The sequence below is a fragment of the Mustelus asterias genome, unplaced genomic scaffold, assembly GCF_964213995.1.
Source record: "Mustelus asterias unplaced genomic scaffold, sMusAst1.hap1.1 HAP1_SCAFFOLD_255, whole genome shotgun sequence".
Lineage (NCBI taxonomy): Eukaryota > Metazoa > Chordata > Chondrichthyes > Carcharhiniformes > Triakidae > Mustelus > Mustelus asterias.
The window spans coordinates 550,019-619,790 of NW_027590222.1; the positions used below are offsets into that span (position 1 = coordinate 550,019).

The 69,772-nt window shown below is 55.0% G+C and overlaps 2 protein-coding genes across 3 annotated transcripts in view; one reads left to right on the forward strand and one right to left on the reverse strand.

Moving 5' to 3' along the window:
• The first annotated feature begins 692 nt into the window (after positions 1–692).
• Positions 693–19,796, forward strand: LOC144485966 (uncharacterized). 2 transcript variants are annotated; one of them, XM_078204040.1, is made up of 3 exons: positions 693–859; positions 3,287–3,728; positions 16,819–19,796. In XM_078204040.1, the coding sequence occupies exons 2-3, from the start codon at positions 3,369–3,371 to the stop codon at positions 19,423–19,425; spliced, it is 2,967 nt and encodes a 988-aa protein (XP_078060166.1). In that variant the 5' UTR covers positions 693–859; positions 3,287–3,368; the 3' UTR covers positions 19,426–19,796. The 2 variants fall into 2 exon arrangements, with proteins under 2 accessions (XP_078060166.1, XP_078060168.1); XM_078204042.1 differs by having other exon boundaries at positions 791–859; positions 3,287–3,720.
• A 26,324-nt stretch (positions 19,797–46,120) lies between these two features.
• LOC144485965 (multiple epidermal growth factor-like domains protein 8) overlaps positions 46,121–69,772 on the reverse strand; it is a gene marked incomplete at its 5' end in the record, with an annotated part of 41,375 nt that continues 17,723 nt past the window's right edge. The window contains 2 exons of the mRNA XM_078204039.1: positions 46,121–47,319; positions 47,791–47,917. Of these exons, the coding sequence (XP_078060165.1) occupies positions 46,129–47,319; positions 47,791–47,917 (1,318 nt within the window). The remainder of the gene's footprint in view (positions 47,320–47,790; positions 47,918–69,772) is intronic.

Sequence of the window (69,772 nt, forward strand, 5' to 3'; positions counted from 1 at the left end):
AGTAAAACTAAAGTGAAGGGCCTCATACTAAGAATTCTGTACTATCCCCCATCACCTATTGATGATCTATTGCTAAATCATTGATCTATCGATGATCAATGATTAATGATCTAGCAATGTTCTACTGCTTATCCATCGAGGATCAAGCTGATCTATTGCTGATCCATTGCTAATATATTGATGATCAATTGATCTATTAATGATCTATTGCTGAACCACTGCTGATCGATCAATCGATGATATCTTGATGATCTTTCAGTGATTCTCTGTGGCCTTCGTCGTCATCATAACACTTTGGATGGGGCTTTTAAACTCACCTGGGGGCATGTCCCCCTGTTGTAATTAATGCCTGGAGCTGGGGATCTGACCCCTCCCCCACCGACCCAAACCAACTAACACCTCCCCCACCGACCGCATCCAACTAGCACCTCCCCCACCGACCGCATCCAACTAGCCCCTCCCCCACTGACCGCATCCAACTAGCCCCTCCCCCACCGACCGCATCCAACTAGCCCCTCCCCCACCGACCGCATCCAACTAGCCCCTCCCCCACTGACCGCATCCAACTAGCCCCTCCCCCACTGACCGCATCCAACTAGCCCCTCCCCCACCGACCGCATCCAACTAGCACCTCCCCCACTCACCCCTCCCCCACTAACTAAGCAGCCGGAAAGCGGATGTGACGTAGCTCTGGGCCGCGAAGCCTGTTGGGAGTTGCAGTTTCTGCCACCGGATGTCCACCTCCCAGCAAGCGCCGCGCGGCAGTACGGGAGCCGCCAATTGGCTCCTGGGGGCCCCGGGGCGGCGGCCAATGGGAGCGCGGCTTGGGCGGAGGTTTAACGGTGGCAGAGAGAGCAGAGTGAGGAAAATATCATCAAATAGAAAATTATACAGAGAGAGATAGAGAAACCGGGAGGGAGACAGAAGGAGAAAACCAGGGGGGGAGTGAGAGGGAGCTACCCGAGAGTGGGAGAGGTGGGGAGGGGGGAGAGATTGGGGGGGGAGGGGGGAGAGATTGGGGGGGGGAGGGGGGAGAGATTGGGGGGGGGAGGGGGGAGAGATTGGGGGGGGAGGGGGGAGAGATTGGGGGGGGAGGGGGGAGAGATTGGGGGGGGAGGGGGGAGAGATTGGGGGGGAGGGGGGAGAGATTGGGGGGGAGAAATTTGGGGGGAGGGGGAAGATTGTGGGGGGGAGAGATTGGGGGAGGGGGAAGATTGTGGGGGGAAGAGATTGGGGGGGGGAAATAGATTGGGGGTGAAGAGATTGGGGGGGGAGAGATTGAGGGGGAAGAGATTGCGGGGGGGAGATTGCGGGGGGGAGGGGGGGAGATTGCGGGGGGGAGGGGGGGAGATTGCGGGGGGGAGGGGGGGAGATTGCGGGGGGGAGGGGGGGGAGATTGCGGGGGGGAGGGGGGGGAGATTGCGGGGGGGAGGGGGGGAGATTGGGGGGGGGAGATTGCGGGGGGGAGGGGGGGGGAGATTGCGGGGGGGAGGGGGGGGAGAGATTGCGGGGGGGAGGGGGGGGAGAGATTGCGGGGGGGAGGGGGGGGAGAGATTGCGGGGGGGAGAGATTGCGGGGGGGAGGGGGGGGAGAGATTGCGGGGGGGAGGGGGGGGAGAGATTGCGGGGGGGAGGGGGGGGAGAGATTGCGGGGGGGAGGGGGGGGAGAGATTGCGGGGGGGAGGGGGGGGAGAGATTGCGGGGGGGAGGGGGGGGGAGAGATTGCGGGAGGGAGGGGGGGGAGAGATTGCGGGGGGGAGGGGGGGGGAGAGATTGCGGGGGGGAGGGGGGGGAGAGATTGCGGGGGGGAGAGGGGGGGGGAGATTGCGGGGGGGGGAGGGGGGGAGATTGCAGGGGGGGGGGAGGGGGGGAGATTGCAGGGGGGGGAGGGGGGGAGATTGCAGGGGGGGGGAGGGGGGGAGATTGCAGGGGGGGGGAGGGGGGAGATTGCGAGGGGGGGGAGATTGCGGGTGCGAGGGGGGGGAGATTGCGGGGGGGAGGGGGGGGAGATTGCGGGGGGGGAGATTGCGGGGGGGAGAGATTGGGCGGGAGGGGGAGAGATTGGGGGGGAGGGATTGGGGGGGAGGGATGGGGGAGGGGGGAGAGATTGGGGGGGGAGGGGGGAGAGATTGGAGGGGGGGAGGGGGAGGGGGAGGGGGGAGAGATTGGAGGGGGGAGGGGGGGAGAGATTGGAGGGGGGAGAGATTGGGGGGATGGGGGGAGAGATTGGGGGATGGGGGAGAGATTGGGGGATGGGGGGAGAGATCTGGGGGGGAGGGGGGAGAGAGATTGGGGGGGGGGGAGGGGGGAGAGATTGGCGGGGGGCGGGGGGGAGAGATTGGCCGGGGGGGAGATTGGCGGGGGGGAGAGATTGGCAGGCGGGAGAGATTGGCGGGGGGGAGATTGGCGGGGGGGAGAGATTGGGGGGGAGGGGGGAGAGATTGGGGGGGAGGGGGGGAGAGATTGGGGGGAGGGGGGAGAGATTGGGAAGGGGAGAGATTTGGGGGGAAGGGGGGAGAGATTGGGGGAGGGGGGAGAGATTTGGGGGAGGGGGGAGCGATTGGGGGGAGAGATGGGGGGGGAGAGATTTGGGGGGAAGGGGGGAGAGATTGGGGGGAGGGGGGAGCGATTGGGGGGGAGAGATTGGGGGGGTGGGGGGGAGAGATGGGGGGGATGGGGGGGGAGAGATTGGGGGGATGGGGGGGGAGAGATTGGGGGGGTGGGGGGGAAGAGAGATTGGGGGGGTGGGGGGGAGAGATTGGGGGGGTGGGGGGGAGAGGGGTTGGGGGGGAGGGAGGGGGGAGAGATTGGGGGGGAGGGAGGGGGGAGAGATTGGGAGTGAGGGGGGGGAGAGATTGAGGGGGGGGACAGAGATTGGGGGGGGAGAGAGAGATTGGGTGGGGGAGGGGGGGAGAGATTGGGTGGGGGAGGGGGGGAGAGATTGGGGGGAGGAAGGGGGGAGAGATTGGGGGAGGAGGGGGGGGAGATTGGGGGAGGAGATGGAGAGGAGGAGGAGGTGGGGCGTGAGGAGGGGGCGGGAGGGGAGGGGAAGGGGGGGCAGGGGGGAGGAGGAGGGGGTGGGAGTGGGAGGAGGATGGGGGGTGGGGAGGGAGGAGGAGGAAGGGGTGGGGGGGAGGAGGAGGATGGGGGGTGTGGGAGTGGGGGGGGGGAGGGGGGGAGGGGGGGGGTTGGGAGAGGGGAGGAGGAGGAGGAGTGGGAGGGGGTTTTGGGAGTGGGGGAGGGACGGGGGAGGTAGCCCCAATCTGAACATCTTCATTTCCTTGCAGGTCATGCTGTTTCCTGGGTCTACAGGCAGCTCCCTGTCTGGCTGAAGAAAGCGGTGTTTGGAGGGAATTCAGGCCGACACCAATGGAGACGGAGAGCAGCGTGGTGATCGAACACCAGTACATGTGTTCGGAGTGCGGGCAGCTCTACAACACTCTGGAGGAGGTACTGCTCCATCAGCAGACACATGTGGGCCTCCATGTGTACGTGTGCCCCGAGCTGGCCCAGTCGGAGATCAAGGAGCTGGAGCTGACACATGGCATATGCGAGATGGAAAACCAGTTCCAGTGCTTGGAGTGTGGGCAGCTGCTCAACACAGCCGAGGAGCTGCTCGAGCACCAGGGACTGCACGCCAAGGACGGATTAGTCTGCGGGAAGCTGGAGATTGGCAGCTTCAGCCTGGCCGAGGGAACCCATCATTACGAATGTTCAGAATGTAAGCAGGTCAGTCTGAGCATTTTCTCTTCACTTGAACTGTGGCCTACACTCAGCGAGACAGGGGAAAACCCCCCCAGAAACGGTGGGGGGGGGAAAAACAATCCCCAGAAACACAAATCCAAATAATGCATTTGGACGGATGGAAGGGCACGGGAGAGAGTTTGTGGAAGTGATTTATCAGGGGCTAGGCACCTCTTTCATGTGGAGAGACTGGTGTAGCTGCGGACTTCTCCAGGAAGCAGAGATGGTTCGGTAGTTTCAATTGCGGTGCATAATATAAGCAAAGGTGCTTGTTGGAGTAAATATTGAGATGCTGTTGCCAATGCATTTGAAAAGAAAACTGGCTGGGACAGGTCTGTCACTGTATTACACTTGGGTGCAATACTGGTGGGTACAGGCCTGTCACTGTATATCAGTGGGGTACAGCATTGGCAGAGACAGGCCTGTCTCTATGACACGCGTACAGTAATGGTGGGGACGGGGCTGTTACTTTATAGCACTGGTGTACAGTACTGGTAGGTACAGGTTTGTCCCTGCAAACATGGGTACAGTACTGGTAGGGACTGCTCTGTCACTGTATAACACAGGTGTACACTATTGGTGTGGACAGGGCTGTTACTGTAAATAACACGGATACAGTATTAGTGCAGACAGGTCTGTCACTATAGCAATGAGGTACAGTACTGGTGGGGACAGGTCTATCACTGTATAACATGGGGGTAGGTCTGTCACTGTATAACACAGGGACGGGTCTGTCACTGCATAACACGGGGACGGGGACGGGGCTGTCACTGTATAACACAGGGACAGGTCTGTCACTGTATAACACGGGGACGGGGCTGTCACTGCATAACACGGGGACGGGTCTGTCACTGCATAACACGGGGACGGGTCTGTCACTATAACACGGGGATGGGTCTGTCACTGTATAACACGGGGGCGGGTCTGTCACTGCATAACACGGGGACGGGTCTGTCACTGCATAACACGGGGACGGGTCTGTCACTGCAGAACACGGGGACGGGGCTGTCACTGTATAACACAGGGACAGGTCTGTCACTGCATAACACGGGGACGGGTCTGTCACTGCATAACACGGGGGCGGGTCTGTCACTGCATAACACGGGGACGGGTCTGTCACTGTATAACACGGGGACGGAGCTGTCACTGCATAACACGGGGACGGGTCTGTCACTGCATAACACGGGGACGGGTCTGTCACTGCATAACACGGGGACGGGTCTGTCACTGCATAACACGGGGGCGGGTCTGTCACTGCATAACACGGGGACGGGTCTGTCACTGCATAACACGGGGACGGGGCTGTCACTGCATAACACGGGGACGGAGCTGTCACTGTATAACACGGGGACGGAGCTGTCACTGCATAACACGGGGACGGAGCTGTCACTGCATAACACGGGGACGGGGCTGTCACTGCATAACACGGGGACGGGTCTGTCACTGCATAACACGGGGACGGGTCTGTCACTGTATAACACGGGGACGGGTCTGTCACTGCATAACACGGCGGCGGGTCTGTCACTGCATAACACGGGGACGGGGCTGTCACTGCATAACACGGGGACGGGTCTGTCACTGCATAACACGGGGACGGGTCTGTCACTGTATAACACGGGGACGGGTCTGTCACTGCATAACACGGCGGCGGGTCTGTCACTGCATAACACGGGGACGGGTCTGTCACTGCATAACACGGCGGCGGGTCTGTCACTGCATAACACGGGGACGGGGCTGTCACTGCATAACACGGGGACGGGTCTGTCACTGCATAACACGGCGGCGGGTCTGTCACTGCATAACACGGGGACGGGTCTGTCACTGCATAACACGGCGGCGGGTCTGTCACTGCATAACACGGGGACGGGGCTGTCACTGCATAACACGGGGACGGGGCTGTCACTGCATAACACGGGGACGGAGCTGTCACTGCATAACACTGGGACGGCATTGGTGCGGTCCCCGAGTTATACAGTGTATAACACTGGGGTACAGGACTGGTGGGGACAGTTCTGTCACTGTATAACACTGGGGTACAGGACTGGTGGGGACAGTTCTGTCACTGTATAACACTGGGGTACAGGACTGGTGGGTAGAGGGCTGGGATACAGTACTGTTGGGTACTGGTCTGCCCCTGTACAACATGGGTATGGTACTGATGAGGACGGGTGTGTCACTGTATAACATTGGGGTACAGTACTGGTGGGGACAGGTCTGTCATATTTAACATTGGGGTACAGTACTAATGCATACAGGTCTGTCACAGTATAACACTGGGGTACAGTACTGATGCATGCAGGTCTGTCACTATCTAACACTGGGGTACAGTACTCGTGCATACAGGTCTGTCACTGTATAACACTGGGGTACAGTACTGATGCATACAAGTCTGTCACTATATAACACTGGGGTACAGTACTGATGCATACAGGTCTGTCACTATAACACTGGGATGCAGTACTGGTGGAGACAGATGTCTCACTGTATAACACTCTCACAGTACTGGTGTGTACAGGTCTATCACTAAAACTGGGATACTATACTGGTGGCGACAGGTCTGTCATTATATAACATTGGGGTATAGTATGGGTGGGGCCAGGTCTGTCACTGTATAACACTGTGGTACAGGAGTAGTAGGATGCATCTGTCATTGTATAACACAGTACTGGTGGCAGCAGGTCTGTCACTGTATAACGCTGGGATACAGCTTGAATGCAGTAGGCCTATCACTGGGGTACAGTACTAGTCGGGATGTGTTTGACTGTTTCACACTGGGTACAGTATTGGTTGGGATGATCTGTAACTGTATAACACGGGTATAGTATTGGTGGGGCTGGGCCTATCAGTATGTACCACGGGTGCAGTACTGGTGGGACACGTGAATCACTGTATAACACGGTTACTGTGCTGTTTCAAATTCAAGTTTATTAGTGTCACAAGTAGGCTTACATTAACACTGCAATGAAGTTGCTGTGAAAATCTCCACGTCGCCACACTTCGGCGTCAGTTCGGGTACACTGAGGATAATTTAGCGTGGTCAATATAGCTAACCAACACATCTTTCAGACTATGGGAGGAAACGAGCACCCAGAGGAAACCCATGGGAACACGGGGAGAACATGCAGACTCCACACAGACAGTGACCCATCCCGGGAATCAAACCCAGGTCCCTGATGTTGTGAGGCAGCAGTGCTAACCACTGTGCCACCATGCCACTTGTACTGGTGTGGACAGGTCTGTCGCTGTATAACACTGGGGTACTGCATTGGTGGACACAGCTCTGTCAGTTTATATCATTGGGGTACAGTACTAGTGGGTACAGGTGTGTCACTGTATAGCATGGCTACATAACTGGTGGAGACAGGTGAGTCACTATAATACTGGCACAGTGTTGGTGGGTACAGGTCTGTCACTAGATAACTGGGGTACAATACTGGTGAGGACAGGTCTGTCATTTTAGAACACGGGTACAGTAAGGTGGAGACGGGTCTGTGACTATATAACACTAGGGTACAATACTGGTGTGTACAGTTCCATCACTATAACAAAGTTACAGTTCTGATGTGGACAGGTCTGTCACTGTATAACACTGGGGTACTACATTGGTGGATACAGCACTGTCAGTTTATACCACTGTGGTGCAGTATGGGTGGGGATGGGTATGTCACTGTATATCATTGGGGTACAGTACTGGTGGGTGCAGGTCTGTCTGTCAGAAACACAAGGGGACTTGGGAGTCATTGTTCAAGATTCTCGTACGGTTAATGTGCAGGTTCAGTCGGCAGTTAGGAAGGCAAATGCGATGTTAGCATTCATGTCGAGGGCTAGAATACAAGAGCAGGGATGTACTTCTGAGGCTGTATAAGGCTCTGGTCAGACCCCATTTGGAGTATTGTGAGCAGTTTTGGACCCCATATCTAAGCAAGGATGTGCTGGCCTTGGAAAGGGTCCAGAGGAGGTTCACAAGAATGATCCCTGGAGTGAAGAGCTTGTCGTATGAGGAACTCTGGGTATGTATGTGTTGGAGTTTAGAAGGATGAGGGGGGATCTTATTGAAACTTGCAGGATTCTGCGAGGCCTGGATAGAGTGGACGTGGAGAGGATGTTTCCACTGGTATGAAAAACTAGATGTGGAGATGCCGGCGTTGGACTGGGGTAAAGACAGTAAGAAGTCTCACAACACCAGGATAAAGTCCATAAGCTTAAGCTTTCGGAGTGTCGCTCCATCTTCAGGTGAGTGAAGGAGGAGCGATGCTCCGAAAGTTTGTGCTACCAAATAAACCAGGAAAAACTAGAACCAGAGGGCACAACCTCAGGCTAAAGGGACAATCCTTTAAAACAGAGATGAGGAGGAATTTCTTCAGCCAGAGAGTGGTGAATCTGTGGAACTCTTTGTTGCACAAGGCTGTGGAGGCCATGTCATTGAGTGTCTTTAAGACAGAGATAGATAGGTTCTTGATTAATAAGGGGATCAGGGGTTATAGGGAAAAGGCAGGAGAATGGGGATGAGAAAAAAAAATCAGCCATGATTGAATGGCGGAGCAGACTCGATGGGCCGAGTGACCTAATTCTGCTCCTATGTCTTATGGTCTTATTACATAACACTAAGGAACGGTAGTCATGGGGATGCTCTGTCACTGTGTAACACTGGGGTACAGTACGGGTGCATACAGGTGTGTCACTGTATAGCACAGCTACAATACTGGTGGGGGCAGTTCTGTCACTGTGTACCGCGGCTCCAATACTGGTGGGTACAGGTGTATAACAGTGTATATCCATCGGGTACTGTACTGGTGGGACAGGCCTGTCACTGTATAACGCTGGGTTATAGTTTGGGTGGGGACAGGCTTGTCACTGTATAACACTGGAGTATAGTGCTGGTAGGGATGTGTCTGTCACTAAATAACAAGGGTATAGTACTGGTGTGGACAGGTCTGTCAGTGTATAACACAGGTATGGTACTGGTGCAGACGGCTGTCACTATAACACTGCGGTACAGTACTGTAGGGGACGGGTCTGTCACTATATCACTGGGATACAGTACTGGTTGGAACAGGTCTGTAACAGCGTAACATGGGTACAGTACTGGTGGGAATGGATCTGACACTGTCTAACGTGGGTACAGTACCGGTGGGGACGGCTATGTCACTATAAGCCTGGTGTACAGTACTGCTGGGAACAGGTCTGTCACTATATGACACTGCCAGAGGTAGTAGTAGAGGCGGGTACAATTTTGTCTTTTAAAAAGCATTTAGATAGTTTCATGGGTACGATGGGTATTAGAGGGATATGGGCCAAATGCGGGCAATTGGGATTAGCTTAGGGGTTTTAAAAAAGAAAGGGCAGCATGGACAAGTTGGGCCGAAGGGCCTGTTTCCATGCTGTAAACCTCTATGACTCTATGACTAGGGTACAGTTATTGGTTGAAACATGTCTGCTACTGTGTAACATGGGTACAGTACTGCTGAGGCAGGTATGTCACTGTGAACACTGGCGTGAAATGCTGGTGGGGACAGTTCTGTCTCTGTATAACACTGAAGTAGAGTACTAGTGGAGTCTGATCTGTCGCTATTTAACACTGGGGGACTGTAAAGTCTTTTTAAAAAAGTTTAAAGTTTATTATTGTCACAAGTAGGCTTACATTGACACTGCAATGAAGTTACTGTGAAAATCCCCTAGTCGCCACACTCCAGCGTCTGTTCGGGTATACCGAGAGAGAATTTAGCATGGTCAATGCACCTAATCAGCACGTCTTTCGGACTGTGGGAGGAAACCGGAGCACCCAGAGGAAACCCATGCAGACACAGGGAGAACGTACAGTCTCCGCACAGACAGTGACCCAAGACCGGAATTGGACCCAAGACCGGAATTGAACCCAGGTCCCTGGTGCTTGAGGTAGCAGTGCTAACCACTGTGCCACCAAGCTGCCCCCAGTATGGGTGGAGACCAGCCTGTCACTATATAACACTGGGGTACAGTACTGGTATGGTCAGATCTGTCACTATTTAGCATTGGGGTATAGTACTGATGGGGACAGGTCTGTCACTATTGCACTTGGTACAATAATGGTGGGGACGGGTCTGATATTGTATAACATAGGTACAATACTGATGGGGACAGGTCTTTCACTGTATCACTGGCGTACTGTGATGGGGACAGGTCTGTCACTGTATAACACTGGGGTACAATTTGGTTACGGAGCACATGTCACAGTTGGGGATGGGTCTGTTACTGCATAACTCTGGGGTGCTTTACTGGTGGGGATGGGTCTCGCTGTATAACACCGGTACAGCTTTGGTGGGGATGGATCTGTCACTGTGTAACACAGATGCAGCACTGTGGGGACATGTCTGTAACTGTCTACTCCTGAGTACAACTCTGGTGGGGGTAGATCTGACACTATGTCACACTGGTTACAGTATTCATTGGGATAGGTCTGTCACTGTATAACATGGGTACCATACTGGTGAGGACGAGTCTGTCAGTGTATACACCTGGTTATAGTACTGGTGGGGACGGGTCTATCAGTGTATTCACCTGGTTATAGTACTGGTGGGGATGATCTGCCACTGTATACACCTGGTTATAGTACTGGTGGGGACGGGTCTGACACTATCACAATGGGTACAGTACTGATGGGAATAGATCTGTCACTGTGTAATACTGGGGTTCACCTGGTTCTAGTACTGGTGGGGATGAGTCTGACACTAATACAATGGAATGGACAAGTTAGTTGCCGTATAACATGAGGATATTGACAGTATTGGTGGACCAGGTCTGTCACTGTATAACACTCAGGCAGGGTACTGGTGGGGACAGGTCTGTGAGAGAACTCGTGGGGATGAATGACCATAATATGATAGAATTCTTTGTCAAGCTGGATAGTGAGGTAGTTGATTCTGTGACCAAGGTCCTGAATCTCAATAACGGTAATTCTGATGATATGTGATATGAAATGGCTCTGATGGACTGGGAAACATTGCTGAAAGGAATGTACAGGCAATGGCAGGCATTTAAGGAACGCATGGGTCAACTCCAAAAGTTGTTTAATCCTGTTTTGCACAAGAGTGGTAAGGGAACTGTGGCTAAACTATGGCTTACAAGGGAAATTGGATATAGTATATGATTCAAAGAAGCCTATAAATTGACAAGAAAAAACAATAGACATGAGAGTTCCGCAAAGGAGGACAAAGGGATTGATTAAGAAGGGGAAAATAGGGTATGAAGATAGGAAGTGGTGAACATAAAAGCTAACTGTAAAAATTTCTCCAGGTATGTGAAGAGAAAAAGATTGACAGAAACAAATGTAGCTCCCTTACAGTCAGAAACGGGAGAATTAATGACGGAAGAAAGAAATGGCCGTGGAGCTAAATTCGTACTTCTGTCTTCACAAAGGAAGATCTGAATAATGTACCAGAAATTCTGAGCGAAACAGGTTTTAGTGAGGAGCTGAAGGAAATCAGTATTAGTAGAGATATGGTTTTAGGATTGAAGGTGGATAAATCTCCAGGGCCTGAAAATCGTCATCCCAGAGTAATTAAGGAAGTAGCCCTGGAGATTTATCCACCTTCAATCCTAAAACCACTTGGTTGTCCACTTTGGTATCAAATTGAAAGCAAATGCATACAAAGTGGCAAAGACTAGTGGGAACCAAGAGGATTGGGAAATCTTTAAAGGTCAGCAGAAAGCCACGAAAAAAGCCATAAAGAAAGGTGTAAAATGGATTATGAGAATAAACTAGCTCAGAATATAAAAACAGATGGCAAAAGTTTCTACAAATATATAAAACGAAAAAGAGTGGCGAAAGTAAACATTGGTCCTTTAGAGGATGAGAAGGGGGATGTAATAACTGGAAATGAGAAAATGGCTGAGGCATTGAACAGGTATTTTGTGTCGGTCTTCACAGTGGAAGACACAAAAAACACGCCAAAAATTGCTGACAGGAAGGCTATGGCAGGTGAGGACCTAGAAACTATCAGTATCACGAAAGAGGTAGAGTTGGGCAAGTTAATGGGGCTAAAGGTAGACAAGTCTCCTGATCCTGATGGAATGCATCCCAGGGTACTAAAAGCGATGGCGGGAGAAGCAGCAAATGCACTAGTGATAATTTACTAAAATTCACTGGACCCTGGGGTGGTTCCCGCAGATTGGAAAACAACAAATGTGACGCCACTGTTTAAAAAAGGAGGTAGACAAAAGGCAGTTAACTTTAGGCCGGTTAACTTAACTTCTGTAGTAGGGAAAATGTTTGAATCTATCATCAAGGAAGAAATAGCAAAACATCTGGATATAAATTGTCCCATTGGTAAGACGCAGCATGGGTTCATGAAGGGAAGGTCATGTTTGACTAATTTGGTGGAATTCTTTGAGAACATTACATGTGCAGTGGACAATGGGGAACCTGTGGATGTGGTGTATCTGGATTTCCAGAAGGCATTCGACAAGGTGCCGCACCAAAGGCTGCTACATAAGATAAAGGTGCATAGTATGGGTAATGTATTAGCATGGATAGAGGATTGGTTAACTAACAGAAAGCAAAAAGTGAGGGTAAATGGGTGTTTTTCTGGTTGGCGATCAGTGACTAGTGGTGTGCCTCAGGGATCAGTGTTGGGACCGCAATTGTTTACAATTTACATAGATGATTTGGAGTTGGGGACCAAGTGTAGTGTGTCAAAATTCGCAGATGACACTAAGATGGGTGGAAGAGCAAAGTGTGCAGAGTACGCTGAAAGTCTACAAAGGGATATGGATAATCTAAGTGAGTGGGCGAGGGTCTGGCAGATGGAGTACAATGTTGGTAAATGTGAGGTCATCCATTTTGGTAGGAATAACAGCAAATTGGACTATTATTTAAATAGTAAAAAATTGCAGCATGCTGCTGTGCAGAGAGACCTGGGTGTCCTTGTACAGGAATCCCAAGGAGTTGGTTTGCAGGTGCAGCAGGTAATTAAGAAGGCAAATGCAATTTTGTCCTTCATTGCTAGAGGGATGGAGTTTAAAAACAGCGAGATTATGTTGCAGCTGTATAAGGTGCTGGTGAGGCCACACCTGGAGTACTGTGTACAGTTTTGGTCTCCTTGCTTGAGAAAGGATATACTGGCACTGGAGGGAGTGCAGAGGAGATTCACTAGGTTGATTCCGGAGTTGAGAGCGTTGGCTTATGAGGAGAGACTGAGTAGACTGGGGCTATACCCATTGGAATTCCGAATAATGAGGGGGGATCTTATAGAAACATATAAGGATCACGAAGGGAATAGATAAGATAGAAGCAGGGAAGTTGTTTCCACTGGGGGGTGAAACTAGAACTAGGGGGCATAGCGTCAAAATAAGGGGAAGCAGATTTAGGACTGAGTTGAGGAGGAACTTCTTCACACAAAGGGTTGTGAATCTGTGGAATTCCCTGCCCAGTGAAGCAGTTGAGGCTACCTCATTGAATATTTTTAAGGCAAGGATAGATAAATTTTTGAACAGTAAAGGAATTAAGGGTTATGGTGAGCGGGCGGGTAAATGGAGCTGAGTCCACAAAAAGATCAGCCATGATCTTCTTGAACGGCGGAGCAGACTTGAGGGGCCAGATGGAAAGTGTTTATATGGAGTAAGGGGAAATATGAAGACATTAGACAGCAAATTAGAGGAGTAAATTGGAAGGAGGTATTCTCGGGGAAATGTACTGAAGAGAGGTGGCAGTTTTTCAAGGAATGTCTGTCGACAGTTCTACAGGACAACGTTCCGAGCAGACAGGGAGGTGTTGGTCGGTTAAAGGAACCGTGGTGCACGAAAGCTGTGCGGGACCTAGTCGAGAAGAAAAGGAAAGCGTACAAAAGGCTCAGAGAGCTCGGCGAAGATAGGGATTTAGAAGAGTATACGGCTTGTAGGAAGGGAGTAAAGAAGGAAATTAGGAGAGCCAGAAGGGGTCACAAGAAGGCCCTGGCAGGTAGGATTAAGGAGAACCCTAAGGCGTTCTATAAATATGTACAGAGTAAAAGGATGAGACGTGAAGGAATAGGGCCTATAAAAGGTGAAGGCAGGAAAGTCTGTCCGGAACCAGTAGGAATGGCAGAGGTGCTCAATGAGTATTTTGCCTCGGTTTTCACAGAGGAGAAGGACCTGGGTGGATGTACTGCGGGAGTGGGGTGGACTGAAAGGATTGAGTATGTGGACTTTAAGAAAGAGGTTATGCTGGAATCTTTGAATGGCATCAAGATAGATAAGTCGACAGGTCCGGATGAGATGTACCCCAGGTGACTGTGGGAGGCGAGGGAAGAGATTGCAGAGCCTCTGGCGATGATCTTTGCGTCATCAATGGAGACGGGAGAGGTGCCGGAGGATTGGAGGATTGCGGATGTGGTTCCTATTTTCAAGAGGGGGAATAGGGATAGCCCAGGTAATTACCGACCGGTGAGTCTAACCTCAGTGGTTGGTAAACTGATGGGGAAGATCCTGAGGGACAGGATATATGAGCATTTAGAGAGGTTTAGTATGCTCAAGAATACTCAGCATGGCTTTGTCAAGGGCAGATCGTGCCTTACGAGCCTGGTGGAGTTCTTCGAAAATGTGACTAAACACATTGACGAAGGGAAGGCGTTGATGTGGTTTATATGGATTTTAGCAAGGCGTTCGATAAGGTCCCCCCATGCAAGGCTTCTAGAAAATGTGAGAGGGCATGGGATCCAAGGGGCTGCTGCCCAGTGGATCCAGAACTGGCTTGCCCAAAGGAGGCAGAGAGTGTGAATAGATGGGTCTTTTTCTAATTGGAGGTCGGTCACCAGTGGTGTGCCCCAGGGATCTGTTCTGGGACCCTTGCTATTTGTCATTTTCATAAATGAACTGGATGAGGAAGTGGAGGGATGGGTTGGTAAGTTTGCCGACGACACGAAGGTTGGTGGGGTTGTGGATAGTCTGGAGGGATGTCAGAAGTTACAGAGGGACATAGCTGGGATGCAAGACTGGGCGGAGAAGTGGCAGATGGACTTCAACCCAGATAAATGCGTAGTGGTCCATTTTGGTAGGTCAAATGGGATGAAGGAGTACAATATTAAGGGAAAGACTCTTAGTACTGTACAGGATCAGAAGGACCTTGGGGTCCGGGTCCATAGGACTCTAAAATCGGCCCCGCAGGTGGAGTAGGTGGTTAAGAAGGCGTACGGTGTGCTGGCCTTTATCAATCGAGGGATTGAGTTTAGGAGTCCGGGGATAATGATGCAGCGATATAAGACCCTCGTCAGACCCCACTTGGAGTACTGTGCTCAGTTCTGGTCGCCTCACTATAGGAAGGATGTGGAAAAGCTTGAAAGGGTGCAGAGGAGATTTACAAGGATGTTGCCTGGATTGAGTGGCATGCCTTATGAGGATAGGCTGAGGGAGCTTGGTCTTTTCTCCTTGGAGAGACGAAGGATAAGATGTTGAGAGGCATAGATTGGGTGGATTCTCAGAGGCTTTTTCCCAGGGTGGAAATGTCTGCTACGAGAGGACACAGGTTTAGGGTGCTGGGGGGTAGGTACAGGGGAGATGTTAGAGGTAAGTTTTTCACACAGAGGGTGGTGGGCGAGTGGAATCGGCTGCTGTCAGTGGTGGTGGAGGTGAACTCAATAGGGTCTTTTAAGAGACTCCTGGATGAGTACATGGAGCTTAATAGGATGGAGGGTTATAGGTAGGTCTAGAAGGTAGGGACGTGTTCGGCACAACTTGTGGGCCGAAGGGCCTGTTTTGTGCTGTAGTTTTTCTATGTTTCTATGGCCTACTGCTCCTAGTTCTTATGTTCTTATGTTAATAAGAAGACAGATTATTATTTGAATGGGTGTAAATTGGGAGAGGTGGATACTTAAGTTGCTGAAAGTAATAACAGGCAGTAAAGAAGACAGATGGTACGTTGGCCTTCAAAGCGAGAGGATTCGAATATAGGGATGTTTTACTGCAATTGTATAGGGTGTTGGTGAGGGCGGCACGGTAGCACAGTGGGGGGCGGCACGGTAGCACAGTGGGGGGCGGCACGGTAGCACAGTGGGGGGCGGCACGGTAGCACAGTGGGGGGCGGCACGGTAGCACAGTGGTTCGCACTGCAGCTTCACAGCTCCAGGGACTTGGGTTCGATTCCCGGCTTGGGTCACTGTCTGTGGAGTTTGCACATTCTCCTCGTGTCTGCGTGGGTTTCCTCTGAGTGCTCCGGTTTCCTCCCACAGTCCAAAGATGTGCAGGTTAGGTTGATTGGCCATGCTGAAATTGCCCCTTAGTGTTCTGAGATGCGTAGGTTAGAGGGATTAGTGGGTAAATGTGTAGGGATATGGGGGTAGGGCCTGGGTGGGATTGTGGTCGGTGCAGACTCGATGGGCCCAATGGCCTCTTTCTGCACTGTAGGGTTTCTATGATTCTATGAATATTGTCAGTTTTTGTATCCCTATCTGAAGAATGTATATCGGGAGTAGAGCAAAGGTTTACCAGACTGATTCCAGGGATTGCAGGTCTGTCATATGAGGAGAGACTAAGTTGGTTAGGATTGTATTCACTAAAGTTTAGCAGTGAGAGAGGATCTCATAGAAACTTATAAAATTCTAACAGGATTAGACAGGGTAGATTCAGAAAGAATGTTCCTGATGGTTGTGGAGTCCAGAACTACGGGTCATAGTTTGAGGATAAGGAGTAGATCTTTTAGGAGAAATTTCTTCACCCAGAGAGTGGTGAATATGTGGAATTCACTACCATAGAAAGCAGTAGCTCTTGGGACTAAAGGGATATAAGGGGAAGGGGCGAATCAGGATATTGAATTTGATGATCAGCCATGATCAAAATAAATGGTGGAGTAGGCTGGAAGGACTGAATGGCCTACTCCTGCTTCTATTTTCTATGTTTCTGTCACTGTACAACACAGGTATAGTACTGGTGGGGACAAGTCTGTCTCTAGCACTGAGCTGTAAATAACTTATAAACTGGTGAGAGGACAGTGAGTGGGATGAGAGATTTGGCACAGTGTTACTCTGGGTGTGTAGCTTGCACATGTTTGTAACGGATTTTGGTATGGTTACTGGATGAGTTCTTTGCTGCTAGTTTCTCACATTTCTCTCTGTTCTTTTGCATCCAGATTTTCCTGAGCTCTGGGGAAGCTCTGTCTCACCAGCAGATGCATAGTAAGCAGCAGCACGGCAACGCTGAATTCCTGGAGTTCGGGGTTCAGGCGGGTGATCAGTTGCACGAGCTGTTTGTTGGGGAGCAGCTGCAGCAGTGCTCCGAATGTGGCCAGTTACTCAGCACCATGGAGGAGTTCCTGCAGCATCAGGGTTTGCATACCAAGGCCCTTGGGCCCGAGAACGCTGACCACCCAGTGCCCGAGAGCCAAGTCACCGATGAAACACAGGTGGTGCTAGAGAGCGTGCCGCAGTACTTGTGCCCGGACTGCAACATCTCCTTTACTGCATTGCAGCAGCTCCTCATCCACCAGGTATCCCACTCCCGCGAGCTCGCCATCCACAGCCTGCCTTCTGACACCGTGACACTGAGCTGCGAAGAGGGCCCACCCCAATGTTCAGCCTCCCTTTCTGAACATCCTTCACCCCCGCCTGTCACCCAGGGCGATGCCCAGAGACCCGAGGCAGTCGGCAGCTCCGGCCCCTGCATTGAGAGTCATTGTCCGCTTCCTGACTCCCTGGCATTGGGCAGCACTGGGCAGGGCACCTCCAATCTGCAGAGTGTCCCTGGAGTTATGGGCAGTCAGGGAGCTGTGGGAGACTCGGATGTGGTCCCAGGGGCTGTAGGGGATCATTCCTACGAGAGTGCAATGGCCCTGGTGGAACTTGAAGGGGCACAGGTCAATGGCAATGAGGGGTTTTCCAAGCCTGATCCCACAGGGCTACAAACTAATGTCAGGTCTCAGCTCCAGGAGCCCTTTGGCCATCCTGCCAATGTTGAGGGGGTGCCCGCTCCCTGTGCCACCTGCAAGGATGAGAGGGTGCAGCAGCAGCAGACTTGCAGCAAGGGTCAGCCACTGGACTGTGCCGAGTGTGGCAAGATGTTCACCACCGCCCGCCGCCTCCTACAGCACCAAAAGACACACCTGAGCCGAGCACACGACTGCCCTGACTGCAAACGTTCCTTCAAGAAGGCCTCATCGCTGGAACAACACCTGCGCAGCCACAAGGGGGAGGTGCTGTACTTGTGCACTGACTGTGGCAAAGGTTTCAGCACCGAGGTGGCGCTGGTGCAACACCGGCGGCTGCATACTGATGACCCACTCCATCGCTGTTCCGAGTGTGGCAAAGCCTTCAGCAACATGACCAAGTTCCTTTACCACCGTCGCACGCACTCCTCAGCAGTGGCTGCTGGCAAGGCTGCTGTCCCGGTTAAAAAGGAGAGTGAGAAGAAGCTGGTCACAGAGGTGGTGGAGACTCCGGAAACGGCAGAACCGCGCCAGGAAATGCCTGATGCCCCTCAGGCCACCCCCGAGGCTCTGCCCAGCACCGTTCTAGTCTACGAGTGTGGTTTCTGCGGCAAGGAGTTCGGCAAACAATCCCAGCTCCTCCGGCACCGCCGCCTGCATAACTGTGAGCGGCGGCACAAGTGCCAAGTGTGCGGAAAGGCGTTCCGCAAGCCAGTGCACGTCAAGAATCACATGCGCACCCACACGGGCGAGAGGCCTTTCCAGTGCGCCGAGTGTGGCAAAACTTTCACCACATTGGCCAACCTGATGCGGCACCACCAGATCCACACGGGCGAGCGGCCATACAAATGTGACTTCTGCGAGCGTGCCTTTGCCCAGTCTTCCAATCTGCAGCAACATCGGCGGATACACACTGGCGACCTGCCCTTCAAGTGCCCTGACTGCCCCAAGGCCTTTGGCCGAGCCTCCAAGCTGATGGTGCACCGCTACTGCCACACCGGTGAGCTGCCCTACAAGTGCGCAGACTGTGGCAAGGGCTTCACCCGGCAGCGGCGCCTGGAGTTGCACCGGCTGATGCACACCGGGGAGATCCCTCACCGGTGTCCGGACTGCGGCCGGCAGTTTGTCGACGGCTCCAAGCTGGAGGAGCACCGCTGCTCCGGTCGCTGTGCCAAGGTCTACGAGTGTGCCAACTGTGGCAAGCGGTACAACTCCTTGGCCAACCTGCAGCTGCATGAGCGGACCCACACCGGTGAGAGGCCATTTGGCTGCAGCCAGTGCGGCAAGACGTTCACCAGCACCACCAACCTGACCCTGCATGAGCGCCGGCACACTGGCGAGCGGCCCTACCACTGCCATGACTGCGGCAAGCGTTTTGGCTCCTCCTCTAGCCTCCTGCTGCACCGTCGCATCCACACAGGCGAGAGGCCCTTCAAGTGTACAGACTGCGGCAAAGCCTTCAAACAGTCCAACCACCTGCGGGAACACCGGCGCACTCACACCGGCGAGAGGCCGTACAAGTGTGAGACCTGCGGCAAGGGGTTTGTGCAGTCCATGCATCTGCTGGACCACCGCCGCATCCACACCGGCGAAAGGCCGCACCCCTGCACCAAGTGTGGCAAGAGCTTCAAGACCCCATCCAACCTGCGCAGCCACCGCCGCACCCACATGGAGCAAACTATCGTGTGCACTGAATACGGCGAGACCTTCGCAATCATCGAGTCCACCGAGGCTATTCCCACCACGATTGTGGAGACCATCGAGATCTACCAGGCCACCCTGGACGACAACATCCAAGTCGATGCCTTTGTATAGAACGGACTGGCTGGGGCGAGGGTGAAGTGGGTTTGGGAGGGAGAGGGCATCCTGATTGCTTGACCTTCTGGGTTATCCGGGAAATCTCCTGTTGCAGAAGTTGAGCCCTGAATCCAAATGCTAAATGTGGAAACCTCTACCCCGGCTCGCTGGGAAAGGGGATGGAGACGAGGGGAAAGGTGAGGGGGGGACATTAATATGTAAATTTACAAAAGTTTATAAGGCAAATGATGTAGATTTGAAGAGGTGTTTTTTTTTCTGCTGGTTTGAACTGAAATGTACTGCTGGCCTGTGAAGTCGTTCCCAGGTAGTGTTGGTGACTGGGATCCAGTTAATGCTGTTATGTCTGAAATAGAAATGTTGTTCTTGAACTGTGTCCGGGTCTTTTCATTTCGTCACTGTCAAAAGTGCCAAGCTTGCTGATTAATCCTCCCCTCAGCATCACAAACCCTGCCCCCCCCCCCAAAATAAACATTCACATATCATCTAATCCCAACCTCACTTGTATAAAAGGTAAAGCCCTTGAATTTGTGTGTGAAAAGGTGAATGTTAGTTCAACAGTGTCCCTGGGAGCCGGGGCTCACCACCACCTGTTTGGATTTCTATAGCGGATGACATTTTAAAAAAAGTTTGACCTTTTTTTAGTATCTGAAAGAATGACACACCAAGATTTCACGTTTTACAACTTGGGCTGAGTGCTATTTTCATTTTTCGGGCAACTTTAAATTACAGAAAAGCAATTTCCCCATTTAATTTTTATCACGATCAAAAATTCCCCCACTGCTGCTATAGACTACGCTGCCTCTTAAATGATCTACAGTTATTCTCAGATCCTGCTGGCTTGCTTCCTTTTCACTTACTGAGCCATATAATTTCTAGTCTCAGAACTGCCTTTCGACTTCTCTCTCGCTCCAAGCTGGGCAAATCTTCCAGTCTCCTTTTAAATCCTCACAAACTGGATCTACAAACTGGGGTGTGCACTCCCACCTGCATTTTCTCTGCTTCAGGTACAGGACTGGCTGCCTCTAACTCCTGCTCCCTTTGCCTCTCAAGTGGGCCACACTGGACAAAATCTACTCTTGATTTAAATTTATAGGGAAGCCTGTAACCTGATTCCCTTCCCCATGACAATGTAGCTTTGTACCTCAGTAAAACTGCTGTTTAGTGCTCCTTGATCCCAGCTCTGTTTCATCTTACAAGTAAATAGATTGGTCACTGCACCATTGTTCACAACCTACAAGATGTTTCTGGAGCTCTGGGGGAGACACGTTATTCTCAGATATTACTACCATTACCTCCAAACGTAAGTATCTTGCACCTTCTCTACAGTCAAGCAATTCATGTGATCTCAAACTATTGAACCACCTAGGTTAACTGCCAGATGGACTTGAGCAGGTCTCATGAGCCCTTTCATTTGCCCTGAGATACAGTTCCAAAATATATTAGTCTGTCACAGTTATGAGGATTATAAAATTGAGACCACAGTATGTGGGTCATGTACAAGTGTGCTTGTGAATGCCACTGCACTTGAGAGTACATCACTGGGATACATCTCCAATCAAGTACCCCTCCTCACCCATGACAGCCCAAGCTGCATATTGCATGGTTTTGTGAAGCTCATTGTGGGTCTGAAGTTCAGCGAAAGGGAACATTCTTTCAGGAATTTCACAGCTATTCGACTAGAGTGCATCTCGCTTCTCTTAACCGACCAGGTGACACTCGGAATTCAAGTTTTATTTATTTGCGCTATGGCCACTAGGGGCTCAGAGTCCCTGAACAAAGACATGCAATGGCAATTATACCCTTTGGCTCAACTACAGACAATGAACTTCTACCAAATATGTATATTTGTTTGATAAAATGATTATGTCCATTCATAATAATTGGCATTACATAATGTATAGCATGGGTATAGCTGTCCAATTACAAGTACATCTGCTTAATTAAACTCAATCACATATTTCTATTTAGCTAATAACTCTGACATAAATATATGTCTGACCAGTGGTGTATTAACTCCTCTACCCACTCTTCCTTGATTTTAGCAGGCAAGCACAAGTTACAGCTGTACGGTGTTCAGTTGGTTTCTTGTGTGAAGTAAGCCTTCCTTATAATGAGTACAGCCATTGTGACTTATCTGTAGCTAAGGCAAATTATTTCTCAGAAGTTTCTGCCTCCGAGAATTTTAGTCACTAGCAGCTTGTGTGATTTTTAAACTTGTATTATTTTTAACCCTTTCAAGTGTAGCAGTCGGACTTTTATTCAAGCCCTAACAGAGGCTTATGGTGTAGCGCACAGCTTGTTGTTGTTACACGTCTATTGTTGTCTCTCTGGGTTTCTGCTTCTTACCTCATTTCATTCTGTACTTCTGAGTGGGGGGATGGTCAGAGCCTTGTAGAAAGTTTACAGCACAGGAAGAGGCCACTGGGCCCATCGTGTTTGAGCCAGCTGAAAAATGAACCTCCCTCCCCTTAAATTATACACCTTGGCTAATAAATGAAAGTATTCCATACATCATCTTAACCGCCTGTCCTACCTTTGGGGATCTGTGGACATTCACTCCAAGGTCCCTCACTTCCACTACACCTCTCATTTACTGTGTAATCCTTTGTCTTGATGAATTTCCCAAATGTATCACCTCTCATTTCTCTGGGTTAAATTCTATTGGCCACTTTTCTGCCCACCTGACCAGTCCATGGATACCTTGCTGCAGTCTACAACAATCCTCCTCGCTATCTATGGATAATTTTTGTGTTGCCTGAAAAATTATTGATCATTTATCCTCGTCATTATTGTATATCTCAAAAAGCAAGGGGCTCATTACAACGTTAGCAGAGCCTGCCAATCTTCCTGTATCCAGTGAGGATTGGAAAATGGCAGCCAGACCCTCTATAATTTCTCCCTGACTTTTAACAGCCTGGGGTTGTTTTCATCTGGCCCTGGTAATCTATCCACTCTCAGGAATGCTATTCCTTTCAACATAAGTGAGGAGGTATTCTCACATCCAATATTTCACACTGCTTAACTACAATGTCTGCATTATCCTCTTTTTGGGAAAACAGATGCAAAGTATTCATTCAGAACCATATTCACATCCTCTGCCTCCACATATAGGTTACCTTTTTATGGGCCCTACTCTTTTCTTAGTTATCCTCTTACTCTTAATGCATAGATAAAATATCTTTGGCTTGTCCTTGATTTTGTTTGCCAATATTTCATGTCCAATCTTTTCCTAATATACTTTTTAATAACATCTCTTCCTTTACTACTCCAGGCTTTCTGTAGTATTGACTGACACAAGCTTCACGCCTCTGCCTTGCTGTGCCCTTGACATGCAGGGATTTGTCATTCAACCCTTTTTGTGGGAACACATTTACTCTGAACCCCTTTGACAGCCCTCCCACTGCTCGTACCTTCAAGTACCTGTTTCCAGTCCACTTTTGCTAAGTCAACCTCTTAAAACTGGCCTTGCCTCAATTTAGAAATCTTAACTCCTGTTTCACCTTTGTCCTTTTTACATCACCATGTTACAGCCCACTGAATTATGATCATGACTTCCATAATGCTCCCCCTCCTTGCACCTGCCCAGCTTCATCTCCTAAAACTACGTCCAGCCTTGTTGGACTTGCTACAGACTGGCCAAAAGTGTTCTGTTCTCTTCATTCCTTTCACAACAAAACTATCCCAGTTAATATTGGAATAGTTAAAATCCTGTACTATTACAATTGCTACTGCTAGTTTTATGGTCATCATTCCTGAAAGTACCATTCTTCCAGATTTTATTTACTGAATTATTATCACTACCGTATTGCTTTTGTACTTCTCCGAGATTTGCTCTTCTATCTCTCTCTGATTGTTTGGAGTCTAGAATACACTCCCAGTAGGGTGACTACCAATTTGTGTGTTCCTTATCTCAATTCATCTGGCCTCCGTTGATAGTTTGAACACATCACTCCTTACAGCGGCAATTTCTTCCCCAACCAAAATTGCCACCACCCCTCTGTTTTTAATCCCCCTTTCTATTCTGAAAACACTGTAAGCATCGTGAGAGCGATGACTTCGAGTATAGTGGATTTGTATTCTAGTGAGTGTTGTTGGACAAATTTATCCCCTGTTAATTGCCTTCCTATCCCCATCTTTGCTCCTCTTATCAGTAAGACTTCCTGCAAACCTCACTCTCTTTATTAGCCCTTTGAACCTATCGTTTAACCCCTGTATTCTTTCCCCATGTCTCCTGACCTCTGATCATAGAACACATAGAACAGTACAGGCCCTTCGGCCCTCGATGTTGTGCCGAGCTTTGTCCAAAACCAAGATCAAGCTATCCCACTCCCAATCATCCTGGTGTGCTCCATGTGCCTATCCAATAACCGCTTGAAAGTTCCTAAAGTGTCCGACTCCACTATCACAGCAGGCAGTCCATTCCACACCCCAACCACTCTGAGTAAAGAACCTACCTCGGACATCCCTCCTATATCTCCCAACATTAACCGTATAGTTATGCCCCCTAGTAACAACTACATGCACCCGAGGAAATAGTCTCTGAACGTCCACTCTATCTATCTCCCTCATCATCTTATAAACCTCTATTAAGTTGCCTCCCAACCTCCTTCGCTCTAAAGAGAAAAGCCCTAGCTCTCTCAACCTTGCCTCATAAGACCTACCCTCCAAACCAGGCAGCATCCTGGTAAATCTCCTTTGCACTCTCTCCAATGCTTCCACATCCTTCTTACAGTGAGGTGACCAGAACTGCACACAATATTCCAAATGTGGTCTCACCAAGGTCCTGTACAGTTGCAGCATAACCCCACGGTTCTTAAACTCAAACCCCCTGTTAATAAACGCTAACACACTATAGGCCTTCTTCACGGCTCTATCCACTTGAGTGGCAATCTTCAGAGATCTGTGGATATGAACCCGAAGATTTCTCTGTTCCTCCACATTCCTCAGAACCCTACCGTTGACCCTGTAATCCGCATTCAAATTTGTCCTACCAAAATAAATCACCTCGCACTTATCGGGGTTAAACTCCATCTGCCATTTTTCGGCCCAGCTCTGCATCCTATCAATGTCTCTTTGCAGCCTACAACAGCCCTCCACCTCATCCACTTCTCCACCAATCTTGGTGTCATCAGCAAATTTACTGATCCGCCCTTCAGCCCCCTCCTCCAACTCATTGATAAAAATCACAAATAGTAGAGGACCCAGCACTGATTGATCCCTGTGCTACACCGCTGGTAACTGGTCTCCAGTCTGAGAATTTTCCATCCACCACCACCGCCCTCTGTCTTCTATGAGATATCCAGTTACTTATCCAATCGGCCAACTTTCCCTCTATCCCACACCTCCTTACTTTCTTCATGAGCCGACCATGGGGGACCTTATCAAACGCCTTACTAAAATCTATGTCTATGACATGAACTGCTCTACCTTCATCAACACACTTAGTTACCTCCTCAAAGAATTCAATCAAATTTGTGAGGCAAGACTTACCCTTCACGAATCCGTGTTGACTATCCCGCATTAAGCTGCATCTTTCCAAATGGTCATAAATCCTATCCCTCAGGACCTTTTCCATTAACTTACCGACCACCGAAGTAAGACTAATTGACCTATAATTACCAGGGTCATTCCTATTTCCTTTCTTGAACAGAGGAACAATATTCGCCACTCTCCAGTCCTCTGGCACTATCCCCGTGGACAGTGAGGACCCAAAGATTAAAGCCACAGACTCTGGAATCTCATCCCTTGCCTCCCAAAGAATCCTAGGATATATCTCTTCTGGCCCAGGAGACTTATCGACCCTCATGTTTTTCAAAATCACTAATACATCTTCCCTCAGAACATCTACCTCCTCCAGCCGATCAGCCTGTATCCCACTCTCATCCTCAAAAACATGGCTCCTCTTCTTGGTGAACACTGAAGAAAAGTATTCATTCATCTCCTCTCCTTTCTCTTCTGACTCCATGCACAAGTTCCCACTACTGTCCTTGACCGGCCCTAACCTCACCCTGGTCATTCTTTTATTTCTCACATAAGAGTAAAAAGCCTTGGGGTTTTCCTTGACCTGACAAGGACTTCTCATGCCCCCTCCTCGCTCTCTTAAGCCCTTTTTTTTAGCTCATTCCTTGCTAACTTGTAACCCTCAATCGACCCAACTGAACCTTGTTTTCTCATCCTTACATTCGCTTCCTTTTTCTTGACAAGACATTCAATCTCTTTTGTGAACCATGGTTCCCTCACTTGGCCATTTCCTCCCTGCCTGACAGGGACATACCTATCAAGGACACGCAGTATTTGTTCCTTGAACAAGCTCCACTTTTCATTGACAGTTTCTGACAATTTCTGTTCCCATCTTATGCACCCTAATTCTTGCCTAATCGCATCATAATTACCCCTCCCCCAATTATAAACCTTGCCCTGCCGTATGGCCCTATCCCTCTCCATTGCAATAATGAAAGACACCGAATTGTGGTCGCTATCTCCAAAGTGCTCTCCCACAACCAATCTAACACTTGGGCTGGTTCATTACCCAGTACCAAATCCAATGTGGCCCCACGTCTTGTCGGCCTATCCACATATTGTGCCAGGAAGCCCTCCTGCACACACTGTACAAAAACTGCCTCATCCGAACTATTCGACCTATAAAGGTTCCAATCAATATTTGGAAAGTTAAAGTCACCCATCACAACTACCCTGTGACCTCCACACCTATCCATAATCTGCTTTGCAATTTCTTCCTCCACATCTCTATTACTATTTGGGGGCCTATAGAAAACTCCTAACAACGTGACCGCTCCTTTCCTATTTCTAACTTCAGCCCATATTACCTCAGTAGGCAGATCCCCCTCGAACCGCCTTTCTGCAGCCGTTAAACTATCTTTGATTAACAATGCTACTCCTCCACCTCTTTTACTACCACCTCTACTCTTACTGAAACATTTATACCCTGGAACTTCCAACAACCATTCCTGTCCCTGTTCTAACCATGTCTCCGTGATGGCCACAACATCGTAGTCCCAAGTACCAATCTACGCTCCAAGTTCACCTACCTTATTCTGGATGCTCCTTGCATTGAAGTAGACACACTTCAACCCACCTCCTGTCTGCCGGTACACTCCTACGACCTTGATACCTTCCTCAGTACCTCACTACACTCAACACTGGCTTCTGGACTACAGTTCCCTTTTCCATCCCCCTGACAAATTAGTTTAACCCCCCCCGAAGAGTCGTAGCAAATTTCCCTCCCAGGATATTGGTGCCCCTCTGGTTCAGGTGCAACCCGTCCCGTTTGTACAGGTCCCACCTTCCCCAGAATGTGTTCCAATTATCCATGTAACTGAAACCCTCTCTCCTACACCATCCCTGCAGCCACATGTTTATCTGCACTCTCTCCCTGTTCCTCAACTCGCTATCACGTGGCACCGGCAACAAACCAGAGATGACAACATGGTTTGTCCTGGCTCTCAGCTTCCACCCGAGCTCCCTAAATTTCTGTTTTAAATCCCTGTCCCTTCTCTTACCTATGTCGTTGGTACCGATGTGTACCACAACCTGTGACTGTTCCCCCTCCCCCTTAAGGATCCTGAAAACACGGTCCGAGACGTCACGGACCCTGGCACCCGGGAGGCAACATACCATCCGTAAGTCTCTTTCGCTGCCACAGAACCTTCTATCTATCCCTCTAACTGTCGAGTCCCCAATAGCTATTGCTCTCCTGCTCTCCCCCTTTCTCTTCTGAGCCACAGGGACGGACTCAGTGCTGGAGATCCAGTCACCGTGGCTTACCACTGGTAGGTTGTCCCCCTCAACTGTATCCAAAGCGGTATACTTGTTGCTGAGGGGAACGACCACAGGGGATCCCTGAACTGACAGTTTCCTCCCAGCCCCTCTCACCGTCGCCCATCTATCTTCATTCCTTGGAGTAACTACATCCCTGAAGCTTCTATCTATGTAATCCTCTGCCTCCTGAATGGTCCGAAGTTCATCCAAGGGGAGAGCTGCAGAACAAAGAGATCTAGGGATACATGTTCATAGCTCCTTGAAAGTGGAGTCACAGGTGGACTGACGGGTGAAGAAGGCATTCGGCATACTTGGTTTCATTGGTTAGAACATTGAATACAGGAGTTGGGACGTCTTGTTGAAGTTGTACAAGACATTGGTAAGGCCACACTTGGAATACTGTGTACAGTTCTGGTCACCGTATTATAGGAAGGATATTATTAAACTAGAAAGAGTGCAGAAAAGATTTACTAGGATGCTACTGGGACTTGATGGTTTGAGTTATAAGGAGAGGCTGGATAGACTGGGACTTTTTTCTCTGGAGCATAGGAGGCTTTGGGGTGATCTTATAGAGGTCTATAAAATAATGAGGGGCATAGATCAGCTAGATAGTCAACATATTTTCTCAAAGGTAGGGGAGTCTAAAACCAGGGGGCATAGGTTTAATGTGAGAGGGGAGAGATACAAAAGGGTCCAGATGGGCAATTAATTCACAGAGGGTGGTGAGTGTCTGGAACAAGCTGCTAGAGTTAATAGTAGAGGTGGATATAATTTTGTCTTTTAAAAAGCATTTAGAGAGTTACATGGGTAAGATGGCTATAGAAGGATATGGGCCAAATGCGGGCAATTGGAACTGGCTTAGTGGTTTAAAAAAAGGACATGGACAAGTTGGGCGAAGGGCCTGTTTCCATGCTGTAAACCTCTATGCCTAAGTCTACTTTGACATTCAATGAGATCATGACTGATCTGATATAATCCACTTTCCCACCTTATCCCCATAACCCTTGATTCCCTTACTGATTAAAAATCTGTCAGCTCAGCTCTGAACATACTTAATGACCCAGTCTCTACAGCCCTTTGCAGTAAAGAATTCCACGGATTCACTACCCTCAGAGAAGAAATTGCTCCTCATCTCTGTCTCAAATAGCTGATCTCTTACTCTGAGATTATGTCCTCTGGTCTTAGACTCTCCCACAAGAGGAAACAGCCCGTCAGCATCTACCCTATCAAGTCCCTGAGAATCCTAAACGTCACAATAAGGTCACCTCTCTTTCTAAACTCTAATGAGTACAGGCCCAACCGACTTAAACTCTCTAATGAACCTTCTCTGAACTGCCTCCAATGCCAATATATCTTTTCTTAGATAAGCGGACAAAACTGTTCACAATGTTGCAGGCATGGTTTAATTAGTGCCTTGTATAGTTTTAGCAAGACTTTCCTATTCTTATACTTCATTCTCTTTGAAATAAAGGCTAACATTCCACTTGGGTTCCTGATTTACTGCTGAACTTGCATGCTCGCTTTTTTGTGATTTACGCACAAGGACCCCAAACCCCTCCGTGCTGCAGCTTTCTGCAGTCTTTCTCCATTTAAATATTCAGCTCATTTATTCTTTCTACCAAAGTACATAACATTATATCTGCCAAGTTTTAATCTAACCGGTCTGTATACCTTTGTAGACTCTGTGTCATCCTCGCCATATGCCTTTCCACCTATTTTTGTGTCATTTGCAAACTTGGCCAAAGTACATTGACCTTGTCAAAGACATAAATATATGTAAATAATTGTGGCCCCAGCACTGATCCCTGTGGCACTCCACTAGTTACAGGCTGTCATCCTGCAAATACCCCTCTTATCCCATTCTGTCTTCTGTCAGTTAGCCAATCCTCCATCCTTCCTAATATACCACCCCCATCACCATGGGCTCTTATTAAGTAGCCTTTTGTGCAGTACCTTATTGAATGCTTTTTGGAAATCCTAGTATATTACATCTGGCTCCCCTTTATCTATCCTGCTCATTACTACCTCAAATAATTTTAAGAAGTTTATCAGGCATGATTTTCTCTTCATTAAGCTATGCTGATTCTGCTTGATTATATTGTGCATTTCTAAATGCTCTGCTATTACACCCTTTATAATGCATTCTAACATTTTCCCAATGACTGATGTTAAGCTAACTGACCTAGAGTTACCTATTTTTTTTGTCTGTTTCTCTTTTTGAATAAGGGTGTTACATAAGCAATTTTCCAATCCTCTGGGACTTTTTCAAAATTTAAAGATTCTTGTAAGATTACTACCAGTGCTTTGACTATCTCTGTAGGTACTTTCTTTATTATCCTTGGATACAACCCATCAGGTCCAAGGGATTTATCAGCCTTTAGCCCCATTACATAGGAACATATAGCAACTAGAAGCAAGAATAGGCCATTTGGCCCTTCGAGCCTGCTCTGCCATTCATTTTGATCATGGCTGATCTCTGACCTCAGTTCTAAAAGGTCTTATCTTCCATCTATGGCTCCTAGTTCTGGGCTCCCCCACCATTGGGAACATTCTTTCTGAATCTACCCTATCTAACCCTGTTAGAATTTTATAAGTTTCTATGAGATCCCCTCTCACTCTTCTAAACTCCAGTGAATATAATAACCCTAACCAACTTAGTTTTTCCTCAGATGACAGACCTGCCATCCCAGCAATCAGTCTGGTAAACCTTTGCTGACCCTCTATAGCAGGGACATCCTTCCTCAGTTAAGGATACCAAAACTGCACGCAATACTCCAGGTGTGGCCTCACCAATGCCCTATACAATTGCAGCAAAACATCCCTATCCTTACACTCAAATTCTCTCACTATGAAGGCCAATATACCATTTGCCTTCTTTATTGCCTGCTGTACCTGTGCACTTACTATAGGCGACTGATGCACAAGGGCTCTAAGGTCTTGTGGAGTATCCACCTCTCTCAATTTACACCCATTCAAGTAATAATCTGTCTTCCTATTATTGCTCCCAAAGTGGATAACCTCACATTTATCAACATTATACTGCATTTACCATGCACATGCCCACACATTCAGCCTGTCCAAATCACACAAGCATTTCTGCATCTTCCTCACAGCTCACCCTCCCACCCAACTTTGTATCATCTGCAAATTTGGAGATAATACATTTTGTTCCCTCTTCCAAATCATTAATATATAATGTGAACAGTTGGGGTCCGAGGACAGATCCCTGCAGTACCCCAGTAGTCTCTATCTGCCAATCAGAAAAAGACCCATATATGTCAACTCTTTGCTTCCTATCTGCTAACCAGCTTTCTATCCACCTCAGGATACCTGCAATCCCATGTGCTTTAACTTTACATAGTATTCTGTTATGTGAGACCTTGTCGAAAGCCTTCTGAAAGTCTAAATACACCACATCTACTGGCTCTCCTCGGTCAACTTTACTAGTTACATCCTCAAAGAATTCCAATGGATTCGTCAAGCATGATTTCCCTTCTCTAAATCCACGCTGACTTTGTCTCATTCTATCACTGCCTTCCAAATGCTGACTTATGAAATCCTTGATAATGGACTCTAGCAACTTCCCCAGTATCGATGTTAGGCTCACTGATCTATAGTTCCCTGTTTTCTCTGTACCTCCCTTTTTGAATAGCAGGCTTACATTACATCCTTCTGGTAGTGTGGTAATCAGAATTGGACTCAGCTTTCCAAATGTGGCCTAACCAATGTTTTATATCATTATTACATAATTTGCCAACTTTTATGCTCAATGCCCGGGCCAATGAAGGCAAGCATGCTTATGCTTTTTTCACCACCTTTTCCATCTGTGCTGCCACTTTTAAGAAGCTGCGGATCTGTACTCCCAGATCTCTCTGTGTGTATATGCTCCTGATGGTTCTGTCATTTATTTTATAGCTCCCTCCTGAACTGGATCTACCAAAATGCATCACCTCGCATTTGTCCCGATTAAATTTCCATCTGCCATTTCTCCACCCAATTTTCCAGCCTATCTATATTCTGTTGTATTCTCTGGCAATCTTCATCACTATCCGCAACTCCAGCAATCTTAGTATCATCCGCAAACTTGCTAATCACACCAGCTACGTTTTCTTCCAAGTCATTTATATATGTTACAAACAGCAGAGGTCCCAGCCACTGATCCCTGTGGAACACCAATAGTTACAGTCCTCCATTCAGAAAAACATCTTTTCACCACTACCCTCTGTCTTCTACGGCCAAGCCATTTCTGAATCCATCCAGCTAGTTCACCCTTGCTCTCGTGTGATTTAGCCTTTTGCACCAGCCTACCATGAGGGACCTTGTCAAATGCTTTAGTAGAGTCCATGTAGACAACATCCACTACCCTTCTCTTGTCAATCATTTTTGTCACCTCCTCAAAAAACTCAATTAAATTAGTGAGACATGACCCCCCTCGTACAAAGCCATGCTGTCTGTCGTTACTAAGACCATTCAGTTCAAAATGTGCATAGATCCTATCCCTAAGAATTTTCTCCAACAATTTCGCCATCACTGAAGTCAAGCTCACTGGCCTATAATTATCCGGGTTATCTTTGTTACCTTTCTTAAATAATGGGAGAACAATGGCTATCCTCCAATCTTCTGGCGGATGATCAGAGTTGATTGGAGTGCCTGTCCTGCACTCCAATCAACTGCTTCTTAAAAGACTCCTACATGCCAGATGTAGATTCACCCTCAAACAGCCTCTCCCAAACAACAGCCTCCAAATCCTTTCTAATCTGGTTGTAGTTAGCCTTCCCCAAATTTAGCACCTTAACCCGAGGACAACACTTGTCCTTTGCCATGAGTATCTGAAAACTTACGGAATTGTGGTCACTGTTCGCCACATGTTTCCTCACTGCAACTTTGATGACCTGGTCGGGCTCATTCCCTAGTACGAGGTCCAGTATAGCCGCCTCACTAGCCGCATTATCTATATTTTGATCCAAAAAACCTTCTTGGACACACTTAACGAATTCCTCACCATCCGGACCCCAGCCCTATGAGATTTCCAGTCAATATAAGGAAAATTAAAGTCTCCCACTACAATAACCCTATTATTTCTACCAGAAGGATGTGGAGGCTTTGGAGGGAGTACAGAAAAGGTTCACTAGGATGTCACCTAGTATGGAGGGTATGAGCTATGAAGAGAGATTGAATAAACTGGGATTGTTCTCCCTGGAAAGAAGAAGGCTGAGGGGCGACCTGATAGAAGTTTATAAAATTATGAGGGGCACAGATAAGGTGAACAGTTGGAAGCTTTTTCCCAGGGCAGAAATGACAATTACAAGGGGACACAAGTTCAAGGTAATGGAGGAAAGGTTCAGTAGAAGCGGGTGAAGTTTTTTACACAGAGGATGGTGAAGGCCTGGAATGCACTGTCAAGTGGGGTGGTTGAGGCAGACACGTTAGTGACATTTAAGACATCTGGATAGACCCATGAACAGGTGGGGTATAGAGGGATACAGGTGGTTGGTCTAGATAGGACAACGTGATAGATGCAGGCTTGGTGGCTGAAGAGCCTGTCCTGGTGCTGTAATGTTCTTTGTTCATTAGCTACCCTCCAATCTGTAGGAACTAATCCAGAGTCCAACGAATTTTGGAAAATAACCACCAATGGATGTACTATTTCCAGGGCCACTTCCTTAAGTACTCTGAGATGAAGATTATCAGGGCCTGGAGGTTTATCCACCTTCAATCTCAACAATTTCCCTAAAATCATTTCTCTACTAACGCTTCAGCTCCCCACTAAAACATGTTTCTCTCAGCACTTCTGGTACATTATTCATTCCTTCCTTTATGAAGACAGAAACAAATTATGAATTTAATTCCTCAGACATTTCTTTAAAATTTAACTCCTCTGCCATTTTCTGGTCCCCATTATTAATTCCCCAGTCTCATTCTCTCTTTTTATATATTTGCAGAAGCTCTTATTGTCCATTTTAAAAATTACCTTATAGTTTATCTTCTCCCGCTTTATTTTTTTTGGTCATTTTTTGTTGTTTTTTAATCTTTCCCACTCCTCTGGCTGGTCACTTATTTTTACCACGTCGTATGTTTGTTCTTTCAATTTAATACTATTCTTAACTTCCTTGATTAACCATGGTTGATTTGTCCCCTTCATAGAGTCATTCTTCCTCACTGGGATATATTGGTTGTAACTATTTTTATAAATGTCTGCCAATGCTGATCAACTGTGCACTCCAGCCAGCTCTGCCTTCACTCCTTTGTAATTACTCTTATTTAAGTTTAGCACAGTTGTTTCTGATGCAAACGTCTCTCTCAAACTGAATGCTAAATTCTACTATGTTATGGTCACTGCTTCCCAGGGGATTTGTTACTCCAAAATTGTTTATTAAACCTGCCTCATTACATATTGCCACATCCAAAATAGCCTGATCCCTGTTTGGATTCATAACATATTGTTCAAAGAAACTGACTTGAATACACTCTCTGAATTCTTTCTCGCCACTGCCTCTGCCAATTTAATTTTCCCCATCCACATGAAGACTATACTCATATAGACTATAGTCCCATGTTTAATTTACTACCTTTTTACAGGCCCTCATTATCTCCTGATTATTCTCTGTCCTACAGTATAGCTACTGTCAGGGGGTCTATTGACTACTCCCTCCAATGTCTTTTTCACCTTGTTATTTCTTAACTCCACTCATATACATTCTACATCTTCTGATCCAAGATAATTTTTTGCTATCATTACTTACCTATGTGCTGGTACAGTGGTTAGCATTGCTGCTTCACAGGGGGAGGAACCTGGGTTCAATTCCAGCCTTGGTGACTGTGTGGAATCATAGAATCCCTACAGCATAGGTGGAGGCCATTTGACCCATACATTTCCCTGCTCATCCTCCATAACCTTCCTAATTAAAAATCTGTCCATCTCTTCCTTAAATTTACTTAAAGTCCTGGCACACCACACTCAAAGGAAGTGAATTCTACAGACTGTGACCCTTTGAGAGAACTAATTTCACCTCATTCTGTTTTAAATTTGCTACTCCTTATCCTAAAACTATAACCTCTTGTTCTAGATTTCCTGGCAAGAGGAAACATTCCCTCCACGCCGAATTTGTCAAGCCCCCTTATCATTGTCTACACCTCAATTAGACCTCCCCTCACTCTTCTAAGCTCCAAGGAATATAGGCATAAACTGCCCAATCTCTCATCTTAAAACAAACTCCTCATCTCTGGAATCAATCCAGTGAGCCTCTTCTCAACTGCCACCAGTGCAAATACATCCCTCAAGTAAGGGGACCAAAACTATACACAATTATCTAGGTGTGATCTCACTAATGCTTTGTACAATAGCAGTAACACATCACTGCTTTTATATTCCATTCCTTTAGCAATAAATGCCAACATTTCATTTACTTTCCTTATTACATGCTGCGCCTGCATATTAGTTTTCTGCAACTCAAGCACGAGGACAACTAGGTCCCTCTGCACCAGAGCACTCTGAAGTTTCTCTCTATTCGGATAATAGTTTGCCTTTGTACTTTCCTACCAAAATGGATAACCTCACACTTGTACATGTCAAACTTCACTTGCCAAATTTTGCCCCATACGCTTAATATCCATATCCATTTGTACATTTCTTATTTCCTTATTGCAACTTACTATCCCACATACTTAGCGTCATCTGCAAATCTGGCTATGATACCTACAAACCCCGCATCCAGGTTATTAAAATAATTGTAAATAGTTGGGGCCCGAGGACTGAAGCGTATGGCACCCCACTAGTTACATCTTGCCAACCAGAAAATGACCCATTTACCCCGACTCTCTGTTTTCTGTTGGTTAGTCAATCCTCGAGCCAAACTGATAACGGCATGGTAGCACAGTGGTTAGCACTGCTGCTTCATAGCTCCAGGGACCTGGGTTCGATTCCCGGCTTGGGTCACTGTCTGTGTGGAGTTTGCACATTCTCCTCGTGTCTGCATGGGTTTCCTCCGGGTGCTCCAGTTTCTTCCCACAGTCCAAAGATGTGTGGGTTAGTTTGATTGGCCATGCTAAAATTGCCCCTTAGTGTACTGGGATGCGTAGATTAGAGGGATTAGCAGGTAAAATATGTAAGGATATGGGGGTAGGGCCTGGGTGGGATTGTGATCGGTGCAGACTAGATGGGCCGAATGGCCTCTTTCTGTACTGTAGGGTTTCTATGATTTCTATGAAATTACCCCTAATCCCAAGTGATCTCACCTTGTGTAAGAGGTCTGAACAATCCCCATCCACTACCACTCTCCTCCATCTGGCTCGGCATGGTGGTCATGATGTGGCGATGCCGGCGTTGGACTGGGGTAAACACAGTAAGAGTTTTAACAACACCAGGTTAAAGTCCAACAGGTTTATTTGGTAGCAAATGCCATTAGCTTTCGGAGCGCTGCTCCTTTGTCAGATGGAGTGGATATCTGCTCTCAAACAGGGCATACAGAGACACAAAATCAAGTTACAGAATACTGATTAGAATGTGAATCTTTACAGCTGATCAGGTCTTAAAGATACAGACAATGTGAGTAGAGGGAGCATTAGGCACAGGTTAAAGAAATGTGTATTGTCTCCAGACAGGACAGCCAGTGAGATTCTGCAAGTCCAGGAGACAAGCTGTGGAGGTTACCGATAGTGTGACATGAACCCAAGATCCCGGTTTAGGCCATCCTCATGTGTGCGGAACTTGGCTATCAGTTTCTGCTCAGCGACTCTGCGCCGTCGTGTGTCGTGAAGGCCGCCTTGGAGAACGCTTAGCCGAAGATCAGAGGCTGAATGCCCGTGACCGCTGAAGTGCTCCCCCACAGGAAGAGAACAGTCTTGCCTGGTGATTTTCGAGCGGTGTTCATTCATCCGTTGTCGTAGCGTCTGCATGGTTTCCCCAATGTACCATGCCTCAGGACATCCTTTCCTGCAGCGTATCAGGTGGACAACGTTGGCCGAGTTGCAAGAGTAGGTACCGTGTACCTGGTAGATGGTGTTCTCACGTGAGATGATGGCATCCGTATCGATGATCCGGCACGTCTTGCAGAGGTTGTTGTGGCAGGGTTGTGTGGTGTCGTGGTCACTGTTCTCCTGAAGACTGGGTAGTTTGTTGCGGACAGTGGTCTGTTTGAGGTTGTGTGGTTGTTTGAAGGCAAAAAGTGGGGGTGTGAGGATGGCCTTGGCGAGATGTTCGTCTTCATCAATGACATGTTGAAGGCTCCGGAGGAGCTGCCGTAGCTTCTCCGCTCCGGGGAAGTACTGGACAACGAAGGGTACTCTGTCCACTGTGTCCCGTGTTTGTCTTCTGAGGAGGTCGGTGCAGTTTTTCGCTGTGGCGCATTGGAACTGTCGAGCGATGAGTCGAGTGCCATATCCTGTTCTTATGAGGGCATCTTTCAGCGTCTGGAGGTGTCTGTTGCGAACCTCCTCATCCGAGCAGATCCTGTGTATACGGAGGGCTTGTCCGTCGGGGATGGCTTCTTTAACGTGTTTAGGGTGGAAGCTGGAGAAGTGGAGCATCGTGAGGTTATCCGTGGGCTTGCGGTATCGTGAGGTGCTGAGGTGACCGTCCTTAATAGAGATGCGTGTGTCCAAGAATGCAACCGATTCCGGAGAGTAGTCCATGGTGAGTCTGATGGTGGGATGGAACTTGTTGATGTCATCATAGAGTTGTTTCAGTGATTGTTCACCATGAGTCCAAAGGAAGAAAATGCCATCGACGTATCTAGTGTATAGCATCGGTTGAAGGTCCTGTGCATTGAAGAAGTCTTGTTTGAACCTGTGCATGATGTTGTTGGCATATTGAGGTGCGAATTTGGTCCCCATGGCTGTTCTGTGTGTCTGGATGAAGAACTGGTCGTTGAAGGTGAAGACATTGTGGTCCAGGATGAAGCGGATGAGTTGTAAAATTGCATCTGGAAACTGGCAGTTGTCGGCATTGAGTACTGAGGCCGTTGCAGCAATGCCATCATCGTGGGGGATGCTGGTGTAGAGTGCCGAGACATCCATTGTGACGAGGAGTGCTCCTGGTTCAACTGCTCCATATGTGTTGAGTTTTTGTAGGAAGTCTGCCGTGTCGCAACAAAAGCTGGGGGTTCTTTGTACAATAGATTTCAGGATGCCCTCGACATAGCCGGAGAGGTTCTCGCACAGGGTCCCATTGCCCGATACGATGGGACAGCCGGGTTTGTTTGCCTTGTGTATCTTCGGGAGGTAGTAGAGATCTCCAACGCGGGGAGTACGTGAGATGAGAGCACGGAGGATGCTCTGAAGGTCCGGATCAAATGTCATGATCAGAGTGTTGAGTTGACGGGTGTGTTCTTTGGTCGGATCTGTGGGTAACTGTCTGTAGTGTTCCTCGTTGTTCAGTTGTCGGTACACTTCTTTGCAGTAATCCATTCTGTTCAGTATGACAATGGCCCCTCCTTTGCTGGTTTGATGACAATGTTGCGGTTGGTCTTGAGAGCGTGGATGACGTTGCGTTGTGCTTGGGTGATGTTTGGGGCTGTCTTGTGAGTGCGGCTGATGAATTTGGTATTGACGCACTTCCTGATGGCTTGGTCAAGTCGAGGCAGCGGCCTTCCGGAGGAGTCCAATTCGACTCTTTCCTCTTCGGTTGCACTGCGGATCTCTCTGTCGGCTGTTCCGGTTCATTGGCTGTCCTGTCTGGAGACAATACACATTTCTTTAACCTGTGCCTAATGCTCCCTTCCACTCACATTGTTTGTATCTTTAAGACCTGATCAGCTGTAAAGATTCGCATTCTAATCAGTATTCTGTAACTTGATTTTGTGCCTCTGTATGCCCTGTTTGAGAGCAGATATCCACTCCACCTGACGAAGGAGCAGCGCTCCGAAAGCTAATGGCATTTGCTACCAAATAAACCTGTTGGACTTTAACCTGGTGTTGTTAAAACTCTTATTCGGCATAGTGGCACAGTGGTTAGCACTGCTTCCTCACAACTCCAGGGACCTGGGTTCTATTCCCAGCTTGGGTCACTGTCTGTGTGGAGTTTGCATGTTCTCCCTGTGTCTGCATGGGTTTCCTCTGGATGCTCCAGTTTCCTCCCACAGTCCAAAGACGGTGGGTTAGGTGGATAGGCTATGCTAAAAATTGCTCCATAGTGTCAGGGGGACTAGCTAGGGTAAATACATGAGGTGATGGGGATGGGGCCTGGGTGGGATTGTGGTCAGTGCAGACTCAATGGACCGAATGGCCTCCTTCTGAACTGCAGGATTCTTTTGCTGAACTGGTTCTATCACAAAAAATATTTCCTTTAACTTGACTCACTTCCTCCAAATAAAAGGTGTGTCTTTGGGTACCCATATGAGTCCCAGTTATGTATGTCTCTTTATGGGTTCGGTGGATCATTCCCTGTTCCAGTCCTACTCCAGGCCACTCCCACAACTCCTTTATTGGTACAGTGCCACTTCATGTTCTCATTTGGACCTGGAAAAATTTACCAATTTTGCTTCCAATTTCCACAGTTCTATCACCTTCACTTTGTCAATCTCTGAACTTCTCTTCCCTTCCCTGACCTCTCTGTCTCCATTTCTGGTGATAAACTGCCATTAGTGTCCATTACAAGCCCACTGACTCCCACAACAACCTTGACCAGAGCTCTTCCACCCCACATCCTGCAAGGACTCCACCTCATTCTCTCAAATCCCTCACCTCCACTGCATCTATTCTGATGATGCCACTTTCAAAAATAGCACTGCCAATATGTCTTCCTTCTTCCTCAATCATGGTTTTCCACCCACTGTGGTTGACAGGGCTCTCAACTGTGTCAAACTCATCCCCCGGGCCACTGATCTCACCCCCTCCCCTCCCCTCCCTCTCAGACCCAGGATAGGGTCCCCTTGTCCTCACTTTAAACCCCACATTCAAAGGATCTACCTCTGCTGTTACCGCCAACTTCAGGATGACACTGCTACTCGACCATCTTCACCTCATTCCCCCCCCCCCTCCCCCATCAGCATTCCGCTGGACCGTTCTCTCCGGGACACCCTAACACCCTAGTCCACTCCTCCAACACACCCAACATCTCACCACCTGTCCAGGGCACCTTCCCATGCAATCGTAGAACCTGTCCCTTTACCTCCTCCCAGCTCACTGTCCCAGGTCCTAAGCACACCTTTCAGGTGAAGTAGTGCTTCACATGCACCTCCTTCAATCTGTTCTGTTGCATTCGCTGCTCTCAATGCAGTCTACTTTATGTCAGCGAGACCAAACTTAGACTGGGTGATCACTTTGCTGAACACCTTCAGTCCGTCCGCATGCAGGACCCTGACCTTCCTGTCGCTTGCCACTTCAACACACTACCCTTCTCTATTGTCCACATGTCCGTCCTTGGTCTTTTGCAATGCTCCAGTGAACTCCAATGCAAACTGGAGGATCAGCATCTCACCTTCTGATTGGATACTTTACATCTTTCTGGACTGAATATTGAATTCAACAACTTCAGAGCATGAACTCCCTCCTCCATATTCACCTTATTTCCCTTTATTTTATTTCATTTTGTTTCATCCTAATCAGCCATTTTATCATCCTTCTTTCTAGCTTCCACTTTCCATTCCAGCTCTCCTCCTTGCCCCTGCCAATTTCAGGGCACCTGTCACATTCCTCAGGCAGTCCTTTAACAATCTGCACCTCTTTTCTCCCATTTCCACATTCTAATCACTAAATGGACACTTTTTAGCACCTTCGCAGCCTTCTGTATCCTCATTTACATTTCCTTGTCCCATTCCAACCCCACCCTCATAGTATAAATCTCCGCTGACTCCCTTTGCTCTCAGCTCTAACGAAGGGTCAACTGGACTTGAAACGTTGGCTCTATTCCCTCCCCACAGATGCTGTCAGATGGGCTGAGATTTTCCAGCATTTTCTGTTTTTGTATCTTTTGTGCAACACCTTATCAAACACTTCTGATAGTGCAGATATACTACATCTGCAGAACCCCATCATCCACTTTCATTGTTACATCTTCGAAGGACCATAGAATACCCACAGTGCAGAAAGAGGCTATTCGGCCCATCAGGTCAGCACCAACCCTCCGAAAGACCCTCCCAACCAGACCTTTCCCTACACCCTATCCCCACCCATTTACCATGGCTAATCCATCTCGCTCACCCATCTTTGGACCCTGAGGGGAAATTTAGCATGGCCAATCTACTTAACTTGCACCTCTTTGGAATGTGGGACAAAATCGGAGCACCCGGAGGAAACACATACAGACACAAGGGAGAATGCGCAAACTCCACATACTAGCAAAAGTCTAGTAAATTAGTCAGACATGATTTACCCTTCACAAAACCACGCTGACTCTGAAGGATTGCATTTTCACTTTCTAGATGTCCTGTTATTACTTTCTTAACAATGGATTTCATGGGTTTGCCTCCCATCACACCAGCCTGCATGGCTAATACCACCGTGCCAAGGGAAAACAGCAGATCTCTGTGGCAGTAGGAATGGAGCTAACACACCACCTCATCACAGATCCCACAGCTCGCCCAACTTCAACCTGCCACTGCCACACTGGCACTCCTCAACTGTTTCCTCACTGGCCAAAGTCCATGTGCAGCAAATCGGCACAAGTGGGGCCTGGGCAGGAACCCAGACTGTAGCTGTGGAGAACGCCAATCAATGACTCTCATATTGAACACTGCCCCCTGGCAATATTCAGCGGAGGGCTCAGAGTGCCCCATTTAACCTCTGTGAAAACTATTGATCAACTCGGTGATCACTGCTTATGCTAAGAAATATAGGATGAGATCGGGAAAATTTCACAAACCAACAAATGTTGGCTAAAAAATAATAAATTGGGAGAAGTTAAAATGAGAGCAAACTGCCAAGAAATAAAAACAGAGTGAAAGCTTCTCCAAGTGAATTAAAAGGGAGTGGAATCTAATTGAAAACCACAAATATAAAGCAACCCAACGGCGGCACGGTAGCACAGTGGTTAGCACTGCTGCTTCACAGCTCCAGGGTCCTGGGTTCGATTCCCGGCTCGGGTCACTGTCTGTGTGGAGTTTGCACATTCTCCTCGTGTCTGCGTGGGTTTCCTCTGGGTGCTCCGGTTTCCTCCCACAGTCCAAAGATTGTGCGGGTTAGGTTGATTGGCCAGGTTAAAAAAATTGCCCCTTAGAGTCCTGGGATGCGTAGGTTAGAGGGATTAGCGGGTAAAATATGTCAGGGTAGGGCCTGGGTGGGATTGTGGTCGGTGCAGACTCGATGGGCCGAATGGCCTCCTTCTGCACTGTGGGGTTTCTATGATTCTATGAATAGAAAGGTAAGAGGGAGGAACTTTGAACAATCGGTTAAGGGGCAAACTGGGAAAACTAATGGCACTAAAGGTGGACAAGTCCACTGGACCTTCATCCTGGAAGGTCTGCAGCAATAGTGGATGTATTGTCATCTCCCAAAATCCCCTCAATTCTGGAATAGTCCCAGCCAATTGGAAACTGCAAATGTAATATCTCTATTACACAGCACTCTCTGGGTGAAGAAATTTCTCCTCATCTCAGTCCTAAAAGGATTACCCTGTATCCTCAAACTGTGACCCATGGTTCTGGACACTCCCACCATCTGGAACATCCCTCCTGCATCTACCCTGTTTAGTTCTGTTAGAATCATATAGGTTTCTATGCGATTCCCCTTCATTCTTTTAAACTCCAGTGAATGTTATCCTAACCAACTCAATCTCTCCTCATATATCAAATAAGGAATCAATCTGGCAAATCATCTCTGCATTCCCTCTGTAGCTAGGACATTCTTTCTCAGATGAGACTAAAACTGCACACAAGTTTGCAGAGGTGTGGCTTCACCAAGGCCCTGTATAATTGCAGCGAGACATCTCTGCTCCTGTACTCAAATCCTCTCGCTCGAAGACCAACATACCATTTGCCTTCTTCACTGCCTGCTGCACCTGCAACAATACCAACCGAATAAATCAGCACTCTCGCCCAAAAGATTAAGAGTAGCATTAGCATGACAAGTACAAGTTGCCAGTTGAACAAAGGAGGAAGCAATGCTGGATCTAGTTGAGGTGTAACGGTGCCACCATAATGGTGGCATGGTGGTTAGCACTGTTGCCTCACAGCGTCAGGGATCCAGGTTCGATTCCCAGCTTGGGTCACTGTTCTCCCTGTATGTGTGTGGGTTTCGTCCAGGTGCTCCAGTTTCCTCCAACAATTTGAAAGATGTGATTAGGTGCATTGGCTATGCTAAAAAAAATTCTCCCTCAGTGTACCTGAACAGGCGCCAGTGTGTGGTAACTAGAGGATTTTCAACGTAACTTCATAGCAGTGTTAATGTAAGCCTACTTGTAACGCTAATAAATAAACTGAAATTTAGAAGAGCAGACTTCAACGAGAAAGCATTTGGGAAAATAAACATTGGATTTGCAGCAGTCATTATAGCAGTGGTTCCCAAACCTTTTTCACTGGGCCGTGCTTTCAGAATAAAAATTTGCTCGCGCCACACCAAATTTTTTATTGATAAGAAATACATTCAAAAACAAAAAAAAACTCCTAGCAGTGCTTGATTCATAACATAGAACACAACTACTTTATAATATGATCATGGGACATCCAGAAAGTATAAAACAATGCTTGTTTAAACCATGTTTAAATGTTTCTTCGATTGTCCTTGAATCTTCCCGCCACACTTGCCATCCTCTCTCACCGCACCCTTGGGAACCACTGCATTATAGCAAAAGACATGGCACCAAGTTGAAGATAATGGAAAGAGGGATAATTCCAGGAAGTTGGAAAAGGATCTGGTCACATCTCCTGCATGCACATTGTAATACAATTACCTCTCATTAAAGTTACTGAGGAGGTGGATGCTGAGAGGGTGTTTCCCCTCTGAGGGGAACCTAGAACCAGAGGAGGAGGTTTCAGGGGTCCCCCATTTAAGATGAGAGATGAGGAGAAAATTCTTCTCTGAGGGTCGTTGGCCTATGGAGTTCTCTCCCTGAGTGGCTAGGGTGGGTGTGGGGGTGGCAGCACTGCATATATTCAAGGTGGAGTTAGACAGATTTCTGATTGACAAGGGTGGGGATGGGGGGGCAGACAGGAAACTGGAGTTGAAATCACAAACACATCAGCCATAATCTCACTGAGTGGCGGAGTGGGCTTGAGTGGCCGACTCCTATTTCTTATGATCTTGGGAGATAAGGAGCTAGGAGAGAAACAGAGCAATAGGAGGTGCTCGGAAGGGCGGTGTTTGCTCACAACACACTGTGTTTGGACAATGCACCTCCCCCCATTTTAATGCTTCTGATACATCTTCCAATTCCCTTATTGAGGAGACCCTCCCACTGTGGCTGCAGGAACATTGACCATGTTTGTCTTCAGCCCTTCCACTCCCTCCCAGAACTACAAGAGATCTCCCATGTTCTTCCCCTCCACCCCAACCCTCTATACTTATTGGACCATCGTCCGCCATTTCCAACAGCTCCAGCATCTTCCCCTGCTGGTATTCCAAAGAGACCTGTCCCTTCACAACACCCTGCTCCAATCCTCCCCTCTAACATCCCGTCCCCTGCAGGAGCAAGAGATGTCACATCTGCCCTTTCACCTCCTCCCCTCTCACCGCCCAAGACAGTGCTTCTGCTTCCCAAGTGAAAGAACCATTTACTCTGCACGCCTTTCAATCTAATCCACTGTGCGCGCTGTCCACAATGTGGTCTCAAGTTTGGGAAACACAAACATAGGCTGGGTGAGCCACTTTGTAGTTCCTCCCCAGTCCGCAGGCCCAACAATGATCTTCCAGCCAGTGCTCATTTTAACTCCATACCTCGCTGCTATTCTGACATCTGTCTTCGCTCTGCTGCCCTGTTGTGAAGGCAAGCTCGAGACACAGCACCCCATCTTTTGTCTCACCATCCTTTACACAATTGTGGACTCAACACTGAGTTCAACAACATTGGGTTGTAATGCCAGCTCCCCGCGCCCCCCTGCTCTGTTCTCTATGCTGCTTCGTTCTACCCTTTTTTTCCTCACTGCTTTGGATAACAGATACCCTGCCATTCACACCTCCTCTAGACATCTTCTGTTTACTTCCCTACTCCCTTTACCCTTCCAACAGGAAACCTATTATCATTCAATCGCTCCTGCCCTCCACTCTGTCACAGACCTTCCCTGTTCTCCTCCATTCACCCCATCACTTGCCAAAACCAATGACATCTCCCAGCTCCGAGGACAGAACATGGACTTGGAACGTTAACTGTTTCTCTCTCCACAGATGCTGCCAGACAGGGCCAGTAACTCCCGCATTTTCTCACATCGTTGTGGTCGGATCGAGTATTTCGGCATCAAATTTACTCAGACACAAAGACTGAAACAAAAGTAGTGGCGTTTATTTGATGTATGCTTACAAAAAAGTATAAGTTTAAAAGTCTGAGCTGCCCAGAATGAAACTGAAACTGCAGCAGATTCAATCAGGGCTGCAGGAACAGCGACCCAGGGAGGAGCCTGAAGCACTTGGGCCTGGAGTTTGGACCCCTGGGGCCCAGAGCCTGGGGTCCAGAGCCCGGGGCTGTTGATGAGGTGAATGTTTCCTGTGAAGTGTAACCTGTGAGTGGGCAGATTAGAGCGAGGAGGGTCTCTACAGGAACAGGCGCTCAGCATCCATCCCCTCCGTCACCCCCTCATAGGAGAAAGTCTCTGTTTTCCAGCACGTTCTGCTTTCCCCTGAATCTGCCCCCTCCCAACCCAATGCACTGGGATCTCCTGCCCCTCCCACCCCCACACCTGGGGTCTCCTACCCCTCCCACCCCCACACCTGGGATCTCCTGCCCCTCCCACCCCCACACCTGGGGTCTCCTGCCCCTCCCATCCGCACACCTGGGGTCTCCTGCCCCTCCCACCCCCACACCTGGGATCTCCTGCCCCGCCCGCCCCCACACCTGGGGTCTCCTGCCCCTCCCATCCGCACACCTGGGGTCTCCTGCCCCTCCCACCCCCATGCCTGTGGTCTCCTGCCCCCTCCCATCCCAACGCACTGGGATCTCCTGCCCCTCCCATCCCCACACCTGGGGTCTCCTGCCCCTCCCATCCCAACGCACTGGGATCTCCTGCCCCTCCCACCCCCACACCTGGGGTCTCCTGTCCCCCTCCTATCCCCATGCCTGGAGTCTCCTGCCCTCCTCCCACCCGGGATCTCCTACCCCCCTCCCACCCTTATGCCTGGGGTCTCCTGCCCCCCTCCCACCCCCATGCCTGGGATCTCCTGTCCCCCTCCTACCCCCACGCCTGGAGTCTCCTGCTCCATCCCTCCACCTGGGGTCTCTGGCTCCCCTTACTCTCTCTCCAGAGGCAGACCACTCCTGGGGCCCCTTCCCCTCTCTGCTTCCTGATTCTCTGGCTCCCACACTGCCTTGATACCCAGCCCATGTATCCGCTTCTCCCTGGGTCTCCATCCTTTCCCTCCCCTATCGCAATCATTCCTCAGTCCCAATCCCCACCCTCACTTCACTCTCACTCCACTCTGGTCCACTTTATGATCCTCACCCCCCCTACTCTTACCCTGCCCTTTGACCCCTGCCCCCTCAGCCTCCAGTTACCTGACCACATTCCCTCTATCCGCCCAAAACCCAGTCCCCCCGCCCCCCTCAGTCCCTCTGCCTGGTTCCCCTCAGCTTCCATGACTCTCCACTTCGCCTCACCCAGTTCCCCTTTGACCCTCCTCACTCTGTTCGCCAGTCTCTCCAACCAAGGCCGTCATTGGCCTTGGTTGGACCCCTTTCCTGGTCCCACCCCCGTGATCCCACCTGATTCTCCCCCCCCCCCCACAATTGTCTCCCTTCCCGCTGCCTGGTCTCCACCTCCCCCAAGCCTCCCCTCTCCCTGCACCCCCACCTGATCTCCCCCATTCTGTGGTTCCCCCCCCACCGCCACCCCCCCACCCCGGTCACATGGACATGCTGGTCAGGTTGTCGTGACTCAAACCTCCTTTGCGTGAGTTGTTTGTCCCGTGTCCGGAGTTGCAATATTCCTGGAGGTTGTGCCTCAGGGTGACCAGCGCTGAGCCCAGACAGGCCCGGTTGGGGGCCAGGACCCCGCCAGGCAGCTGGAACATCACCGTGGCCACAGCGGCCATGCCATCGTCGGTGGGTTCCAGCGTGATGGGCCCCACCTTGAAGTTTGGGTAGGAGCAGCTGAGCAGCTGGGGCAGGAAGGGCTCCGAGCGGCGGGGGTGAGGGTGAGGGGTGGGCTCTGGCGGGTACACCTTTAACCGGGGCATCAGCCTGTGGCGGAGCGGGAGGAAGACCAGCTCCGTGTCAGGCTGGAAGTACACGGCCAGCTTGGCGAAGGGGCGGCTGGCCATCTTGTTCATCTCCTGGATGTGCCGGTGGTGTTCCCGGCGGAAGTCGACAAACTGCTTGATCTTCCAGAGCAGCACGCAGACCGAGAGGAAGAGGAAGAAGCAGGAGAAGAAGACGCTGAAGAAGACAAAGAGGTCGATGTGGGCCTGGTCCTGGCGGAAGAAGAGGAGGCCCTGGGACTCGCCGCCGCTGCCGTTCCCCACTCCCAGCAGCACCATGAAGAAGCGCTGGGTCTTCAGTGTGTGCAGCTCGTATGGGTAGGTGATGACCAGGCGCTCCCTCACCGCCTTCACCACCAGGATGGTGTGCTGGCTGCCGATGGTGATGTAGGTGGTCAGCCCCTCGGCCCTCTCCTCCCGCACCCTCTCCTCAGCCGGAGCCTCGGCCAGCGGCGCGCTCACGTTCAGTGCCCGCCGGCGCCTCAGCAGCTCGGGGCTGGGGGTGTCGCGCCGGGAATCGGGGTCGCCCACCTGCACGGTGTGCAGCCCGGTGGCCGGGTCCACGCTGACGGTGAAGGAGGAGTGAGAGTTGGAGATGTAGACATCCACGCCGCCGAAGGTCACATCGATGGTGATGCGGATATCCACGTTGGTGAACTTGGGCTGCACGGCAAACAGCACCGTGCGGCCCAGCGGCAGGTTCTTGATGTTGGGCTCGTGGTAACAGTTGTTCTGTGATGTCGGATCGAAGCAGTATTCCTGTTCCACCGTAATCTGCCGGTAACACTGCCGGCCATTCGTCGGGTTCCCCAGGAAATTCTCCTTACACCGGGCGCACTGCGGAGAGGAACAGCACCAGCTAACATCAGCTCACCGCCAAGGAAAGGAATAAGGGGGGGTTCCGCGCGGGATGGAGGGTCTGCGAGGGACTGGGGAGGGTCCGCGAGGGACTGGGGAGGGTCCGCGAGGGACCGGGGAGGGGTTCGCGAGGGACTGGAGGGGGGGTCAGCGAGGGACTGGAGGGGGGGTCAGCGAGGGACTGGGGGGGGGGGTTCGCGAGGGACTGGAGGGGGGGGTCCGCGAGGGACTGGGGGGGGGGGTTCAGCGAGGGAAGGGGGTGCCGCGAGGGACCGGGGGGGGGTGCCTCGAGGGACCGGGGGGGGGGTGTCGTGAGGGACCGGGGGGGGTGCCGCGAGGGACCGGGGTGGGGGGACTGAGGCCGCAAGGGAATGGGGGGGGGGGGCGGAGGGCTGGCGCCGTGAGGGACCGGGGTGGGGGTGCTGCGAGGGGCGGGGCCAAGGCGCTCACCTGGTATTTATAACAGTCCTTCTTATCAGTTTGAGCTGTGGGACAGCTGGTCTCAGTGTTATTCTGACATTGGCACTCGGTCCCATCTGTTGTTCGACATCTGTCCCAGTGCCCGTTACACTGGCATCTGCAACACAGCAGAGGGTATCATTGTCGGCTAAGTGGGAGGGGCCCGCGGGGGTAGTCGGGGTTCCGCAGGGGAGGTCGGGGGGAGGTCGGGGGCGGCCGAGAGGAGGGGCGGAGAGGGCGGGCGAGGGGCGGAGAGGGCGGGCGAGGGGCGGAGAGGGCGGGCGAGGGGCGGAGAGGGCGGGCGAGGGGCGGAGAGGGCGGGCGAGGGGCGGAGAGGGCGGGCGAGGGGCGGAGAGGGCGGGCGAGGGGCGGAGAGGGCGGGCGAGGGGCGGAGAGGGCGGGCGAGGGGCGGAGAGGGCGGGCGAGGGGCGGAGAGGGCGGGCGAGGGGCGGAGAGGGCGGGCGAGGGGCGGAGAGGGCGGGCGAGGGGCGGAGAGGGCGAGCGAGGGGCGGAGAGGGCGGGCGAGGGGCGGAGAGGGCGGGCGAGGGGCGGAGAGGGCGGGCGAGGGGCGGAGAGGGCGGGCGAGGGGCGGAGAGGGCGGGCGAGGGGCGGAGAGGGCGGGCGAGGGGCGGAGAGGGCGGGCGAGGGGCGGAGAGGGCGGGCGAGGGGCGGAGAGGGCGGGCGAGGGGCAGAGAGGGCGGGCGAGGGGCGGGCGAGGGGCGGAGAGGGCGGGCGAGGGGCGGAGAGGGCGGGCGAGGGGCGGAGAGGGCGGGCGAGGGGCGGAGAGGGCGGGCGAGGGGCGGAGAGGGCGGGCGAGGGGCGGAGAGGGCGGGCGAGGGGAGGAGAGGGCGGGCGAGGGGCGGAGAGGGCGGGCGAGGGGCGGAGAGGGCGGGCGAGGGGCGGAGAGGGCGGGCGAGGGGCGGAGAGGGCGGGCGAGGGGCGGAGAGGGCGGGCGAGGGGCGGAGAGGGCGGGCGAGGGGCGGAGAGGGCGGGCCAGGGGCGGAGAGGGCGGGCCAGGGGCGGAGAGGGCGGGCCAGGGGCGGAGAGGGCGGGCCAGGGGCGGAGAGGGCGGGCCAGGGGCGGAGAGGGCGGGCCAGGGGCGGAGAGGGCGGGCCAGGGGCGGAGAGGGCGGGCCAGGGGCGGAGAGGGCGGGCCAGGGGCGGAGAGGGCGGGCCAGGGACGGAGAGGGCGGGCCAGGGGCGGAGAGGGCGGGCCAGGGGCGGAGAGGGCGGGCCGGGGCGGAGGGGGCGGGCCAGGGGCGGAGAGGGCGGGCCAGGGGCGGAGAGGGCGGGCCAGGGGCGGAGAGGGCGGGCCGGGGCGGAGAGGGCGGGCCGGGGCGGAGGGGGCGGGCCAGGGGCGGAGGGGGCGGGCCAGGGGCGGAGGGGGCGGGCCAGGGGCGGAGGGGGCGGGCCAGGGGTGGAGGGGGCGGGCCAGGGGCGGAGGGGGCGGGCCAGGGGCGGAGGGGGCGGGCCAGGGGCGGAGGGGGCGGGCCAGGGGCGGAGGGGGCGGGCCAGGTGCGGAGGGGGCGGGCCAGGGGCGGAGGGGGCGGGTGAGGGGCGGAGAGGGAGGGCGAGGGGCGGAGAGAGAGGGCGAGGGGCGGAGAGAGAGGGCGAGGGGCGGAGAGAGAGGGCGAGGGGCGGAGAGAGAGGGCGAGGGGCGGAGAGAGAGGGCGAGGGGCGGAGAGAGAGGGCGAGGGGCGGAGAGAGAGGGCGAGGGGCGGAGAGAGAGGGCGAGGGGCGGAGAGAGAGGGCGAGGGGCGGAGAGAGAGGGCGAGGGGCGGAGAGAGAGGGCGAGGGGCGGAGAGAGAGGGCGAGGGGCGGAGAGAGAGGGCGAGGGGCGGAGAGAGAGGGCGAGGGGCGGAGAGAGAGGGCGAGGGGCGGAGAGAGAGGGCGAGGGGCGGAGAGAGAGGGCGAGGGGCGGAGAGAGAGGGCGAGGGGCGGAGAGAGAGGGCGAGGGGCGGAGAGAGAGGGCGAGGGGCGGAGAGAGAGGGCGAGGGGCGGAGAGAGAGGGCGAGGGGCGGAGAGAGAGGGCGAGGGGCGGAGAGAGAGGGCGAGGGGCGGAGAGAGAGGGCGAGGGGCGGAGAGAGAGGGCGAGGGGCGGAGAGAGAGGGCGAGGGGCGGAGAGAGAGGGCGAGGGGCGGAGAGAGAGGGCGAGGGGCGGAGAGAGAGGGCGAGGGGCGGAGAGAGAGGGCGAGGGGCGGAGAGAGAGGGCGAGGGGCGGAGAGAGAGGGCGAGGGGCGGAGAGAGAGGGCGAGGGGCGGAGAGAGAGGGCGAGGGGCGGAGAGAGAGGGCGAGGGGCGGAGAGAGAGGGCGAGGGGCGGAGAGAGAGGGCGAGGGGCGGAGAGAGAGGGCGAGGGGCGGAGAGAGAAGGCGAGGGGCGGAGAGAGAGGGCGAGGGGCGTAGAGAGAGGGCGAGGGGCGGAGAGAGAGGGCGAGGGGCAGAGAGAGAGGGCGAGGGGCAGAGAGAGAGGGCGAGGGGCGGAGAGAGAGGGCGAGGGGCGTAGAGAGAGGGCGAGGGGCGGAGAGAGAGGGCGAGGGACGGAGAAAGAGGGCGAGGGGCGGAGAAAGAGGGCGAGGGGCAGAGGAAGAGAGCGAGGGGTGGAGAGAGAGGGCGAGGGGAGGAGAGGGCGAGGGGAGGAGAGGGAGGGCGAGGGGAGGAGTGAGAGGGTGAGGGGAGGAGAGAGAGGGCGAGGGGAGGAGTGAGAGGGCGAGGGGAGGAGTGAGAGGGCGAGAGGAGGAGTGAGAGGGCGAGGGGAGGAGTGAGAGGGCGAGGGGAGGAGTGAGAGGGCGAGGGGAGGAGAGAAAGACAGGCAGGGAGTGAAGAACGCTGGTGTGAGAGCGCTGAACTATTGGCGTGAGGGTTGGGGTTATGGTGTGGGGTGTCTTTGGGGTTACAGCGCTGGGTGGTTGGGGCTCCGGTGCGGGGTGGTTGGGGATACGGCGCGGGGTGGTTGGGGATACGGCGCGGGGTGGTTGGGGCTACGGGGCTGGGATGCTTGGAGTTTCGGTTCCGGGTGGTTGGAGTTTCGGTGCGGGTTGGTTGGGGTTACGGTGCGGGGGTGGTAGGGGTTTCGGTGCGGGGGTGGTTGGAGTTTCGGTGTGGGGGTGGCTGGAGTTTTGGTGCGGGGGTGGTTGGGGTTTCGGTGCGGGGGTGGTTGGGGTTACGGTGCGGGGTGGTTGGGGTTATGGTGCGGGGGTGGTTGGGGTTTCGGTGCGGGGTGGTTGGAGTTTCGGTGCGGGGGTGGTTGGAGTTTCGGTGCGGGGGTGGTTGGAGTTTCGGTGCGGGGGTGGTTAGGGTTTCGGTGCGGGGGTGGTTGGTGTTACGGTGCGGGGGTGGTTGGGGTTATGGTGCGGGGGTGGTTGGGGTTACGGTGCGGGGTGGTTGGAGTTTCGGTGCGGGGGTGGTTGGAGTTTCGGTGCGGGGGTGGTTGGAGTTTCGGTGCGGGGGTGGTTGGGGTTACGGCGCGGGAGTGGTTGGGGTTATGGCGCGGGGGTGGTTGGGGTTACGGTGCGGGGTGGTTGGAGTTTCGGTGCGGGGGTGGTTGGAGGTTCGGTGCGGGGGTGGTTGGGGTTACGGTGCGGGGTGGTTGGAGTTTCGGTGCGGGGGTGGTTGGGGTTACGGTGCGGGGGTGGTTGGGGTTACGGTGCGGGGTGGTTGGGGTTACAGTGCGGGGGTGGTTGGGGTTACGGTGCGGGGGTGGTTGGGGTTACGGTGCGGGGGTGGTTGGGGTTACGGTGCGGGGGTGGTTGGGGTTACGGTGGGGTAGTTGGGGTTACGGTGCGGGGTGGTTGGGGTTACGGTGGGGTAGTTGAGGTTTCGGTGCGGGGTGGTTGGGGTTTCGGTGCGGGGTGGTTGGGGTTACGGTGGGGTAGTTGGGGTTACGGTGCGGGGTGGTTAGGGTTACGGTGGGGTAGTTGGGGTTACGGTGCGGGGTGGTTGGGGTTACGGTGCGGGGTGGTTGGGGTTTCGGTGCGGGGTGGTTGGGGTTATGGTGCGGAGTGGTTGGGGTTATGGTGCGGGGTGATTGGAGTTTCGGTGCGGGGTGGTTGGGGTTTCGGTGCGGGGTGGTTGGGGTTATGGTGCGGAGTGGTTGGAGTTTCGGTGCGGGGGTGGTTGGGGTTACGGTGCGGGGTGGTTGGAGTTTCGGTGCGGGGTGGTTGGGGTTACGGTGCGGGGGTGGTTGGGGTTACGGTGCGGGGGTGGTTGGGGTTACGGTGGGGTAGTTGGGGTTACGGTGCGGGGTGGTTGGGGTTTCGGTACGGGGTGGTTGGGGTTATGGTGCGGGGGTGATTGGGGTTACGGTGGGGTAGTTGGGGTTACGGTGCGGGGTGGTTGGGGTTATGGTGTGGGGGTGGTTGGGGTTATGGTGCGGGGGTGGTTGGGGTTATGGTGCGGGGTGGTTGGGGTTATGGTGCGGGGTGGTTGGAGTTTCGGTGCGGGGGTGGTTGGGGTTATGGTGCGGGGTGGTTGGAGTTTCGGTGCGGGGTGGTTGGGGTTACGGTGCGGGGGTGGTTGGGGTTACGGTGCGGGGTGGTTGGAGTTTCGGTGCGGGGGTGGTTGGGGTTTCGGTGCGGGGGTGGTTGGGGTTACGGTGCGGGGGTGGTTGGGGTTATGGTGCGGGGGTGGTTGGGGTTACGGTGCGGGGTGGTTGGAGTTTCGGTGCGGGGGTGGTTGGAGTTTCGGTGCGGGGGTGGTTGGAGTTTCGGTGCGGGGGTGGTTGGGGTTACGGCGCGGGGATGGTTGGGGTTATGGCGCGGGGGTGGTTGGGGTTACGGTGCGGGGTGGTTGGGGTTTCGGTGCGGGGGTGGTTGGAGTTTCGGTGCGGGGGTGGTTGGGGTTACGGTGTGGGGTGGTTGGAGTTTCGGTGCGGGGGTGGTTGGGGTTTCGGTGCGGGGGTGGTTGGGGTTACGGTGCGGGGTGGTTGGGGTTACGGTGCGGGGGTGGTTGGGGTTACGGTGCGGGGGTGGTTGGGGTTACGGTGCGGGGGTGGTTGGGGTTACGGTGCGGGGGTGGTTGGGGTTACAGTGCGGGGGTGGTTGGGGTTACGGTGCGGGATGGTTGGGGTTACGGTGCGGGGTGGTTGGGGTTACGGTGGGGTAGTTGAGGTTTCGGTGCGGGGTGGTTGGGGTTACGGTGGGGTAGTTGGGGTTAAGGTGCGGGGTGGTTAGGGTTACGGTGGGGTAGTTGGGGTTACGGTGCGGGGTGGTTGGGGTTACGGTGCGGGTTGGTTGGGGTTACGGTGCGGGGTGGTTGGGGTTATGGTGCGGAGTGGTTGGGGTTATGGTGCGGGGCGGTTGGAGTTTCGGTGCGAGGTGGTTGGGGTTTCGGTGCGGGGTGGTTGGGGTTATGGTGCGGAGTGGTTGGAGTTTCGGTGCGGGGGTGGTTGGGGTTACGGTGCGGGGGTGGTTGGGGTTACGGTGCGGGGTGGTTGGAGTTTCGGTGCGGGGTGGTTGGGGTTACGGTGCGGGGGTGGTTGGGGTTACGGTGCGGGGGTGGTTGGGGTAATGGTGCGGGGGTGATTGGGGTTACGGTGGGGTAGTTGGGGTTACGGTGCGAGGTGGTTGGGGTTATGGTGCGGGGGTGGTTGGGGTTACGGTGGGGTAGTTGGGGTTACGGTGCGGGGTGGTTGGGGTTTCGGTGCGGGGTGGTTGGGGTTATGGTGCGGGGTGGTTGGGGTTATGGTGCGGGGTGGTTGGGGTTATGGTGCGGGGTGGTTGGAGTTTCGGTGCGGGGGTGGTTGGGGTTATGGTGCGGGGTGGTTGGGGTTATGGTGCGGGGTGGTTGGAGTTTCGGTGCGGGGGTGGTTGGGGTTATGGTGCGGGGTGGTTGGAGTTTCCGTGCGGGGTGGTTGGGGTTACGGTGCGGGGGTGGTTGGGGTTACGGTGCGGGGGTGGTTGGGGTTACGGTGCGGGGTGGTTGGAGTTTCGGTGCGGGGTGGTTGGAGTTTCGGTGCGGGGTGGTTGGGGTTACGGTGCGGGGGTGGTTGGGGTTACGGTGCGGGGGTGGTTGGGGTTTCGGTACGGGGTGGTTGGGGTTATGGTGGGGTAGTTGGGGTTACGGTGCGGGATGGTTGGGGTTATGGTGCGGGGTGGTTGGGGTTATGGTGCGGGGGTGGTTGGGGTTACGGTGTGGTAGTTGGGGTTACGGTGCGGGGTGGTGGGGTTTCGGTGCGGGGTGGTTGGGGTTATGGTGCGGGGTGGTTGGGGTTATGGTGCGGGGTGGTTGGAGTTTCGGTGCGGGGGTGGTTGGGGTTATGGTGCGGGGTGGTTGGGGTTATGGTGCGGGGTGGTTGGAGTTTCGGTGCGGGGGTGGTTGGCGTTATGGTGCGGGGTGGTTGGAGCTTCGGTGCGGGGTGGTTGGGGTTACGGTGCGGGGGTGGTTGGGGTTACGGTGCGGGGTGGTTGGAGTTTCGGTGCGGGGTGGTTGGAGTTTCGGTGCGGGGTGGTTGGGGTTACGGTGCGGGGGTGGTTGGGGTTACGGTGCGGGGGTGGTTGGGGTTACGGTGCGGGGGTGGTTGGGGTTACGGCGCGGGGTGGTTTGGGTTACGGTGCGGGGGTGTTTGGGGTTACGGTGCGGGGTGGTTTGGGTTTCGGTGCGGGGGTGGTTGGGGTTTCGGTGCGGGGGTGGTTGGGGTTACGGTGCGGGGGTGGTTGGGGTTATGGTGCGGAGTGGTTGGGGTTTCGGTGCGGGGGTGGTTGGGGTTACGGTGCGGGGGTGGCTGGAGTTTCGGTGCGGGGGTGGTTGGAGTTTCAGTGCGGGGGTGGTTGGGGTTACGGCGCGGGGGTGGTTGGGGTTATGGCGCGGGGGTGGTTGGGGTTACGGTGCGGGGTGGTTGGAGTTTCGGTGCGGGGGTGGTTGGGGTTTCGGTGCGGGGGTGGTTGGGGTTACGGTGCGGGGTGGTTGGGGTTACGGTGCGGGGGTGGTTGGGGTTACGGTGCGGGGGTGGTTGGGGTTACGGTGCGGGGGTGGTTGGGGTTACGGTGCGGGGGTGGTTGGGGTTACGGTGCGGGGGTGGTTGGGGTTACGGTGCGGGGGTGGTTGGGGTTACGGTGCGGGATGGTTGGGGTTACGGTGCGGGGTGGTTGGGGTTACGGTGCGGGGTGGTTGGGGTTACGGTGGGCTAGTTGAGGTTTCGGTGCGGGGTGGTTGGGGTTTCGGTGCGGGGTGGTTGGGGTTACGGTGGGGTAGTTGGGGTTACGGTGCGGGGTGGTTGGGGTTACGGTGCGGGTTGGTTGGGGTTTCGGTGCGGGGTGGTTGGGGTTATGGTGCGGAGTGGTTGGGGTTATGGTGCGGGGTGGTTGGAGTTTCGGTGCGGGGTGGTTGGCGTTTCGGTGCGGGGTGGTTGGGGTTATGGTGCGGAGTGGTTGGAGTTTCGGTGCGGGGGTGGTTGGGGTTACGGTGCGGGGGTGGTTGGGGTTACGGTGCGGGGTGGTTGGAGTTTCGGTGCGGGGTGGTTGGGGTTACGGTGCGGGGGTGGTTGGGGTTACGGTGCGGGGGTGGTTGCGGTTCCGGTGGGGTAGTTGGGGTTACGGTGCGGGGTGGTTGGGGTTTCGGTACGGGGTGGTTGGGGTTATGGTGCGGGGGTGATTGGGGTTACGGTGGGGTAGTTGGGGTTACGGTGCGGGGTGGTTGGGGTTATGGTGCGGGGGTGGTTGGGGTTACGGTGGGGTAGTTGGGGTTACGGTGCGGGGTGGTTGGGGTTTCGGTGCGGGGTGGTTGGGGTTATGGTGCGGGGTGGTTCGGGTTATGGTGCGCGGTGGTTGGAGTTTCGGTGCGGGGGTGGTTGGGGTTATGGTGCGGGGTGGTTGGGGTTATGGTGCGGGGTGGTTGGAGTTTCGGTGCGGGGGTGGTTGGGGTTATGGTGCGGGGTGGTTGGAGTTTCGGTCCAGGGTGGTTGGGGTTACGGTGCGGGGGTGGTTGGGGTTACGGTGCGGGGTGGTTGGAGTTTCGGTGCGGGGTGGTTGGAGCTTCGGTGCGGGGTGGTTGGGGTTACGGTGCGGGGGTGGTTGGGGTTACGGTGCGGGGTGGTTGGGGTTTCGGTACGGGGTGGTTGGCGTTATGGTGCGGGGGTGATTGGGGTTACGGTGGGGTAGTTGGGGTTACGGTGCGGGGTGGTTGGGGTTATGGTGCGGGGGTGGTTGGGGTTACGGTGGGGTAGTTGGGGTTACGGTGCGGGGTGGTTGGGGTTTCGGTGCGGGGTGGTTGGGGTTATGGTGCGGGGTGGTTGGGGTTATGGTGCGGGGTGGTTGGAGTTTCGGTGCGGGGGTGGTTGGGGTTATGGTGCGGGGTGGTTGGGGTTATGGTGCGGGGTGGTTGGAGTTTCGGTGCGGGGGTGGTTGGGGTTATGGTGCGGGGTGGTTGGAGTTTCGGTGCGGGGTGGTTGGGGTTACGGTGCGGGGGTGGTTGGGGTTACGGTGCGGGGGTGGTTGGGGTTATGGTGCGGGGTCGTTGGAGTTTCGGTGCGGGGTGGTTGGAGTTTCGGTGCGGGGTGGTTGGGGTTACGGTGCGGGGGTGGTTGGGGTTACGGTGCGGGGGTGGTTGGGGTTACGGTGCGGGGGTGGTTGGGGTTACGGCGCGGGGTGGTTGCGGTTTCGGTGCGGGGTGGTTGGGGTTATGGTGCGGGGTGGTTGGGGTTATGGTGCGGAGTGGTTGGGGTTATGGTGCGGGGGTGGCTGGAGTTTCGGTGCGGGGTGGTTGGAGTTTCGGTGCGGGTGTGGTTGGAGTTTCGGTGCGGGGGTGGTTGGAGATTCGGTGCGGGGGTGGTTGGAGTTTCGGTGCGGGGTGGTTGGGGTTTCGGTGCGGGGGTGGTTGGAGTTTCGGTGCGGGGGTGGTTGGGGTTTCGGTGCGGGGGTGGTTGGGGTTTCGGTGCGGGGGTGGTTGGGGTTACGGTGCGGGGGTGGTTGGGGTTACGGTGCGGGGTGGTTTGGGTTACGGTGCGGGGGTGTTTGGGGTTACGGTGCGGGGTGGTTTGGGTTTCGGTGCGGGGGTGGTTGGGGTTTCGGTGCGGGGGTGGTTGGGGTTACGGTGCGGGGGTGGTTGGGGTTATGGTGCGGAGTGGTTGGGGTTATGGTGCGGGGGTGGTTGGGGTTACGGTGCGGGGGTGGCTGGAGTTTCGGTGCGGGGGTGGTTGGAGTTTCGGTGCGGGGGTGGTTGGGGTTACGGCGCGGGGGTGGTTGGGGTTATGGCGCGGGGGTGGTTGGGGTTACGGTGCGGGGTGGTTGGAGTTTTGGTGCGGGGGTGGTTGGGGTTTCGGTGCGGGGGTGGTTGGGGTTACGGTGCGGGGTGGTTGGGGTTACGGTGCGGGGGTGGTTGGGGTTACGGTGCGGGGGTGGTTGGGGTTACGGTGCGGGGGTGGTTGGGGTTACGGTGCGGGGGTGGTTGGGGTTACGGCGCGGGGGTGGTTGGGGTTATGGCGCGGGGGTGGTTGGGGTTACGGTGCGGGGTGGTTGGAGTTTTGGTGCGGGGGTGGTTGGGGTTACGGTGCGGGGTGGTTGGGGTTACGGTGGGCTAGTTGAGGTTTCGGTGCGGGGTGGTTGGGGTTTCGGTGCGGGGTGGTTGGGGTTACGGTGGGGTAGTTGGGGTTACGGTGCGGGGTGGTTAGGGTTACGGTGGGGTAGTTGGGGTTACGGTGCGGGGTGGTTGGGGTTACGGTGCGGGTTGGTTGGGGTTTCGGTGCGGGGTGGTTGGGGTTATGGTGCGGAGTGGTTGGGGTTATGGTGCGGGGTGGTTGGAGTTTCGGTGCGGGGTGGTTGGGGTTTCGGTGCGGGGTGGTTGGGGTTATGGTGCGGAGTGGTTGGAGTTTCGGTGCGGGGGTGGTTGGGGTTACGGTGCGGGGGTGGTTGGGGTTACGGTGCGGGGTGGTTGGAGTTTCGGTGCGGGGTGGTTGGGGTTACGGTGCGGGGGTGGTTGGGGTTACGGTGCGGGGGTGGTTGCGGTTCCGGTGGGGTAGTTGGGGTTACGGTGCGGGGTGGTTGGGGTTTCGGTACGGGGTGGTTGGGGTTATGGTGCGGGGGTGCTTGGGGTTACGGTGGGGTAGTTGGGGTTACGGTGCGGGGTGGTTGGGGTTATGGTGCGGGGGTGGTTGGGGTTACGGTGGGGTAGTTGGGGTTACGGTGCGGGGTGGTTGGGGCTTCGGTGCGGGGTGGTTGGGGTTATGGTGCGGGGTGGTTCGGGTTATGGTGCGCGGTGGTTGGAGTTTCGGTGCGGGGGTGGTTGGGGTTATGGTGCGGGGTGGTTGGGGTTCTGCTGCGGGGTGGTTGGAGTTTCGGTGCGGGGGTGGTTGGGGTTATGGTGCGGGGTGGTTGGAGTTTCGGTCCAGGGTGGTTGGGGTTACGGTGCGGGGGTGGTTGGGGTTACGGTGCGGGGTGGTTGGAGTTTCGGTGCGGGGTGGTTGGAGCTTCGGTGCGGGGTAGTTGGGGTTACGGTGCGGGGGTGGTTGGGGTTACGGTGCGGGGTCGTTGGGGTTTCGGTACGGGGTGGTTGGCGTTATGGTGCGGGGGTGATTGGGGTTACGGTGGGGTAGTTGGGGTTACGGTGCGGGGTGGTTGGGGTTATGGTGCGGGGGTGGTTGGGGTTACGGTGGGGTAGTTGGGGTTATGGTGCGGGGTGGTTGGGGTTTCGGTGCGGGGTGGTTGGGGTTATGGTGCGGGGTGGTTGGGGTTATGGTGCGGGGTGGTTGGGGTTATGGTGCGGGGTGGTTGGGGTTATGGTGCGGGGTGGTTGGGGTTATGGTGCGGGGTGGTTGGAGTTTCGGTGCGGGGGTGGTTGGGGTTATGGTGCGGGGTGGTTGGAGTTTCGGTGCGGGGTGGTTGGGGTTACGGTGCGGGGCTGGTTGGGATTATGGTGCGGGGTCGTTGGAGTTTCGGTGCGGGGTGGTTGGAGTTTCGGTGCGGGGTGGTTGGGGTTACGGTGCGGGTGTGGTTGGGGTTACGGTGCGGGGGTGGTTGGGGTTACGGTGCGGGGGTGGTTGGGGTTACGGCGCGGGGTAGTTGGGGTTACGGTGCGGGGTGGTTGGGGTTTCGGTGCGGGGTGGTTGGGGTTATGGTGCGGGGTGGTTGGGGTTATGGTGCGGAGTGGTTGGGGTTATGGTGCGGGGGTGGCTGGAGTTTCGGTGCGGGGTGGTCGGAGTTTCGGTGCGGGGGTGGTTGGAGTTTCGGTGCGGGGGTGGTTGGAGATTCGGTGCGGGGGTGGTTGGAGTTTCGGTGCGGGGGTGGTTGGGGTTTCGGTGCGGGGGTGGTTGGGGTTACGGTGCGGGGTGGTTTGGGTTACGGTGCGGGGGTGTTTGGGGTTACGGTGCGGGGTGGTTTGGGTTTCGGTGCGGGGGTGGTTGGGGTTTCGGTGCGGGGGTGGTTGGGGTTACGGTGCGGGGGTGGTTGGGGTTATGGTGCGGAGTGGTTGGGGTTATGGTGCGGGGGTGGTTGGGGTTACGGTGCGGGGGTGGTTGGGGTTACGGTGCGGGGGTGGTTGGGGTTACGGTGCGGGGGTGGTTGGGGTTACGGTGCGGGGGTGGCTGGAGTTTCGGTGCGGGGTGGTTGGAGTTTCGGTGCGGGGTGGTTGGAGTTTCGGTGCGGGGGTGGTTGGAGTTTCGGTGCGGGGGTGGTTGGGGTTTCGGTGCGGGGGTGGTTGGAGTTTCGGTGCGGGGTGGTTGGAGTTTCGGTGCGGGGGTGGCTGGAGTTTCGGTGCGGGGGTGGTTGGGGTTTCGGTGCGGGGGTGGTTGGAGTTTCGGTGCGGGGGTGGTTGGAGTTTCGGTGCGGGGGTGGTTGGAGTTTCGGTGCGGGGGTGGCTGGAGTTTCGGTGCGGGGTGGTTGGAGTTTCGGTGTGGGGTGGCTGGAGTTTCGGTGCGGGGTGGCTGGGGTTTCGGTGCGGGGGTGGTTGGAGTTTCGGTGCGGGGGTGGTTGGAGTTTCGGTGCGGGGGTGGTTGGAGTTTCGGTGCGGGGGTGGTTGGAGTTTCGGTGCGGGGGTGGTTGGGGTTACGGTGCGGAGTGGTTGGAGTTTCGGTGCGGGGGTGGTTGGAGTTTCGGTGCGGGGGTGGTTGGAGTTTCGGTGCGGGGGTGGTTGGGGTTACGGCGCGGGGGTGGTTGGGGTTATGGCGCGGGGGTGGTTGGGGTTTCGGTGCGGGGTGGTTGGAGTTTCGGTGCGGGGGTGGTGGGAGTTTCGGTGCGGGGGTGGTTGGGGTTACGGTGCGGGGTGGTTGGGGTTACGGTGCGGGGTGGTTGGGGTTACGGTGGGGTAGTTGAGGTTTCGGTGCGGGGTGGTTGGGGTTACGGTGGGGTAGTTGGGGTTAAGGTGCGGGGTGGTTAGGGTTACGGTGGGGTAGTTGGGGTTACGGTGCGGGGTGGTTGGGGTTACGGTGCGGGTTGGTTGGGGTTACGGTGCGGGGTGGTTGGGGTTATGGTGCGGAGTGGTTGGGGTTATGGTGCGGGGCGGTTGGAGTTTCGGTGCGAGGTGGTTGGGGTTTCGGTGCGGGGTGGTTGGGGTTATGGTGCGGAGTGGTTGGAGTTTCGGTGCGGGGGTGGTTGGGGTTACGGTGCGGGGGTGGTTGGGGTTACGGTGCGGGGTGGTTGGAGTTTCGGTGCGGGGTGGTTGGGGTTACGGTGCGGGGGTGGTTGGGGTTACGGTGCGGGGGTGGTTGGGGTAATGGTGCGGGGGTGATTGGGGTTACGGTGGGGTAGTTGGGGTTACGGTGCGAGGTGGTTGGGGTTATGGTGCGGGGGTGGTTGGGGTTACGGTGGGGTAGTTGGGGTTACGGTGCGGGGTGGTTGGGGTTTCGGTGCGGGGTGGTTGGGGTTATGGTGCGGGGTGGTTGGGGTTATGGTGCGGGGTGGTTGGGGTTATGGTGCGGGGTGGTTGGAGTTTCGGTGCGGGGGTGGTTGGGGTTATGGTGCGGGGTGGTTGGGGTTATGGTGCGGGGTGGTTGGAGTTTCGGTGCGGGGGTGGTTGGGGTTATGGTGCGGGGTGGTTGGAGTTTCCGTGCGGGGTGGTTGGGGTTACGGTGCGGGGGTGGTTGGGGTTACGGTGCGGGGGTGGTTGGGGTTACGGTGCGGGGTGGTTGGAGTTTCGGTGCGGGGTGGTTGGAGTTTCGGTGCGGGGTGGTTGGGGTTACGGTGCGGGGGTGGTTGGGGTTACGGTGCGGGGGTGGTTGGGGTTTCGGTACGGGGTGGTTGGGGTTATGGTGGGGTAGTTGGGGTTACGGTGCGGGATGGTTGGGGTTATGGTGCGGGGTGGTTGGGGTTATGGTGCGGGGGTGGTTGGGGTTACGGTGGGGTAGTTGGGGTTACGGTGCGGGGTGGTGGGGTTTCGGTGCGGGGTGGTTGGGGTTATGGTGCGGGGTGGTTGGGGTTATGGTGCGGGGTGGTTGGAGTTTCGGTGCGGGGGTGGTTGGGGTTATGGTGCGGGGTGGTTGGGGTTATGGTGCGGGGTGGTTGGAGTTTCGGTGCGGGGGTGGTTGGCGTTATGGTGCGGGGTGGTTGGAGCTTCGGTGCGGGGTGGTTGGGGTTACGGTGCGGGGGTGGTTGGGGTTACGGTGCGGGGTGGTTGGAGTTTCGGTGCGGGGTGGTTGGAGTTTCGGTGCGGGGTGGTTGGGGTTACGGTGCGGGGGTGGTTGGGGTTACGGTGCGGGGGTGGTTGGGGTTACGGTGCGGGGGTGGTTGGGGTTACGGCGCGGGGTGGTTTGGGTTACGGTGCGGGGGTGTTTGGGGTTACGGTGCGGGGTGGTTTGGGTTTCGGTGCGGGGGTGGTTGGGGTTTCGGTGCGGGGGTGGTTGGGGTTACGGTGCGGGGGTGGTTGGGGTTATGGTGCGGAGTGGTTGGGGTTTCGGTGCGGGGGTGGTTGGGGTTACGGTGCGGGGGTGGCTGGAGTTTCGGTGCGGGGGTGGTTGGAGTTTCAGTGCGGGGGTGGTTGGGGTTACGGCGCGGGGGTGGTTGGGGTTATGGCGCGGGGGTGGTTGGGGTTACGGTGCGGGGTGGTTGGAGTTTCGGTGCGGGGGTGGTTGGGGTTTCGGTGCGGGGGTGGTTGGGGTTACGGTGCGGGGTGGTTGGGGTTACGGTGCGGGGGTGGTTGGGGTTACGGTGCGGGGGTGGTTGGGGTTACGGTGCGGGGGTGGTTGGGGTTACGGTGCGGGGGTGGTTGGGGTTACGGTGCGGGGGTGGTTGGGGTTACGGTGCGGGGGTGGTTGGGGTTACGGTGCGGGATGGTTGGGGTTACGGTGCGGGGTGGTTGGGGTTACGGTGCGGGGTGGTTGGGGTTACGGTGGGCTAGTTGAGGTTTCGGTGCGGGGTGGTTGGGGTTTCGGTGCGGGGTGGTTGGGGTTACGGTGGGGTAGTTGGGGTTACGGTGCGGGGTGGTTGGGGTTACGGTGCGGGTTGGTTGGGGTTTCGGTGCGGGGTGGTTGGGGTTATGGTGCGGAGTGGTTGGGGTTATGGTGCGGGGTGGTTGGAGTTTCGGTGCGGGGTGGTTGGCGTTTCGGTGCGGGGTGGTTGGGGTTATGGTGCGGAGTGGTTGGAGTTTCGGTGCGGGGGTGGTTGGGGTTACGGTGCGGGGGTGGTTGGGGTTACGGTGCGGGGTGGTTGGAGTTTCGGTGCGGGGTGGTTGGGGTTACGGTGCGGGGGTGGTTGGGGTTACGGTGCGGGGGTGGTTGCGGTTCCGGTGGGGTAGTTGGGGTTACGGTGCGGGGTGGTTGGGGTTTCGGTACGGGGTGGTTGGGGTTATGGTGCGGGGGTGATTGGGGTTACGGTGGGGTAGTTGGGGTTACGGTGCGGGGTGGTTGGGGTTATGGTGCGGGGGTGGTTGGGGTTACGGTGGGGTAGTTGGGGTTACGGTGCGGGGTGGTTGGGGTTTCGGTGCGGGGTGGTTGGGGTTATGGTGCGGGGTGGTTCGGGTTATGGTGCGCGGTGGTTGGAGTTTCGGTGCGGGGGTGGTTGGGGTTATGGTGCGGGGTGGTTGGGGTTATGGTGCGGGGTGGTTGGAGTTTCGGTGCGGGGGTGGTTGGGGTTATGGTGCGGGGTGGTTGGAGTTTCGGTCCAGGGTGGTTGGGGTTACGGTGCGGGGGTGGTTGGGGTTACGGTGCGGGGTGGTTGGAGTTTCGGTGCGGGGTGGTTGGAGCTTCGGTGCGGGGTGGTTGGGGTTACGGTGCGGGGGTGGTTGGGGTTACGGTGCGGGGTGGTTGGGGTTTCGGTACGGGGTGGTTGGCGTTATGGTGCGGGGGTGATTGGGGTTACGGTGGGGTAGTTGGGGTTACGGTGCGGGGTGGTTGGGGTTATGGTGCGGGGGTGGTTGGGGTTACGGTGGGGTAGTTGGGGTTACGGTGCGGGGTGGTTGGGGTTTCGGTGCGGGGTGGTTGGGGTTATGGTGCGGGGTGGTTGGGGTTATGGTGCGGGGTGGTTGGAGTTTCGGTGCGGGGGTGGTTGGGGTTATGGTGCGGGGTGGTTGGGGTTATGGTGCGGGGTGGTTGGAGTTTCGGTGCGGGGGTGGTTGGGGTTATGGTGCGGGGTGGTTGGAGTTTCGGTGCGGGGTGGTTGGGGTTACGGTGCGGGGTGGTTGGGGTTACGGTGCGGGGGTGGTTGGGGTTACGGTGCGGGGGTGGTTGGGGTTATGGTGCGGGGTCGTTGGAGTTTCGGTGCGGGGTGGTTGGAGTTTCGGTGCGGGGTGGTTGGGGTTACGGTGCGGGGGTGGTTGGGGTTACGGTGCGGGGGTGGTTGGGGTTACGGTGCGGGGGTGGTTGGGGTTACGGCGCGGGGTGGTTGCGGTTTCGGTGCGGGGTGGTTGGGGTTATGGTGCGGGGTGGTTGGGGTTATGGTGCGGAGTGGTTGGGGTTATGGTGCGGGGGTGGCTGGAGTTTCGGTGCGGGGTGGTTGGAGTTTCGGTGCGGGTGTGGTTGGAGTTTCGGTGCGGGGGTGGTTGGAGATTCGGTGCGGGGGTGGTTGGAGTTTCGGTGCGGGGTGGTTGGGGTTTCGGTGCGGGGGTGGTTGGAGTTTCGGTGCGGGGGTGGTTGGGGTTTCGGTGCGGGGGTGGTTGGGGTTTCGGTGCGGGGGTGGTTGGGGTTACGGTGCGGGGGTGGTTGGGGTTACGGTGCGGGGTGGTTTGGGTTACGGTGCGGGGGTGTTTGGGGTTACGGTGCGGGGTGGTTTGGGTTTCGGTGCGGGGGTGGTTGGGGTTTCGGTGCGGGGGTGGTTGGGGTTACGGTGCGGGGGTGGTTGGGGTTATGGTGCGGAGTGGTTGGGGTTATGGTGCGGGGGTGGTTGGGGTTACGGTGCGGGGGTGGCTGGAGTTTCGGTGCGGGGGTGGTTGGAGTTTCGGTGCGGGGGTGGTTGGGGTTACGGCGCGGGGGTGGTTGGGGTTATGGCGCGGGGGTGGTTGGGGTTACGGTGCGGGGTGGTTGGAGTTTTGGTGCGGGGGTGGTTGGGGTTTCGGTGCGGGGGTGGTTGGGGTTACGGTGCGGGGTGGTTGGGGTTACGGTGCGGGGGTGGTTGGGGTTACGGTGCGGGGGTGGTTGGGGTTACGGTGCGGGGGTGGTTGGGGTTACGGTGCGGGGGTGGTTGGGGTTACGGCGCGGGGGTGGTTGGGGTTATGGCGCGGGGGTGGTTGGGGTTACGGTGCGGGGTGGTTGGAGTTTTGGTGCGGGGGTGGTTGGGGTTACGGTGCGGGGTGGTTGGGGTTACGGTGGGCTAGTTGAGGTTTCGGTGCGGGGTGGTTGGGGTTTCGGTGCGGGGTGGTTGGGGTTACGGTGGGGTAGTTGGGGTTACGGTGCGGGGTGGTTAGGGTTACGGTGGGGTAGTTGGGGTTACGGTGCGGGGTGGTTGGGGTTACGGTGCGGGTTGGTTGGGGTTTCGGTGCGGGGTGGTTGGGGTTATGGTGCGGAGTGGTTGGGGTTATGGTGCGGGGTGGTTGGAGTTTCGGTGCGGGGTGGTTGGGGTTTCGGTGCGGGGTGGTTGGGGTTATGGTGCGGAGTGGTTGGAGTTTCGGTGCGGGGGTGGTTGGGGTTACGGTGCGGGGGTGGTTGGGGTTACGGTGCGGGGTGGTTGGAGTTTCGGTGCGGGGTGGTTGGGGTTACGGTGCGGGGGTGGTTGGGGTTACGGTGCGGGGGTGGTTGCGGTTCCGGTGGGGTAGTTGGGGTTACGGTGCGGGGTGGTTGGGGTTTCGGTACGGGGTGGTTGGGGTTATGGTGCGGGGGTGCTTGGGGTTACGGTGGGGTAGTTGGGGTTACGGTGCGGGGTGGTTGGGGTTATGGTGCGGGGGTGGTTGGGGTTACGGTGGGGTAGTTGGGGTTACGGTGCGGGGTGGTTGGGGCTTCGGTGCGGGGTGGTTGGGGTTATGGTGCGGGGTGGTTCGGGTTATGGTGCGCGGTGGTTGGAGTTTCGGTGCGGGGGTGGTTGGGGTTATGGTGCGGGGTGGTTGGGGTTCTGGTGCGGGGTGGTTGGAGTTTCGGTGCGGGGGTGGTTGGGGTTATGGTGCGGGGTGGTTGGAGTTTCGGTCCAGGGTGGTTGGGGTTACGGTGCGGGGGTGGTTGGGGTTACGGTGTGGGGTGGTTGGAGTTTCGGTGCGGGGTGGTTGGAGCTTCGGTGCGGGGTAGTTGGGGTTACGGTGCGGGGGTGGTTGGGGTTACGGTGCGGGGTCGTTGGGGTTTCGGTACGGGGTGGTTGGCGTTATGGTGCGGGGGTGATTGGGGTTACGGTGGGGTAGTTGGGGTTACGGTGCGGGGTGGTTGGGGTTATGGTGCGGGGGTGGTTGGGGTTACGGTGGGGTAGTTGGGGTTATGGTGCGGGGTGGTTGGGGTTTCGGTGCGGGGTGGTTGGGGTTATGGTGCGGGGTGGTTGGGGTTATGGTGCGGGGTGGTTGGGGTTATGGTGCGGGGTGGTTGGGGTTATGGTGCGGGGTGGTTGGGGTTATGGTGCGGGGTGGTTGGAGTTTCGGTGCGGGGGTGGTTGGGGTTATGGTGCGGGGTGGTTGGAGTTTCGGTGCGGGGTGGTTGGGGTTACGGTGCGGGGCTGGTTGGGATTATGGTGCGGGGTCGTTGGAGTTTCGGTGCGGGGTGGTTGGAGTTTCGGTGCGGGGTGGTTGGGGTTACGGTGCGGGTGTGGTTGGGGTTACGGTGCGGGGGTGGTTGGGGTTACGGTGCGGGGGTGGTTGGGGTTACGGCGCGGGGTAGTTGGGGTTACGGTGCGGGGTGGTTGGGGTTTCGGTGCGGGGTGGTTGGGGTTATGGTGCGGGGTGGTTGGGGTTATGGTGCGGAGTGGTTGGGGTTATGGTGCGGGGGTGGCTGGAGTTTCGGTGCGGGGTGGTCGGAGTTTCGGTGCGGGGGTGGTTGGAGTTTCGGTGCGGGGGTGGTTGGAGATTCGGTGCGGGGGTGGTTGGAGTTTCGGTGCGGGGGTGGTTGGGGTTTCGGTGCGGGGGTGGTTGGGGTTACGGTGCGGGGTGGTTTGGGTTACGGTGCGGGGGTGTTTGGGGTTACGGTGCGGGGTGGTTTGGGTTTCGGTGCGGGGGTGGTTGGGGTTTCGGTGCGGGGGTGGTTGGGGTTACGGTGCGGGGGTGGTTGGGGTTATGGTGCGGAGTGGTTGGGGTTACGGTGCGGGGGTGGTTGGGGTTACGGTGCGGGGGTGGTTGGGGTTACGGTGCGGGGGTGGCTGGAGTTTCGGTGCGGGGTGGTTGGAGTTTCGGTGCGGGGTGGTTGGAGTTTCGGTGCGGGGGTGGTTGGAGTTTCGGTGCGAGGGTGGTTGGGGTTTCGGTGCGGGGGTGGTTGGAGTTTCGGTGCGGGGTGGTTGGAGTTTCGGTGCGGGGGTGGCTGGAGTTTCGGTGCGGGGGTGGTTGGGGTTTCGGTGCGGGGGTGGTTGGAGTTTCGGTGCGGGGGTGGTTGGAGTTTCGGTGCGGGGGTGGTTGGAGTTTCGGTGCGGGGGTGGCTGGAGTTTCGGTGCGGGGTGGTTGGAGTTTCGGTGTGGGGTGGCTGGAGTTTCGGTGCGGGGTGGCTGGGGTTTCGGTGCGGGGGTGGTTGGAGTTTCGGTGCGGGGGTGGTTGGAGTTTCGGTGCGGGGGTGGTTGGAGTTTCGGTGCGGGGGTGGTTGGAGTTTCGGTGCGGGGGTGGTTGGGGTTACGGTGCGGAGTGGTTGGAGTTTCGGTGCGGGGGTGGTTGGAGTTTCGGTGCGGGGGTGGTTGGAGTTTCGGTGCGGGGGTGGTTGGGGTTACGGCGCGGGGGTGGTTGGGGTTATGGCGCGGGGGTGGTTGGGGTTTCGGTGCGGGGTGGTTGGAGTTTCGGTGCGGGGGTGGTGGGAGTTTCGGTGCGGGGGTGGTTGGGGTTACGGTGCGGGGTGGTTGGAGGTTCGGTGCGGGGGTGGTTGGGGTTTCGGTGCGGGGGTAGTTGGGGTTACGGTGCGGGGTGGTTGGGGTTACGGTGCGGGGGTGGTTGGGGTTACGGTGCGGGGGTGGTTGGGGTTACGGTGCGGGGGTGGTTGGGGTTACGGTGCGGGGTGGTTGGGGTTACGGTGCGGGGGTGGTTGGGGTTACGGTGGGGTAGTTGGGGTTACGGTGCGGGGTGGTTGGGGTTACGGTGGGGTAGTTGAGGTTTCGGTGCGGGGTGTTTGGGGTTTCGGTGCGGGGTGGTTGGGGTTTCGGTGCGGTGTGGTTGGGGTTACGGTGGGGTAGTTGGGGTTACGGTGCGGGGTGGTTAGGGTTACGGTGGGGTAGTTGGAGTTACGGTGCGGTGTGGTTGGGGTTACGGTGCGGGGTGGTTGGGGTTTCGGTGCGGGGTGGTTGGGGTTATGGTGCGGAGTGGTTGGGGTTATGGTGCGGGGTGGTTGGAGTTTCGGTGCGGGGTGGTTGGGGTTTCGGTGCGGGGTGGTTGGGGTTATGGTGCGGAGTGGTTGGAGTTTCGGTGCGGGGGTGGTTGGGGTTACGGTGCGGGGGTGGTTGGGGTTACGGTGCGGGGTGGTTGGAGTTACGGTGGGGTAGTTTGGGTTACGGTGCGGGGTGGTTGGGGTTTCGGTACGGGGTGGTTGGGGTTATGGTGCGGAGTGGTTGGGGTTATGGTGCGGGGTGGTTGGAGTTTCGGTGCGGGGTGGTTGGGGTTTCGGTGCGGGGTGGTTGGGGTTATGGTGCGGAGTGGTTGGAGTTTCGGTGCGGGGGTGGTTGGGGTTACGGTGCGGGGGTGGTTGGGGTTACGGTGCGGGGGTGGTTGGGGTTACGGTGGGGTAGTTTGGGTTACGGTGCGGGGTGGTTGGGGTTTCGGTACGGGGTGGTTGGGGTTATGGTGCGGGGGTAATTGGGGTTACGGTGGGGTAGTTGGGGTTACGGTGCGGGGTGGTTGGGGTTTCGGTGCGGGGTGGTTGGGGTTTCGGTGCGGGGTGGTTGGGGTTTCGGTGCGGGGTGGTTGGGGTTACGGTGGGGTAGTTGGGGTTACGGTGCGGGGTGGTTAGGGTTACGGTGGGGTAGTTGGAGTTACGGTGCGGTGTGGTTGGGGTTACGGTGCGGGGTGGTTGGAGTTTCGGTGCGGGGTGGTTGGGGTTTCGGTGCGGGGTGGTTGGGGTTATGGTGCGGAGTGGTTGGAGTTTCGGTGCGGGGGTGGTTGGGGTTACGGTGCGGGGGTGGTTGGGGTTACGGTGCGGGGTGGTTGGAGTTACGGTGGGGTAGTTTGGGTTACGGTGCGGGGTGGTTGGGGTTTCGGTACGGGGTGGTTGGAGTTTCGGTGCGGGGTGGTTGGAGTTTCGGTGCGGGGGTGGTTGGAGTTTCGGTGCGGGGGTGGTTGGAGTTTCGGTGCGGGGGTGGTTGGAGTTTCGGTGCGGGGGTGGTTGGGGTTTCGGTGCGGGGGTGGTTGGGGTTACGGTGCGGGGTGGTTTGGGTTACGGTGCGGGGGTGTTTGGGGTTACGGTGCGGGGTGGTTTGGGTTTCGGTGCGGGGTTGGTTGGGGTTTCGGTGCGGGGGTGGTTGGGGTTACGGTGCGGGGGTGGTTGGGGTTACGGTGCGGGGGTGGTTGGGGTTATGGTGCGGAGTGGTTGGGGTTATGGTGCGGGGGTGGCTGGAGTTTCGGTGCGGGGTGGTTGGAGTTTCGGTGCGGGGGTGGTTGGAGTTTCGGTGCGGGGGTGGTTGGGGTTTCGGTGCGGGGGTGGTTGGGGTTTCGGTGCGGGGGTGGTTGGGGTTACGGTGCGGGGTGGTTTGGGTTACGGTGCGGGGTGGTTGGAGTTTCGGTGCGGGGTGGTTGGAGTTTCGGTGCGGGGTGGTTGGGGTTACGGTGCGGGGGTGGTTGGGGTTACGGTGCGGGACTGGTTGGGGTTACGGTGCGGGGGTGGTTGGGGTTACGGCGCGGGGTAGTTGGGGTTACGGTGCGGGGTGGTTGGGGTTTCGGTGCGGGGTGGTTGGGGTTATGGTGCGGGGTGGTTGGAGTTATGGTGCGGAGTGGTTGGGGTTATGGTGCGGGGGTGGCTGGAGTTTCGGTGCGGGGTGGTTGGAGTTTCGGTGCGGGGGTGGTTGGAGTTTCGGTGCGGGGGTGGTTGGAGTTTCGGTGCGGGGGTGGTTGGAGTTTCGGTGCGGGGGTGGTTGGGGTTTCGGTGCGGGGGTGGTTGGGGTTACAGTGCGGGGGTGGTTGGGGTTACGGTGCGGGGTGGTTTGGGTTACGGTGCGGGGGTGTTTGGGGTTACGGTGCGGGGTGGTTTGGGTTTCGGTGCGGGGGGGGTTGGGGTTTCGGTGCGGGGGTGGTTGGGGTTACGGTGCGGGGGTGGTTGGGGTTATGGTGCGGAGTGGTTGGGGTTATGGTGCGGGGGTGGTTGGGGTTACGGTGCGGGGGTGGCTGGAGTTTCGGTGCGGGGTGGTTGGAGTTTCGGTGCGGGGGTGGTTGGAGTTTCGGTGCGGGTGTGGTTGGAGTTTCGGTGCGGGGGTGGTTGGGGTTATGGTGCGGGGTGGTTGGAGTTTCGGTGCGGGGTGGTTGGGGTTACGGTGCGGGGGTGGTTGGGGTTACGGTGCGGGGTGGTTGGAGTTTCGGTGCGGGGGTGGTTGGGG

What these genes read in the sequence shown, in the direction of transcription:
- LOC144485966 (XM_078204040.1), top strand. Translation starts at nt 3,369, where the DNA reads ATGGAGACGGAGAGCAGCGTGGTGATCGAACACCAGTACATGTGTTCG. An exon ending in AATGTTCAGAATGTAAGCAG is followed by an intron (nt 3,729 to 16,818) that starts GTCAGTCTGAGC and finishes TTTTGCATCCAG; the next exon opens with ATTTTCCTGAGCTCTGGGGA.